The 72,089-nt window shown below is 39.9% G+C and overlaps 1 protein-coding gene across 5 annotated transcripts; it reads right to left on the reverse strand.

The window, feature by feature from the left end:
* Window positions 1–18,291: 18,291 nt before the first annotated feature.
* LOC149284587 (E3 ubiquitin-protein ligase HACE1) lies at window positions 18,292–52,372 on the reverse strand. Of its 5 annotated transcripts, none has more exons than XM_089496428.1 (24): window positions 52,297–52,372; window positions 50,350–50,404; window positions 47,660–47,749; window positions 45,447–45,551; window positions 43,928–44,003; window positions 43,202–43,333; window positions 41,957–42,039; window positions 41,014–41,110; window positions 40,192–40,293; window positions 37,717–37,823; window positions 36,813–36,963; window positions 34,653–34,996; window positions 34,135–34,203; window positions 33,818–33,905; window positions 33,389–33,500; window positions 33,213–33,310; window positions 30,935–31,022; window positions 30,597–30,746; window positions 29,009–29,205; window positions 24,424–24,555; window positions 22,981–23,079; window positions 21,523–21,593; window positions 19,228–19,341; window positions 18,292–18,394 (listed from the first exon to the last, which is right to left on the reverse strand). In XM_089496428.1, exons 1-24 carry the CDS (start codon window positions 52,370–52,372, stop codon window positions 18,292–18,294), a joined length of 2,739 nt encoding a protein of 912 aa, XP_089352554.1. The 5 variants fall into 5 exon arrangements, with proteins under 5 accessions (XP_089352554.1, XP_089352553.1, XP_089352555.1 ...); XM_089496427.1 differs by having other exon boundaries at window positions 36,717–36,963; XM_089496429.1 differs by lacking the exon at window positions 43,202–43,333.
* Window positions 52,373–72,089: the final 19,717 nt, after the last annotated feature.

A 72,089-nucleotide genomic window follows, 5' to 3' on the forward strand; every position in this document is an offset into this window, starting at 1 on the left:
TATGGCCACTAGCCAAGAGAATATTTCTAACTTTAAAAAAATGTATAAGAATATTTATACTATAGAGAGGCGAGTCTTACCCTCGATCCAAGATGGCCGTATTTTGATCGCACTCCGTCACCAAGACCCACAATCAAGTAAGATCCTGGTACTGCATTATACGTACTTTTTCCAGAGAAACATTGGCTGGTGAAAATGAGTGTCAGTAAATCAGTAAAAAGCAAAGTGAAAACAGCTATCCCACACGGGTGCTCAAGCAGGAAGGAGCATCCGCTCCAACACTGATATCAAAAAAGAAATGAACAAACAAAAAAGAGGAAAAGGAATATAGCCATGTTAATCAAACACTGAAAATAAGTGAGAACCACCTGATAATGATATAACAAGAATACGTCTAATAAAAAAAGGGACACAAGGAAACCAAAATAATGCATGTCACCCAATAATATAAAATATACAATTAAAAAAAACATAATATACCGAAATAAATCTCATATAAAAATAGTTGTAAAAGCAAACAATACCTTAATCAAAAAAACAAGACACGTCATATTGAATCTGCTGAGAATTTGTTTCCAATTGATAATAGTAACGGTGAGGTTATTAGTCCTTCACCTAATTTATTGGTTAAATCTACCTCTATCGTGCAATCTAACAGCTTTCATGAATGTGTTGATTTTCAGTTTCATGATAATTGTATAGTTTCTGTTTTAGAGGATTGGCAAGGGGAAACACTTGGTTCTGGTCATGTTATACACATTAACACCGTTTTAAAACCTAGATCCACCTTTTATCCTGTAAACAGTAGAGGCCCTTTAATGGATGTGTTCCTAGATAAGGTAGAGAATGAGCTCATTAAACTCTCAGAGAGTCTTGATAAATATGTTTATGGCAATCTTACATCATTACAGAAAATAGCTTTGAAAGAGCTCTCTTCTAACAAAGATATTAAGAATGCAGATAAGGGTTGTGCAGTGGTAATTATGTATAAAACATATTATATTAAGGAAGCTAACAGACAGCTATGTGATTCCAATGTTTACCAACAACTTTCTTGTGATCCCACATTTAAATTTTGTAATGATTTATCCCACGTATTGGATTTGGGCATTACCAATGGTATCCTTTGTATTGATCAGGTGCAATATATTTATAGAATCAAACCGTCTGTGCCTTTATTCCATTTTTACCTAACGTACATAAAACTTTGGTGGACCCACCCGGTAGACCTATTGTCTATGGTATTGGAGGCTTGGGGGAGGGCCTTTCAGAGTAAGTTGATTATTATCTACAACCAATAGTCATTAAACAAAAAAGTTACCTTTGTGACACTAAGCAGGTTCTTCAATATATGAATATGTTTAAATGGCAACCAGATTATTCCTGGCTTTGTCTTGATATCTCTGCCATACCACATATGCAGGGTCTGAGAGCCATTAGGTGGTGCCTGCAGAGATACAATGAATATGTCCCTGAAACCATAGATTTTTTTATTACAGTATTTTATTTTTACTTATACACAATTTTTTTAGCTTTGACAAGGGACTGCAATGGGTGCACGTTTGGCACCTTCATACGTTAATCTCTACATTAAGTTTTGGGAGGAGCAATTTTTGTTTCGTTCTGCGAATCTATTTTCAGGTAACATAAAATATTTTGATTTGTTATTTATTTGGCAAGGTGACCTTAATTCTATACATTTATTTGTACATTATGTTAATTCCAATTATTTAAATCTTGTTTTTACATTTGTTACACATCTAGACACTATTTCTTTTTTAGATTTGGAACTTACTGCAGTTGGTACATTAGGTACTACTAAGACACATCGCAAGAAAGTTGCTGGTAACACTAAGACACTGTCATTCACACAATACTATAAGTGGTACAGGGGCGTAACTAGACGCCTCAGGGCCCGGGTGCGAGAATCTGTTAAGGGCCCCCCACCCCCTCACCCCCCCCAAAAAAACATGATTTTTACCCAACAATTTTTTTTCAACTAATTCAACAAATTCAATTTACATATTGAATCATAATCAAAGAAAAAGGGGCGCATGTACAAAGGGCATAATCCAGGGGTGTCCAAGTTTTTTCTGCAGTGGGCCACTTCATCAGAATTGTATACGTGCGCGGGCCGCACTCATTTTTCACTGTGACAAAAAATATGGCCTTTAATAAAATATGCAGATTAAAATAAAGTAAAATGACACAAAACCTTTACTCTTCCTCTCACTGATTTCTGGGCCTTGAAAGTTTTGCGACTACAAATTCAGGATTCCCTAGATTTATTCTAGGGATGAACTAAAATGAAAATTCTGGACCAAAACATTCAGGGTTCACTTAGCCAAAACCGAAAATGACCCCCACCTTTAAAAATAATAATAAAAACTCACATGTTTAATAAAAGTAGGTAACACACAATTGGACAAAATTAGCAATATGACTTGGCATGATAGGAGTGTGATTGCTGTTAGCCTAGGCAACCAGTAAATGCTGGTACCTAGGCATGATGGGACTGTGCTCGCTGTGATTGCTGTTAGCAATCACACTCCTATCATGCCAAGTCAGCCAGTACATGCTGGTACAGGGTGGCTGTAAGTGATGTGCAGACCCCATACTGCTGGCAGCATCACTACACAAGGGGGGCAAGCTAGCTAGGTTTCAGCATGTACTGGCTGACTTGGCATGATAGGAGTGTGATTGCTAACAGTAGTCACAGTCCCATCATGCCTAGGTTCCAGCACTTACACATCCATCCAGTAAATGCTGGAACCTAGGCATGATGGGACTCTGATTGCTGTTAGCAATCACACTCCTATCATGCCAAGTCAGCCAATACACGCTGGTACAGGATGGCTGTAAGTGATGTGCAGACCCCATACTGCTGGCAGCATCAATACACAAGGGGGGCAGCTAGCCAGGTTTCAGCATGTACTGGCTGACTTGGCATGATAGGAGTGTGATTGCTAACAGCAATCACAGTCCCATCATGCCTAGGTTCCAGCACTTACACATCCATCCAGTAAATGCTGGAACCTAGGCATTATGGGACTGTGATTGCTGTTAGCAATCACACTCCTATCATGCCAAGTCAGCCAGTACATGCTGGTACAGGGTGGCTGTAAGTGCAGACCCCATACTGCTGGCATTATCACTACACAAGGGGGGCAGCTGGCCAGGTTTCAGCATGTACTGGCTGACTTGGCATGATAGGAGTGTGATTGCTAACAGCAATCACAGTCCCATCATGCCTAGGTTCCAGCACTTACACATCCATGCTATCACACACACACACACACACACACACACACACTCATTTATTCATATAATCATTAATTCACAGATTCATTCCCTCAATCACACACACTCATTCAAACACCCTCCCCACCCCCCTACCTGTACTGCAGCTCCCTCGATGCCGCTCACAGACTTCAGCAGGGGGCGCGGCCTCCCTCTGCCTTCTCTGCTAAAGCACAGAGGAAGTAGGAAGTCACGTGAACTCCGCTTCCTCCGTGCTGTCCAGAAGACCCTCCCACAAGTAAGTAGCAGGGCTTGAGGTGCGGCTCGTGTAAGATCGGTTGCCCTGGCTGCCGATCTTACGCGGGCCGCACCTCGAGGTCTCGCGGGCCGCATTTGGCCCGCGGGCCGCATGTTGGATGCCCCTGCCTTATTTAAAAAAAAAAAAAAAAAACGTAAAAAAAAAAAGATTTCGGGCGGCCCCTTGGCTTGGGCCCCCCTGCCGCCGGGGCCCGGTCGCAGTCGCGACCCCTGCGACCCCGGTAGATCCGCCACTGAAGTGGTATTCAAACATGACAGTTTATTTGACTTTAAAGAAATTGCAGTGAATTGCCCGTTTCTGAACAACAAGCAACTGATTTAATTCAAAGATTAACCCCTTAACGTCCATTGACGGGCCAGGCACGTCACGCAAAAACAGTCAGGTAACGACCAATGACGTGCCTGGCACGTCATTTCATTAAACAAGCTTAGAAAGTGATTCTTCGCTCTAAACGGTGTTGCTGTAATACCTTGAAGTCTGTGGGGACTTGCATAGAGATCACAATGTGATTGGTGATGGGGGATCGCAGGGAGGAGTGTGAGAAACAATTTTCTCACTCTTCTTCCATGCTGAAAAACAAAACAAAGAAAAAAATCATTGTTAGTGATTTTAAAAAAAAAATCACTAAAATAATACAATAAATAATAAAAAAAATAAAAATAAAGTGAGCTAAGTGATGTCATTGTGACATCACTGGCATTAATAACATGTTCAAGAGGTCCTTAAGAGGACGTCTAACCATACTGCACTGAAAAAAATATATATATATATAAATAAAAAGATAATAATAAAAAAGAAAAAAAACCTTACAGCCCATTGCTCTAACACAACACGTAAAAAGTATAACCCTCCTGCCCCTGTTCACAATCCCCAAACCCGTTAAGCCATAAGCATAAAAATTCTATGAATAATGTACACCTTATAGTATGTTCCCTATAAGTGCTGGGAAAGTATGGAAAATCTATATAAATGAGGTGTTTCTGAAAGCAGGACACCTGAATTGATAAATTTGGAGGGGATTTTCCATCACTTAACCTCATTTTGTGAGGATTCAGAGGGAAAATATAAAAAAAATGTGGGTTTTTTTCTAATTTTTGCTAGTTTTTACTAAATTTCTTATCCTAAATTTTCAGCTAATCATCTAACTATGGTATCAAAAGAAAGCCCTCTCTCTCCTTGAAAGAAACAATATATAGTTTACATGGGTACACTATTCGCAGGAAAGGAGAATAATCGCTGAACCGACATACCGCAAAAATGGCAAAAAAAACCTGGGACTAAAGGGGTTAAGGGGTTAAAGTCTAGGGACTATAAACACAATAACATTATGAATGTGTATGATAAGGTCTCTAAAAATCACGTATGGAGCTATTAACTGATCATACTGCATCACCTAGTACAACCAGACAATCCAGCTCTATGGTTTTTTCCACTTCATTTAGTAATCAGTATAAAAAGATTAGGTCTATAATACAAAAGCATTTGGGCATACTTAAGTTAGATGCCATCTATGATAAAATTCTGTGTACGGGGTTAAATATGTGCCCAAAAAACTCAAATACTAGTTAATATTCTATCTCCAATCATGTGTAAAAAATGTGGTTTTCAAAATGTTGGACGTATCATATATAGGGATCATATTTTAAGTGTTGAGTCAGGTGTTTCTTCTTCACCCATTGGCAATCATTTCAGTTTGTGTAGTAATTGTAACCTACAAGATTTCGCCTTTATGAGGATTGAGAGGCTCATTTCTCCCCTAGAGGTGTTGATGTTATTACCCTTCTTAACCAACGAGAGGTATACTGGATTTTCAATCTGGCCACTAGAAAGCCTATGGGGTTAAATTCCCGTTACGACATATCTTGTTTTTTTGATTAAGGTATTGTTTGCTTTTTCAACTATTTTTATATGCGAGTTATTTCGGTATATTATGTTTTTTGAATTGTTCATTTTATTTTATTGGTTGTGCATTTTTTTGGTTTCCTTGTGCCCCCCTTTTTTTATTAGACCTATTCTTGTTATCATTATCAGGTGGTTCTCACTTATTTTCACTAAGAGTTTGATTAACATGGCTATATTAGGGTTGGTTTTTTTTCTTGTGGGATTAGCTTTTGATAAAGCACTTGAGGTGCGAAACGCGTTAAGCGGTCTCTCTTTTTCTGCGGCTGGTATGATATTTATTGTAGTCTTTTTTGTTTGTTAATTTCTTTTTTTGTATAACTTTGGATATATATTTTTCTACATCATATTTATATATATATATATATATATATATATATATGGGATCAAGCAACAAAATAAAACATATTTTTAAATTATACGTTTATTTGATTACTTCTGTCTTCATGGAGTGCCGGTGTTCCTTTTTCTGATTGGTGAGAATGAGTGAAATTAAAAAATCCTGAAAATCACATCCTGAAGTGGCCTCAACCTCCTAGGGACAGGTGAATGCCTCGATAGTTCCCGCCATCTCCACACATCGTTCTCAGATAACAGCCATGCAAGCACACCTAGCAACCCCATTAGGGAGATGAAAGCTATAGTTTGAAACTTGAGATACACACCCTCGGATCCCGTACTGGAATTCTAGAGGACAAATCTGCTTAGCTTATAGGTGCTCTAAACTATACCTCCATTATGAGTGAGGAAATGCAGGCTAACAACAACACACTTAAATATGTGACTGAGGATTTGAGTAATCACATGAAGAGAAATAACATTTACATACGCTGTCTGACCGATAACCTTGGAGAGGAATCTCTGGAGAGGGTCCTGCTTGGAATATTCCACAGTATGTTACATGTGCCCATGAAATTGGGTTTTCTTTTAGTAATTGGGGTCTAGAAACCCCTTGGACAGATGGTTCCATATATTCTCCACATAGTATACCTATGGGATTGTGATCATCTTGTCAGCAGTGATTTCATATTGTTTGCATTATTCTGGTCTGGTGTAGTACTTCCGCAGCGGAGCAGAGCCTCTCTCTCATTCCCCCAATTGGTGGAGAGGGTATGTGCTGAGGGTCAGTCTGGAAGTATGCAGGTGGATTCGTGGAGAGAGTGACATGTACAAACTGGCCTGGTGTAGTACGTCAGCAATTGGAACTACCACTATACCAGGTCAGGGTAGCTCTGTGGAGAGCCAAGACAAGGAAACCGCAAAGACTGAAAAAAGAAGAAACAAAGAACAAGAAGCTAAGTTAAGGAAAAGCAGAGACATTGAAAAGCAGTGGCGACTCTAGGAACAATATATAGGGGGGGGGCACATAACATATCACAGTCAAAACTGGGGGGGCACAAAAATCATGCCAATGAAAAACAAGATATAATATCATGCCAAAATACCAGTGTAATGCGTTATGCAATGATACTTTAGCAATGATACATTAGTAATTCAAACTGCACTGCTAATTAAATGTCCTTGCATAGAGTAAGTCAACATATTCTACTTTCATCACTATAACTGCCATCGCTATATACTAAGGCAGCCATTGACGGTTGTGCAATATAACTCCTCATTATATACTGAGCCAGACATTGACGGTGGTGCAGCATAACTGCTATCATTTTCTGCTGCGTCAGACATTGACGGCGGTGCAGCATAACGGTCATCATTAAATACTGAGCCAGACATTGACGGTGGTGCAGCATAACTGTTATCACTTTCTACTATGTCAGACATTGACGGTAGTACAACATAACTGCCATTACTAAATACTGAGCCAGAAATTGACAGTGGTACAGCATAACTGTCATCACTATATACTGTGCCAAACATTAACAGTGGTACAGCATAACTATTTACTGAGCCAGACACTGATGGTACACAGAGTTATTGTGTACCACCATCAGAGGGCCAATACACACATGCTTCATGCTTTCTAAGACTCTTACAATGTTTCCTTACCTTTCCTGGGTCTCTGTCTTCTCTCCTCCAGCTCACCTTTCTCTTCATCCACCTTGGATGGGCAGACTGGATGGGCCTAATGGTTCTTATCTGCTGTCACTTTCTATGTTTTCTTCTTCTGTCTTAGTCTGTTTTGCCTCCTCTTCTTTTTTCTTACTTTTCTATCTTCTTTAAGAAACGGCCTTCTGGTCTGGCAGTGCTCGTACGCAAACATTTACACATCCATCCTTCCATGCAAACACTTACACATCCATGCTCACAAACACATCTCTCCTTCTCCACAAATCTATTGGGAAAGACTGCCTTGGGATGCAACTTGCCTTCCATGTCAAAGTGCCCCCCATGGGTCCCATGTACCCAGTGGGACCCATGTTAGGGTTGTCCCTGGTCAGTTTGCCTCCGGTTCCAAATTTGGTGGGTGATTCAAAAAATTTGCAAAAGTGGGGGGGCAAGGAATAACCCCACTGTAGCAATGCCTATGTGGAGTAGGTAGGGAGACATTGACAGTGAGCATGAGAGAGCACTTGAGAGCGCTTGAATGAGAGTGAGTGAGAGTGAAAAATACTCAACAAAAAACGAAGTTTCAGAGATATCTGCTTCATTTTCAATGGAGTCCCTCCTAGATTTCAGACAATCGTATGAATTGAAGGATTTAACAAAATTTACATTTTTATGAATCTGAATACACACATTTACAAGCTTATTATTTATTAAGCAGCTGTCCACTCTCAATACTTGAAATGTACACTTACACTTCCTGTACATACATGTATGGCTCTATAAAAAACTAAATTTAACATTCCAAATAGTGGTTTTAAGTTGTTTCCCCGTTTATATGCAAATAAATTAAAGGTTAAATAAAAATAGATGGAATAATTTTAAACAACTGATAAATAATGTGTTACAACATTTTTTTCAAGTTTTACTTTAGATGGTCCTATGAAAAAACAATGGTATTACGCAAGCATTGTGAAGAAACATTCAATTGAATGTAGGGCTGCAACAACTAATCGATAAAATCGATAATAATCGATAATGAAAATCGTTGCCAACGAATTTCATTATCGATTAGTTGAATCGATTTTTATCGATTATAAAATGAGGGTTTTTTCAGAGCAAACGCTCTGAAAAATACCCCTCATTATATAAACCGTTTCAGTGACTCACAGCAGCAGCTCCTACTTACCAGTCCCTCCCTGTAATCACTGTGACAACTGGCCCCGCCCCCATCCTTCTCCCAGAAGGCCAGAACCACATGGCTGTGACACTCATCTAACTGTAAGTATAAAATTAATATTTGGGCTGCTGAAAGTTAGGGGAGGTGGGGGTTAATTTAGGGGCAGTTATGGTTAATGGGGTGTTTAGGGTTAATTTAGGGGAAGTTATGGTTAATGGGGTGTTTAGGGACAGCTATGGTTAATGGGGTGTTTAGGGGCAGCTATGGTTAATGGGGTGTTTGGGGTTAATTTAGGGGCAGTTATGGTTAATGGGGTGTTTGGGGTTAAGTTGAGGCAGTTGTGGTTAATGGGGTGTTTAGGGTTAATTTAGGGGCTGTTGTGGTTGATGGGGGTCTTTAGGGTTAATTTAGGGGATGCTGTGGTTAATGGGGTGTTTAGGGTTAATTTAGGGTAGTTGTGTTTGATGGGGTATTTAGAGTTAATTTAGGGGTAGTTATGGTTAATGGGGTGTTTAGTGTTAATTTAATGATGAGGACTGAGGGTTAATTTAATAAAGTTAACTTAAGGCGCAGTTAGAGGTAAAGGGGGGCAGACTAAGGGGAATCTAAATCCTGGGGCAGGGAAGATTAACCCAGTACTTATTTATAAAAGTATGGTGTCAGTGTGATGCGAACAGGTCTGTGACTCTCAGGGGACTATGAGATATCTGGGGGTATACGGCATATCTGGGGAGGATGGAGAGACATATCTGGGGGTATAAGGCATATACGGTATATAAGGCATATGTGGGGAGGGCAGCATGGCATGTCTGGGAGGCAGTGTGGCATGTCTGGGGAGGATGGAGTGGTGTATCAGGGGGTATAAGGCGTATCAGGCACAGTGGCATATGTGGGGGTAGAGTGGAGTGGAATATGTGGGAGGCAGCGTGGCACATGTGGGAGGCAGTGTGGAGTGGCACATGTGGGAGGCAGCGTGGAGTGGTATATGTGGGAGGCAGCGTGGAGTGGTATATGTGGGAGGCAGCGTGGCATATGTGGGAGGCAGCGTGGCATGTCTGGGAGGCAGCGTGGCAAGCCTGGGCTCAAATGTGCATGTGGGAGGCAGCGTGGAGTGGAATATGTGGGAGTCAGCGTGGAGTGGTATATGTGGGAGGCAGCGTGGAGTGGTATATGTGGGAGGCAGCATGGAGTGGCATATGTGGGAGGCAGCGTGGAGTGGTATATGTGGGAGGCAGCGTGGAGTGGCATGTCTGGGAGGCAGCGTGGCATGTCTGGGAGGCAGCGTGGCATGTCTGGGAGGCAGCGTGGCAAGCCTGTGCTCAAATGTGCATAAATTGGGGGGGGCTGGTTGGGAAATAAAGACAAGAAATGCATTTTATCAGTTTGTTTTTTTTATTCTGCGTTTGTATTTAACATCATTTGTTTATTAAATTATTTTAAATAAATGAAAAATGTACATTCATTTTTTATCCGATTAATCGATTAATCGAAAAAATAATCGGCCAACTAATCGATTATGAAAATAATCGTTAGTTGCAGCCCTAATTGAATGCTATCATGTTATGGTGTTATGGTGTTCTGCAACCAAACTTTGTACCAGAATCATTTTGTAATAAATAGGGATAAGAGGACTTTTCTGATGAAAAACAAAAATGACAAATTATACGTTATAATTCTGTTATATAGAACTAGAGCTTCTTCAGATAAGCTTTGAAAACAGAAAATAATTATCAGTGATATCTGCAGGGCCTTGCAGATTCTTAACACATTTATTGCAGTAAAGTATCTTTGTTATCTTTATGTCCTTTAGAGTCCTAAATGTATTAAGACAGCTATTAAAAAAGATGAAAAATGCTTCAGCGTGTGAAATGAAATCTGTAGTCTCAAAAAGGTGTGTGTGGGAGGGTTGGGATAAATATTTTCCCTGCAGGAACATATCCTACTGCATGGAATTGGAATAAAAATAATTAAGACTAAACAAGCCAATGCACAAGCTGTTATATTTCCTTTTAAGTGTTCCATTCATCTGCCACATATATAAGAAAATGCTTATTAGAACCATTTTCTCAAAATCTATTATTTATCTTAATTAGCTTTCCTACAGTGTCTAGCAAATTCTTGAAAATCATATACTGGTTTGTATGATTTAACTTCAGTATTTATTTTAATTAAGTGCCCTAAAATATGTTGTTTTTTTCTAAAATGAATCACCCTGTAGCTCAAATTATATACAAGCAAAAATAAACTTTTATACTTTAAATTGCAAGCAAACCAAGAGAAAATCAACTGTGGACATAATTTTCATCATACTATGCATTCAGTCATTATTGAATTAAAATGTTGCAAGCAAGTTGTGATTAACAAAAATAAAGAAGAAAAAAAATGTTGGCCTTGTGGCACCCTCCTGATGAGTGGCACCTAGGGCAGACTGCACCAGACACCCCCCCCCAGCACACGACTTATACTGTAACTTTAAAAATGGAATAACAGAAAACCCCATGCAAATTTAGATTGCTATAGTTCTAATGGTACATACAATTGACTTGTTCACGGAGGACATTTCTCTACGGCCAATGCAAATAGGGTAGTTTGTGGATCACAATTTCTTTTTAGCTAAGATGATGCTAATCTGCTCAATACATTTTAAAGGAGGCCATAATGTTACTCATTTAATAATTTTAGTCGTTCCTGAGTTTATTATATCATGTTAAAATAAAAAATTTTTTTTACATTTTACATTTTTCTGGCACAATGTTTTGTATTTAATATTGCTGTATGTTGTCAGTCTTAGCATTTATCCCAATGGCCCTGTTCATGTTAGGATATCTTGAAGAAGTCAGGTTTGGATGCCCCAAAATCATCCATGATAGTGAAGCTAATGTTTCTGGAAATCTGTAGACCATACTAGTCTGTAAAAATACAGCTAATGAAAGAATGCCACTTAATAAGAACATTTGATTTGCTGGCAGAGATCCAGTTCACAAGAATGTCTATTTTGTCTTACCAACCCATATTCTAATGTTGCTGAATGTATTGCTCAAATACTTTGTGCACTCAGCCCTTTATTTTTTCAACTTGTCGCCATCGTTTAGTTAATATGCATTAAATTTAACCATAAATATTAAAGCACCAGATTTCCGGGTAAATGTGTGCTATCTTTTTATGGCACATTATGCAAAAAACCAGAATGTTGCAGAATCTTGTAATACCTTTTTTATTGGACTAACAGTATTTAAAACAATAGACGAGCTTTCGGGAGTCCTCCCTTTATCAAGTCAAAAGCATTTCTGACCAAGCAAGTGAAAAACAGTTTAAAACTGACCAGTACATGTTCTGATACAGGGTTAAAACAGGAAACACAACTTCACAAACCCTACAAATATTATCGCTACATTGATGATATTTTCATTGTCTGGACGGACGGAAAAGAAAACCTCAGAGAGTTCCATAACGCATTTAATAGATTTCACCCATCTATCAAACTCAAAATGGACTTCTCCACAGAAAGTGTAAACTTCTTGGATACAACTGTCACAATAAACAAGGACACACTACATACATCCCTATACAGAAAACCCACAGACCGATCCAACTACCTGCACAAATCCAGCTTCCATCCATCCCACACAAAGCAAGGCATCATCCATAGCCAAGCCACCAGGTACCACCGCATCTGCTCCAACACTGATGACAGAGACATGCATCTAAAAACACTGTCTGAGACACTCAAACAAAAGGGATACAAACCTAGGATCATCAATAAGAAAATTAACTCTGCTCTACAAACACCACGTGAACACCTGTTGCAATACACAGACAAACAAACATCCTCACGCATACCTCTAGTAGCCACATACAATCCTGCCCTAGAAGAAATCCGAAAAATCATCAAGGATCTGCAGCCAATGCTAGCGGAGGATGTGGTGTTAAAAGAAATTTTCCCTGAACCCCCCATCTTGGCCTTCAGACAACCAGCTAATCTCAAACAAAAGCTGGTGAGTAGCAAACTACATACTGAAACTACACACACAGATAATGGAAGCAAACCATGCAACAAAGCCAGATGCAAACTTTGCCAACACATCTGTACCAGCAACACAGCCACCCACAACAACAAGACATACAAGATTACAGGATCATACTCATGCACTTCACAAAATGTTGTATACATGATTCAATGCACCAAATGTACTATAGGGTGTTACATCGGTGAAACCTGCCAGCAACTCAATAAAAGGATGAATCTGCACAGATACTCCATCAATCATCATGATGAAGAAAACCTTTGCACTCCAGTTGGGCACCACTTCACCCAAACCGGTCACTCCATACATGACCTTAAAATCAAAACACTGAGAGGTCATTTCAAAAACACCCAAGAAAGAAAGACATTTGAAGCCAAAATGATACATTTTTATGATTGTAAAAACAGAGGACTTAATGTGGATTTGAGCTTCTTAGCACACTATCAAAACTTCCTATAACCTGTGCTTTTTTTTTTTTTCTCTCTTCTTCTCTCTCTCATACATGCTCACCCCTGCTCCCCCTCTAGCCTTATCTGTGCAGTATATGCCACTATTTACTATTTACGACCCTCTTAGTTTTTTGTCTGCAAATTCTCTACCATGTTGTTTTAACCCCTGTTTTAACCCTGTATCAGAACATGTACTGGTCAGTTTTAAACTGTTTTTCACTTGCTTGGTCAGAAATGCTTTTGACTTGATAAAGGGAGGACTCCCGAAAGTTCGTCTATTATTTTAAATACTGTTAGTCCAATAAAAAAGGTATTACAAGATTCTGCAACATTCTGGTTTTTTGCATTCTTATACACTGGACTAATACGGCTACCCCAAACTACAGTATGGCACATTATATATCACATTAAAGCACCTACAACAACATATCTCCTACAGTATCAAATTAGACATTATTGTCCTGTATCTTATTTTAACTTGCCAACATAAACAATCAAACAAAAATGGGGGATTCTCTTTACTGTCTGTACTTCTTCTAGCTCTACATATATTCCCCTCCAGGTTTTTTTTTTAGAGAATGAAATGACTTCATTGAACAACCAATCGCATAATGCTACTATAGTGTTGAGTCAAATCATGCAGATTGTGTAAAGATTCCTGTTCTCTGAAGATTTTACAACTTTAGATGCACAACATATTTCCTTCCATTGAAAACAATGGTTTATAGTGTTGCATTTTATATATCATAATAAAAGTTAATGAGTACTCATGATCGATGGGCTGACAACACATCTGTTATTTTTCTAAGACAGAATAGCCTCCAAAATTTGTTGTGCCACTAAAGGAGGACTAAAATTGCAACCCAATTAATCACACTAAATTATAAACTATATAAAGTTATTGTTTCTCGACAGGCTGGTAGTGTCTGAAAGTTAATAAGCTGCAGGTGATCTACAAAATAATAAGAGACACATTAATTAATTCAGTGTTGGTGTTGCAGGACTCCTTAGGAATCCGGCTATTAAAATTAACACAAGCATACAAATTCCATTTTGGAAGGCAATATAGATTATCTCATTATTATTCTAACTTTAATAACAGACAAATGTGCTCTAAACCAAGTTATAAATTAGGTTTAGGGGAGAAAATTTAATATCACCAGCATTTAACTTTCACATTGCCACTGAGAATAGCCGTGTATTATCTTAGTAAATGGTATTTGGACTAACATATTTTTACACAGGAAGTTTGCTTTTGACTTGATAAATGGGGGTAAGTCATACTGCACCACTTCAGGTGAACTAATTTTCTCAGGGATCAGCAAACAATTTATTACTGTATAGCTCCTTCATAATGTTAGGAACTTTCAATATATTTGCCATTGTGTAAATTCTTACCTGGGAATTTACTTTTCTACAAAAGATAAACAGAGTGGGAGCAAAAAAACAAAGTAATCAACAGAGATTACAGACCCAAAAAATCCAAAGTACCAGACATATGGAAGGTATGTAAGCTAACCCACACAACTGCCTTACAAAAGTGTGCTGGTGGTACATTAGCCAATTCTGAACAGGATGCAGCCATAGAATGGAATAAGCCTTTTAAACAAATGGGGGCTCTGTCCCAGAAGCAACATGCGCTTTTTTGAATAGCTTATACAATCCACTGAACTTCTAACATGTTTCGGTCCTTTCTAGAGCCTGAAAATGAAAAATATAACCAGAAAATGAAAATCCTGAAAAGCAGTATTCCTGCCAAATATACTAAGCCACATTCTCTTAACATTTATGCAAAATGCAGACTAACTTTGTAGTGATTCTTCAGGGTAGGACATTTGAGAATGCTGGTAAAGCAATATCCAAAGTCGAGTTGAGTATCAAGTCGAGGAATAATGAGGGTAATGTATCAGCAGTTGCAGAAGACATTTTACTTATATATCTCAAATCCACAGAGCTCTTGGCAGACGGCTTTGACCTTCTTTGAAAAATTATGTCTAGTAATTGGCTTTATTAATAGTTCCAAAACATAACCCTTAAATATGGGTAATACCTTGGGATGGAGTGGGAGCTTCAGGGGCCTACTTACCTAGGAATCAGACAACCTAAACATCTAGATCTTCTGAGCTCTTAATATTTATCCGGTGTTACAAAAGATCAAATCTGAACTTGGCAGCAGGGAGCATCTTCATTTAACCTTTTCGGGTAGAGTGGCTTTGACTAGATCTCTCTTTTGCAAAATTTATACGGAAATTAGTATATCTCTTCTACAATGGTCCAAATTTATGATGGTTCACAATCTCCTAAATCCTAAAGACTACAACGTGGCTGTTCTTATTCGCTACACTTCAGACTGGATTACATTGGCGAGAAGATTTGCCACCTGTACTGGTTATTCGCTCATACACCTTTTACATGCACCTGTTCTACATATACCAGAGAAGATCTTGGCCAACCAATTGATTTTTGCCACTATCAAGGCATGGAGAATCCTTTGACTGCGCCTTGGTGTACATTCCCATTTATGCCTTCGCTGCAAAATCCTTCCAGCAAATAAATTCCCAGGAATCCTATTAACTATATTCACTTAGTTACCGACCACTAGCAACATGAATTCTTTATTACGACAATACATCCTTCATTTGATAAGTTAACTTCAAATTACTCAAGAGTGCCTTCACCTCTCTTATCGTTTGCTACATATTAACCTAATATTTACCCATTTTGAAAGCGGTGGGGGGCATAGAATTGGATATCACACTGGCCATCCCCAAGCAGAACTACTATTCTACTGCTTTTGCATTGCCCAGAAATCTTAGGTTTTCAAAATTCTTTACTGTAATTTTTTAAATTGTTAGGAATATCACTACAATCATTCATCCCTGAAATAGCAATTTGAGACAGTGAGACATGTAGAGGAAAACATCTGGGGCAACAAAACTAATTTTGCAGCTAGGAAAACCATTTTATATCAATGGGTTCATGGCTCAACCTCACACTATTGGATTTCTAAAAACAAAAGTATTAGACTTGATGGAGATGGATTGGTTATAGGCTAGTCTGGACAAAGAGCTAAGAACTAAGATTCTTTATTTCAAATGTGGCCTGGTTTAATAGAATTATTAGAGGATCCCACCATGGTACTGTTGTCAGTGTATTAGTAATGAATAACTAATCACATGACTGAATTGACATCCTTCTCCATTCTAAACCTATACTTTTTCTAATACTCAAAGTGATTTGGCACCTAAGAGGTTGGTAGATCTGGAAATGTACCCCCTTTTAGGATCTACTGACAAAGAGACAGAGATGGTTCATTAGGTTGTTTATTTATAGTTTATGGTTTGTTGAAAAGAAAACTTTGAAAAACTGTTTAAGTGGATTCCTTTTCAGATGGTTTCCTCTTGTCTAGTAATACGATAAAAACCTACAATATTCTTTCACTATTAGAGTTCTGATTTCTGCTTCCAAAGTTGTTCAGATTCTCTACATTTTTCTCAAGCTTTGCCGTCGTCTGGAGATTTTCTTCTCTTGTTAGCGTGATGTGGATACAATATAAAGTGGAAGATAAAAAACAAACTTGTGTACCATTTAAAGACTTCTTTTAGCGAGTTGTATCTAATTGCATTCTTTATGATACCACTTATTTGTAATCTTATCCTTTAATAAAAAAAAAAAAGTTTATAAAAAATATTGGAAAAAGATAGCCCTAGTAAATACAAAATGAAGTTTTTTTAAAATGGGGGATTTCATTTATAGAACAAAAAAAACAATCCAACCATACCTGGCCATAGGTGAAAAAATAATTATCCCCTCAGTTGCTATATCAACCAATTAATCAAATGAAATTGCTAAAAGGTCTCAAAAGGCAGCACATCTGTTCCCTATGTCCCTCATTTTAATATTTTATGCATGAAAAATATTTCTAATAGGTTTTTAATTTAAAAAATGTTTATTTCAGTTTGCTGAATAGGTTTTTTATATTTAATAGTAGCTATAAACTGGCACCAAATCTAAAACATGAGCCTCCTGAAACAGAAAGTACGTGTTTTAAACAAATGTAAAAGTTTTAGGATTGTGAAAATGCAGGTGTAGACAAGCATTAAAGTTTTTTGCCACAAAATATAAACTTGCTTTATGGATGACCTTAAAATGTTTTAAATGGAGGAAAAAAAGGATTATGTGGTGTCTTTTCCTGGTTATTCATCAGAAAGACCATAAAAAGACTACTCTAAATAAATGTGTTCACACCAAATATCCTCTCAATTAAATCAGACTTAAGCTTTGTGCTTGCTGCTCTTATCTTTTCAATTAGAAAACTTTCATGACTGCAGGCTAAGGCAGTTTGGTTTGATTTGTGTTCTTTCCCCTTACTGCAGATCATTAACGATGTATTAAGGATACACAGCAAAATAATTTACTACCGTGCTTTAAAGACCATTTATAAAATATTTTATATTTCACCAAAATCATTTTTACAAAATTACACTTTGAATACTTTGCACTAGAAATGAAAACAACGAAAGGGCTAAAATTGGAATGACCAAAAAACACACATTACGGCAATAAAATTTTGAACAACATTTTTCCTCCTTTTTTCCCCCATTGACTGATGTTATGATGTCCAAAAAACAGTCCATTAGAAAAAAAAAAAATATCTGTATATTTGTAAACAGAAACACATACGATAAAAATGTCAACAGGAGGATGGTGTGATGACAAAAAAAATATTTTTTACATATTGGTAAACACCATTTAAAAAAGTAAAAGCTATGTATACAAAAAATCCATTATATCCTCAACTTTTTCAATGATCTTTTTCTAAACTCACACTATTACGCAACAACACTTGTTCCTTAAAAAAAGTAAAATCAAGTCAAGACAAAGCACACAAAAGAAATAATGAAAATAGGTCAGTTATACATTAATCATGTACCTAAATGTTAAAACTATCTGTAACAGGAAAATCAGGATACCACAGAGTGTTTTTTTTGGTTTCTGAAGTCTCTTAACCTCATAAATACATATTCTAAGAAAATAGGTACTTTACAAATCTTTGAAAGTCAGCTCAGCCTGTGGGCAATATCTAGTCATTTTCATCCTTGACAGATTTCTAAATTGGCTCTGCCGTTCTAAATTGAGCATTACTAGTCAGATGATCTTTTTCCTCTTTCTTTATTATGCCATTGTGTAACCGTAGCTGCCACAGTGCAATGCCACAAGAAGTCTGTCCTTCAGGATTTCTTTACTGGGATATTCAGGTAACTTCAGCATATTGATACTGGAAGACAAAAAAAACAGTCCCAGTGATTATATAGATTAACTCGTGCTTAATAAATTAAGTAACAGGTAACGGAAACAAATGTAATATTAAGTAAAATGTTAGTAAAAAAATACTAGATAAAGTTTCAGTTAAGGGGAATGTAGAACCATCAAACTCAAGCACTATGACATGTAAATTCATACAATTCACCAGTTTGCTCAGTTTTGTAAGTACTAACTGAAAGCTAAAACAGGATAGCCGATCTCAAAGCAAAGAGCTGCTTTAAAAAATACTTAAGGGAATAATATCAAATGCCACATAGGTGAGGAATACATTTGATGCATAGACCTTATAAATCTGCAGAAATTATTTATTTAAGCATTCATGTCAGGCTTATGGTTTAGAAGCTTTGTTCTAATTCCAGATCCCTGCATGTAAGGGCTAATTTTAACAAGTAACTATCATACATATATGAATTACAACAAAATAAGGGCAAGGACTGAAGTAATCATAAATGCCAATGGTACTCCATACATATACCATAAAGTGCGGCTAAACCATAGTTATTTTTACAAAACGGTTTTGAATTTTGAGAAGGGAACTTTTACTTTGGAAGTTTACAAGATTGGTTTTCTAAAGATGTATAAAATATACATTTCTGTTGGATTTCTGTTTTGTATTTGGTCACACCAAATATTGATATATGTTTTCTTTTCACTCACTTCGCATTTTGTTTGATTTGTGAATGCATTCTTACTTTACAATATTTTCACACCTGCCTTGTATATACTTCATGGAAACAAGTATTTAGAGGGCCGTTTTGTCACACTGCATCCATAATTGCATCTTACCATGTGCTTGATGTTGGCAGTAGATTTGGTGTATATGCCACAGCTGCTATGGTGAAATTCTGCAGACCACTTCCACCCATGATATATGCAAATCCACCATGAGGTACCCTGGAACTGCAATGAAAATGTCATATAACATCACACTTGACAAGAAATACAATTGAATATTTAATTACAATAACCAGGGCACATGCAGGGATGGCATAAACTATATTTCATGTTCAACGTTGAAATAATAAATTATGGAACTGTATCAAGAAAGAGGAAAAAAAAAACTGCATATCAATCAACTACGAAGAAAGAACTGACAAAAATCAACATAATTCCCTTGACAGGTTAACTCTCCTAATAGGAAATTAATGTCACCAAGCAGCACACCTGCTCTCCCAGTGTATATAAGATCTTGAAAAGAAATTGCTATATCGTGAAATGAAACCAATTTGTTCTAATATTCGTAGGAATATAAAAATCAAGAAGATTCTTCTTATATTTAGTGAAATGTATGGTAGCAATAAGTACTGCAGTAGAAGAATGCTTATATGAGGACTATATTTCACTGGGGATCCCTTTTGCATTGGTATATTTATAATAAATGTGTTTTCATCACAACAGTTAAATCAGTTTTTTGTTTACTTTCCAGCCTTCAGAGAAAATTTTTTAATGAAGATTTAAGTCACAGAGAGACTTGATAAAATGGCAAAAGGATGTAGGTGCCAAATGTGGCTTCCACAGGAGCTAAATAAATACTATCTCAATATAAGAGTTTATTGTTGCTTCACACCGTAAACCAGATTCTAAGAATAAATATGTTTATAAGTGAAAACTAAAATGTTATAATAAATGAACAAAGCCACCAAGTCCCATGGATATTTTTCTGGTGCTGTATACAGTAATGTAGGTTAGAATTGACAAATATGTAATTAAGCTAATTTCGTTCAAATAAACATCCTTTATCTGCGATTGTGATTCCTTACGGCAATGCTAATGAAGTCAGTTCCTCCATAGGCTTTTATTATTCAGAATGTTTGGCTGGATGTTTCATTCTGTTGTTTACCACATACAGTTTCATAAGGAGTCAGGGTGTTTAATAGATTGGACTAAGATAAAACAGCTAGACCAGCTACCACACATTGCTCAAACAGGCACAAAAACATGAATTCCTTAAACCAATCACTGTATCAAATGGAGTCTTGTGGCTTCTACTAATATTTGATTTCAGCTTTGTAATATATTATCAAGATCACATCAACAATAACGTTAAGGAATCAACAGGAGAAAGGTGCTCTCTCTGATGTCACGTTAAAACACATACTTAAGTGTATTAGCCCAAAATAGGTTTTGCCGTGCCTCCATCTACCTACCAAGTGGACAGATATAAGGTCTGCATTTATGGCACAGATGTAAGAAAACATTAAAAATCAATTGTTTTATTAAAAGAAAGCTCCCCTCTTTAACAAAGAATAAAGACATTAGCCGGTCTGCAAGTCTGTGGAGTATCTACTCTTGGCAAGCAAACAGGAAGAAATATGTAATGTAGCTAGTGTGACTGATGCCTCCACGATTCCAGCAGTTTTTCGTGTCTTTATATGCGCAACACTATATTGTTTCATAAACAATATAACCATCAAAATCCAGGTCATTATTACGCTGCAGCAAATGTACAGCGGGAGACAAAGACATCTAAAGTTATGCTTAAAGACATTCAGAAAATCATAAAAGCCACAATCACAAATGTATTTGTTTTACCAGATCCATTGAATTAATTTTATGGCCAGCATCCAGGGGAAAGAATGTTTGATTTTTTCACTGAAGTGGTACTAAAGGTATACTCAGACGGTGATGAGATTGTAATGAATAAACTGGGAAAGCAGAGACAGACTACAAGTCAGGGAAAGGAGGCATATTTACTTGGGGAAAAAAAACAAGCATCTAATGATCAGGGAGCTGGAACTGTGTTTTCATTTTACTCAAGAGTTTGATCTACAATGATTGGAAGAAATGTTTTCTATTTATTTTCAACAAGCACAGACCTATTCATTCTCCGAACGCAAGTAATAAATAAAAGCTTTAAACTGCTTTCTTGCAGTGTTAGGTTAGGAGAAAGGCTCTTAAATCCTTCTGTAGAACCAATTCCTGAAATGACAGAGTAGATCACGGCACATACCTGGTAGCGATTGAAAGAGAGCATGAAAAAGTGTTGTCTCCCGCTATTGCAGTTGTGTAATGCCACTGTAATCTGTTAGTGTAAGCTGTACATGACACATAAGAAAATAATTCTCTGAATGTATTACTCACCTGCCTGTTACAAACTGCAAAAGCAGAACCCTCTCTTCCTGTGTTAATTCTTGTACCACCTCCCAAAACCACTAAAAAAAAAAAAAATAAGAAAAAAAAAAACAGATGTTATTTAATCATGCATGTTCTTGTACTTATATTTATAAACAATAGCAAGGATGGATGCATCCATGATGGTCAACCTTTCGCACAACATTGATCATGAAATTATGGAATCTCTACTATATTACCTCTTTCCAACGTATGTACCCTATGCAGTACCTGTTAGACAAGCAGCATCTTTTGCCAAAATTTTTCAGTTCTGTTAATTTGTGTGAATGTCGACAACAAGGAGGGACCCCCCAATGAGACAAATGAAAGCAAAGCAGAGAGCTCTGTGTATATGTTTGCATTCCTTTGTTTTTATTCAGTCTTATACTCTCTTACACACTCACTCTCCTATGTTGTGTGTGGAGGCTCTGCCCTTTTGCAGAAGCGCTCTGGGAGGCCTGGATAATGGGAGTTGATACTGGGGAGAAGCAGATGAAGAAAATAGGTAAAGAGCATGAAGAGGCAAGAGAAGAAGTAGAGTTGCAGGAAAGGAGACAGGAATGTAGAATTGGTTGGCGGTGAAGGTAGGGAGACATTGAGAGCGTGAAAGAGGGTGATTGACGATGAATTTCATCCGATCCAGAAGGGGAACAAACTAAATTTGTTATCTTAAAACAAATGGAACAAAAAAAAAATAAAAAAATATGTCCAAATAGGTTTTTTTTGGCCATTAGTAAAAGACTACTGGATAGTAGCACCACTGGAGTAGTGAAAAAACTGGCATCACTGCATGTTTCAAGGAAAAGTTTTCTGGCCCCCGCAGTCATACTAAAGAATGCATATTAAGCTAATTTAATTTGCATTTCTTAAAAACAGAACAAAAATTACTTACCCTAGGCAAAACCTGCAGCTCACTGCCTCTTCCGTATTCCAACAAAACTTGTTGGTACTTCCCATGACATTTGCCACTCTGGCAATAAGCATATCACATGCAAGGAAATGTGTTTGACCAAACACATCTCCTGCATGGAAAATAGATGGGGGAGGCAGAAGCATATGGGAGGCAATTTTCAGAATCCTTTCATGCATTTGTAAGGGAAACATCAAAGAAATTTAAAGGGACATCTCAGCTATCATAAGCATTAAAGTGAATATGTTGGCTGGAGTGTCCCTTTAAGTTTGCATCTATATTTATTTTACATCATAGGCATCATAGGCTTTTCCTCTGTTATACAATGGAAACCTCTGCCTTACATGTCTCAATTCTATTCAAGTGAGGGTTAGGTATAAATAGTCATTCTGGTGTAAAGTAGTCTTATCGCCATAATAACCAATGGAATAGTTGCATAATATCCATACAAGTGGCATACAAATACAGATGCTATCAACACAGCAAAACATTTTTTTGAGCTCTAAAGTGAGATTTACCTGAATCACTTGATCATCTCTTTCATATCCACTTGTGTATTCTGTGTTTCTTATCCAATCATTCACATCAATTTCTGGCATGCCAGACAGAAGCAGCTCCTTAACAGGAGAACTAAACAATTAGTCAATTTGTTAACGAACTAAAAATGTAATTTAAAAAGATTTTCACTATGATATGTATTTCTTCTTCATTAGCAATGATTACAGTCTACTTAACCCATATACACAATATTGTATCCCAGTATTTACAAGCTTTGCAAATGACTTCAGAATCAGAATGCTCTTTTTATTCCAGCGCCACATAACAAATGTAAATTCTGCCTCGCATACTCTTAAAACTCATTTTTTTCTGATGGACGCCTTTGGTCTTTATGCTTAAGGGCACACGGCACTTCATATAAAACCAACCTTGTACGAAAAGCAAAACACTGCTTTAATCCCACAGTACACGTTAAAAAGCAAAATCATAAGCAAGCGATATAATGCAGATAATTAATGTAAACAATTAATACGTATCTTATTTGGTCCCACTAGTGAGTGCCATGATATGCTTCAGCATTGCATTAAGAAATTAAGAGGACTGACTGTGCATATTTATCTCGCCCTAGTTAATAATGTGTATCTATGCCATGTGCAATAATGTCTGCTTCCTATCTCACAATTACAGAACAGCTTATTTGCATTGGAGTCGTTCACAGCACATTGAATTTATTTACTCAGTAGATTACGTTTAGCAGACTATTAAAAAAAAAAAAAAAAAAAAAAAACACAAGAAAAGAGATAATTGCAGATAATATATTATTATTATGACTGTATACAGAAAGATGGTTAGCCAAGAAATAATGGAAAAAATAGCATTCACTGCTGTTCTCACAACCAAACGGCTATTGGAACAAGTAAGAAAACACTTACGCACCATAATCTGGCCATTGGGACAAGGAGATATTTTTTCTCCAAACGTTACATACACTATTACTTGGATTAATGCTGTGCAACACTGGTAAAGGTAGTTTATTGGAACAATACATATTAAAATCTACCTGGATGTCATCAAAGTAGGCCGTTACGTGCCAAAAAGTTTTGAACCAGGGAGGACTACTGTACTTTCGTTAACGGTACAAAAATGGTTCAACTGCTATGCTGGAAGCATTTATACATCATTTGTACACATGCCATTAGGGCATTAGGGTGTTTTAAAAGCACAAATAATGCGAGAAAATATTAATTCATGTATTTCAGTATTTAGCACCCCAAAACGGGTTGGTTTGAAATACTTGAAACAAAAAAAAGGTGCTATTTACAGACATGCCCAACAGATGTTACCAAAATTATATATTGTATTTCCCGAAATATGTTTTTTTTGCTTTACATTTAGACAAAGAAAAGATGATGTATCCTTTTCAAAAGTCAGTAAATGGAGTAAACACAAGGGATTCTGCTTACCAGCTCAAATTCATCAAAAAGCTGTATAAGAGAAGGAGGTATAAACATATGGAACCCTTGCAAAAACCAGTTGATCTGCGGCTGTATAGCCCTCGTCATTCGAAGTTCGGTGACAAGCTGAACATATTCTGCCTGCAATGAGAAAAAACAGCCATTAAGACTGCGCGATTCTACATTCAATGCAGTCAACTATGTCATGAAGTGTTTCTGTTCAACACATTGTCATACGTGTGCAAAAAAAAGACACTTACTAAGCAAGATACCAAGGTACAAAGATACAGAGCCTCAAATAGCTAATGGTTTTTTTTGTTTTGTTTTGTTTTCTATTCCTTAAGGTAGAAGAATCTCGATTCTGCTGCCCTTATTTCCCATGGCTACTTATTAAGTTTAAATAGTTGCTGCATTAATGCATGTTTTTATTTTTTTTGTTAAATCATTTTCTTTAAATTGTTGGATCTACACGTAAATGTTTCTCTCATAAAGAATAAAATAGGATTTGGGGGGGGGCACCCTAAAAGATCTGCAGATATTCACTGACATCTAGTGGTGTGTGAGGGGTACTGTAAGAGAGAAGAAGAAAAAAAAACAGCAAAAACAAGGGTGCAACAAACCAAACCAAACATATAATAATCATTAAATAGCAGAAAGCCAGCAGCAAATTAGAAGAGCATAACAAGTAACAACTAAGAGGACCAGGAGATATTTTAGAGCTGCAAGAAAGATGGAGGTGACTTTTATGGGCCTGACTATTTTATTTTTAACCTATCCTGTAATCTTACATTAATAACCATGAACATACACTCTTGAACGACAAAGCAATGGCACGTATTTTACTTTATCTTTGATGCAAGAAAAACATGAAAAACAGAGGGCCTTACAGTCATGCGCTACAGAACCTATCATTATGCTCTTACATACTTTTCATTCCCCAACAAAAAGATAAAAGCATTAAAAGTAAAAGGTGATGAAGGTGAAAATTATATGGGTCATATACATGATGTGGACTTACATATCCAAGCTGAAAAGTCAGCAAACCAAGAAGCTACTACGTTTCAAGTCTCATAAGAAATTCTTTTCTTTTTTATAATTTCATTTTATTATGGGTATAATATACCCATCCGGATCAGGAGAATGCAAATTCTTTAATATTCTTTAAAATATTAAAAAATACAATTATTGAGAAGCTCCAGAGCAGCCAATCAGTGACTGGAAGGCAGTCTCGTTGAAATTAATGGTAGTGCTTTCTGAACATGCGCAAAGGGGATCTCATTAGACACCCCCCCTCAAACACTTGCTGAGCTAGCACTGGTACTGACCGGCTGTAAGTATAGCATTTGTCAAAAGATTTGTTTCTTGCACAACAAATAGATGGAGGAGGCAGGTAAAGCGACAAGTGCAGGGGGGGGGGTCTGTAGAATCCCACCATACATTTGCAAAAGGAATCACTTGTAGGGACCACTCAACTATCATACGTATTAAAAGTATATATGATGGATATATTAAAGTGCCGCTTTAATCACGAATCATAACAATTAAAAACGCGCTGAGTGAAGCTGCTCTTTCTACTTTTTAAGCAACAGGGATATACAGGCTTAAAGATGTAAAATATATATTGATGTCCATTCTGAAAGTTTAAAAGCATTTTATAATCGCAAATTTAATGTATGTAATATCTAGTCATTGTAATTAAGTTTTAAGGTCTTACTTTCCTTCTCCCTTTCAAAAAAAAAAAAGAGGGGCGAGCAAGGACAATGTTTTAATTAAATCTTCCAAATGTTTAAAGCGATCCCCCTAGGTTTTATTTAAAAAACAAAAAACAAAAACAGAAACTAAAATACAATGGAATCCACATTTTTACTCCAAACCAAAACCTCCCTAAAATAAAATTGTTTTAACCCTAACCATTGCCGCATTGTCACTGGCTATATAGAGGCTAAAATGCTGCTTGTAAGAACTTGCTGACCAAATATGTAATGTCACACGTTTGTTTTGGGGTTTTTTTGTTGTTTGTGTATTCAATGCATAGCATAATGAAAGGAGAGATTCCATTTCCAGGCGATTCATTCCATTGTTTAGTTATGTAGCTGTAGGAATATATGGGCAGATTAGATTAGAATTAGAATCCATTAATCAGATTAGATTAATTGAATCGTTATCTGCCGTCAATTATTATATGACGCGTTACAGCATATTTTTAACGAAGAACAAGAAAATAAAAACATAAATCTTGCTGAGAAATCTTACTGAACATGGACAAAAACATGATTTGTAGGCATAATGCACTGTTCTGGATTTTGTGCCCTGTGAAAGCCCCCTTTTTGGAGACGTTCTATAGATACCGCAGGTTGAGCTTGCATGAATTTCAAATCCCTGCAGCAAATCGTTAAGGGTTCAGAACAAAACCACGAAGCCAAGGATTTCTCTTTTAAAAAAATAAATAAATAAATTCAGCCGGTATACTACATTTTTTTTGGTAACCGATTTAAACAAGGTTTCTTTCTTTTATTTTTTTAATTAATTGATTTTATTAGATATGTGATTAACGTAAAGTAGTGAATCATAGGATGCAAAGTGCTTTTCCGCATCCACAGTTAATTGAACGGCTGTCTTAACTAGAATCAGCATAGCAATTAAAGCTGAAGTCTCATCTCAAAATGATATCCTTGGAATGAAGCATGTACTTATGTGTCTTGTCTAATTTACTTTGCAGTGTGTTTTAATTTTAACCCCTTCGGTAACTCATAAAACAGTCTGATAAAACCTCCTATGGCTAGGGCTGAGAAGGAAATAATTGTTGTTATAATTATATATATATATATATATATATATATATATATATATATATATATATACATACACACACATATATGTACACACACACACATATACACATACGTACACACACATATACAGTGTATATACACACACACACACTCTATTATATATATACATATATATACACACGCACAAGATATTTCTTTCTAGGTTTAATCTCTAGGTTTATGATTTGCATGATACCTATTTATTCAGGGCACATTCATTAACCAAAAGCCAAGAGCACCATGCTTTTAAAGAGGGAAATAAGGGATAAGCAGGAGAAAGAGCATAACAGCCTTGCATAGATTTACTAAGAGCAGAAAAGCTGGAGAATGAAAGCTATTCCATGAGCCTATTCATTAGCCTGTTAACGATAGCCGGCAGAAAAAAACATTACAGCTTTCACGTGCCAGTATTTCAGCATTAATCTAAATGCACTACCTCTAGGCTTGATATTGGGCAGGATTCTTTCACCAAAACCCCTATTAACCGTCAACAATGTCATGATAGTTTAAGCATGAGGAAATATTCGTGTAGAAGGTCTAGCTGTGATTGTGGTTCAGGAAAACAAAGAAGCACATGGAGGGTTAGGAATTACAAACCAGGGGTCCGGAAACACCTGTAACCATGAGGGACAGGTAAAGCACAGACAATACTTAATGTCAGGACGAGTACCCCCAAAAAAGTACATCCCAAGAATGACTGCTTTAGCATGTTAGATACATTAGAAACTGCCAGCAAAATAAAAAATGGAATTGCATTTTAAAATACTTGGGAGGCCAGCGATGTGACATGTAAATTACACAATCACTTTAATCAGCGTCTGTGTGCAATTATTGCATAATCGTGATGGAAATACTCTGGAATTTTTTATGATTATTATTCAAGAACATAAGGAATGTTTTACAGATCTCACATAATTTATGGCAGAAAATTTCTCGGCATCTGCACAAACGAAAGAAAAATAGCATTCAAGCCGCAACCCAATCTGTGGTGTTAAATCATCCAACACTTCAATCATGTGTCATTATTATATTGTTCAGACAAAACGTGGAGACATTTACTGAAACATAAGGCAGATTTCCTACTGTTGCAACATCTATGTATTTGTCATAGCAAAATGGATGTTCATAATTAAAACGGTGTCAGAGACCAGAAACTAAACATTTTTCAGAAGTGACACTTAATGACAAACGATGGATAAGAACGAGTCATGCTACAAGGATATGACATTACAAGGATTATTTGTTACAATCAGTCAATACTGTGTCTTTTTTCCATAACAATGGGCAAGGGTGTTCCATATGAAGGGTAAAATGGACACATCAATAATAAAACAAAATGTTTTATATAGTATAACATCAATGGCAAATGATAGAGAAGACTTTACCTAAAGAAGTTCTGCTAAATGCCCAGATCTCACTAAAAAGGGGGTTTCTGGGGGGAAAAAAAATTGAAAAGTGTACTTGTGATATTATTGTAATTTTTGAAGACATTACAACCCTACATGGGATTTCAAGCCAGAAACCCATATGACCCAACCTACTTGGTGAATGAGGAGTGTGAATGAAAGCAGTTCGGGATGGTTAATATGATGGATTACTAATGTCACAGGCTAATCGCAGAACAGAGATTCCTCAAGATATGTTGTGTTTCCAAAACAGATACTCTAAGCCCTGTGGAGCGAGATGCAGCAGTACCCTAGTGTGAATTGGATGTTTCCAGTGACAGCTTACAAGTACGTCTTGACACCAGTCTCATCACTCACCTTGTTCTCTTGTGTAACAAGAATGCTCGCTCCTCCAGGTTTTAAGGGCACTTCCTCCATAGCTCCAAAGACATCTGTCTCTACGGAGAAGGTAAGTTCCAGACCCAGGTCACTAATGTCATTATCTAAAATCCACTGCAAGTTCTTTGCGTATTCTGGGTCGATAGAGGCCACGTCTTGGTAATTTACAGGGATACCTGCAGTATTAAGAACATGCAGACTTTATTTTTTTTTTGTTAAGGAAAATATTTCAGTTGTTACACTTGTGTGCATATTTCTTGTACAAGACTGCCCTCTTCAGCCCCCTGCCAATAACGCAATGCAGCAACTTTAAGGTTACATTTGTTTTTTTCACTTATATTAAAAGTCTACTAAAAGAAATGCAATGTTAGTAAGTATGGAAATTACACTGCCTCACCTCTCAACTTCACCTATGCAAATGTATATACGGTGAACAAAATAGAAGTACTAGTTAGCACAATCAGCTGGTCATTCCCAGGAGTATGCTGACCTCTTTGATTTATGTGCTGGCGTTGGCTGCCTTAACTGATTTTAAAAACTGTCTTAACATCCAATGCTGTAAAAGATGCTTTATCAGAGATTAATGAGCTTTGTAGCTACTGTTAGGTTTGTTTACTGATTAAATAAGGATTGGCAAGAGTTGACATAAACCAGGCTCACACGGCCACAAGGTGGAAAGGCAGGTGCAATACTATTTAAAGTCATCATCTTAACCAATTCAGAATGCCTTTCACAACCTCTTAAGTGTTTCAGAAGCAGAAAACGTGTGCTGGGTTTCACACCGAGGATGAAAAAAGGCACTATGCATTCTAGCCTTGAGCTTGAAATCATTCACACCTTATTAATATTTCTAACAGCGAACCTTTGGTTATTATCTGATGTAATTTTAAAGGAATTTTATATCAACATAGTCCGAGTGACATTTTTCTTCCACTGATAAATGCAATGCTTAAACAATTGAGCCGGGATTTTGCCTTATTTTTTTCACCTGTCCGTCTGACATTATTTTATGACATTTATTTACTGGACAAAAGCATAGCGATTCCTACAACCAATACAGCATGGGAGGGTGGGAGAAATGCTATTTATTTCAGAGAAAAAAAATCTAAACTATTCCTATGAGTAATATTTCTTTAAACACCAGCAAAAAAATTCATAGTTCTCAGGGGGGAAATGAAAAGCTTTTAAGAGAAAAATCACGACATCTGTTCATAGCACATTCACATAAATCTTTTGAAAGTGGGAAAAAATTGTGTTATTTTCGATAGCAATTCATCAAGATAGCTAATCCATTCCACTCACTGATGAACGGGCCAGATATCAAAACTAATCACTTGCCCCCTTTTCAGGAACAGATTTTACGTAATGCAGACTAAACTACTGGTAATTCCCCACATCACAAAGAAAATCTATGTTTTTTGGTTATTATTTTAATGGAACCAGAAAAGCCTACATTTTTTTTATTAGCTGATTTATCCATACAACACCCATTTGGTCTTTCCTCTTTAAGGGTCCAAAGCAAAAAAGGGGGCTTCTACTTTTTAGGGGACATTTTTTGTAATCATACCAAGAATATGCTTGTAAAAAGATCTGGTGAAATAAATGTTGACCAGTTGTCTGTGGTAGAGCGCTAAACCCAGGATCTCGCCTGCAAATCTGAAGTAGTTGAGATGATCCGGATTTACAGAGGAGTTGCTATTTGGCTGGAAAGTTGTTCCTTTAGAGAGAGATTAAAACAGAAATTAAAATATTATAGAAAACTACAGGCATTCTACACAAGTTCTCCTATGTGCAAGAATGAGATCGGTGGCTCAGAATACAAAACTTACTCCTTAGTGGTCAGTAAAATACTTGTCTCACCAAACTCTCTATTATTATTATTAACAAAATTGGTTTATCACTTACCATCTGCTGATTGTGTAAACAATGCATAGTCAGGATTGATCATTTCAGAAGATAATATATCAAACCACTCCCGTACCACACCTTGGCCCTGCAACAAGCAAAACAGAATTTGTGAGTGTTAGTGACCGACAGGCCCTATATGCCTAAGAAAGCACGCGCTTGTGTACACTGCTTCAACATTGGGAATGGAACATTCAAGTAAAGATTTTATACTGGGGTTCTAGTAAGTATCCTATATACAGTACACTAACAAGAAATATCAAGGGATACAAGTAATTAAGCAACAAAATGGTCCAGACTTGATTGACAGGTACTACAATACAGACTGAGTGGATTGCGTGTAAGAGCTTTGGGTAGCCAACCTTTCTAAGCAGAGAAAACCAACCTCAACCAAAGTAAGTTATGCAATGTATAGTATTGTGAATAAGTATTTGCACCTTCCTGATCTCTTCTACGTTTGCTTATTTGTCACATTTAATCTGGTTCAGATCATCCAACTAATATAAGACAAAGACAATATGAGTAAATACAAAATGCAGCTTTTAAATGATCATTTCATTTATTGATGGTAAAGAGTTAATCAAAACCTATATCACCCACATGGAAAAGTAATTGCACCCCTAAACCTAATAACTGGTTGTGTCACCTTTGGTGGCAACAATTGCAAGAGTTTGCCATAACTTGAAATTAGTCTTTTACATTGTTCATCGTTGTGAAGGAATTTTGACCCACTCTTCTAGGCCACATCGGAGGGCTTTCGAGCATGAACTGTCTGTCTAAGGTCATGTACTGGCTGACTTGGCATGATAGGAGTGTGATTGCCAACAGCAATCACAGTCCCATCATGCCTAGGTTCCAGCACTTACACATCCAACCAGTAAATGCTGGAACCTAGGCATGATGGGACTGTGATTTCTGTTAGCAATCACACTCCTATCATGCCAAGTCAGCCAGTACATGCTGGTACAGGGTGGCTGTAAGTGATGTGCAGGCCCCATTCTGCAGGCAGCATCAATAGACAAGGGGGGCAGCTAGCTAGGTTTCAGCATGTACTGGCTGACTTGGCATGATAGGAGTGTGGTTGCTAACAGCAATAACAGTCCCATCATGCCTAGATTCCAGCACTTACACATCCATGCTATCACACACACACTCATTCATTCATATACTCATTCATTCACAGATTCATTCCCTCAATCACGCATACTGATTCAAACACCCTCCCCACCCCCTTACCTGCACTGCAGCTCCTCGATGCCGCTCACAGACTTCAGAAGGCGTGGCCTCCCTCTTCGTTCTCTGGTACTGCACAGAGGAAGCAGGATGTGATGTGATGTCACTCCGCTGGGTTCCGCTTCCTCTGTGCAGCATAGAAGACCCTCCCACAGGTAAGTAGCAGGGCTCGAGGTGCGGACCGCGTAAGATCGGTTGCCCTGGCTGCCAATTTGGGGGGTTCCTACGGCCCTGGGGGGGATTTCTTCATTATCGGTCCCCCCGCATGAGTTACTGGGGGGGGATCTGTCCCCCCCGGTTCCTACGCCCATATGTGCTGCTTTTTGAGACCTTTTAGCCTACTTCGCTTTGCAAGACAGGTTCTAGTTAATTGATGTTTAGATTCAACAGGACTGGCAGTAATCATGCCTGGTTGTGTCTAGTGAAACTGAAGCCAATTATCAATTAAATTTGGTTAACTGATTGATTTATTAACTAAGGGGGGGGGGGTTACCTTTTCACATAGGGCCAGGTAGGGTTTGATAGGAATTTTACTCCTTATGTGAAATCATCATTTACAAACTGCATTTTGTGTTTATTTGGGTAATCTTTGTCTAATTTGAAAATTAGTTTGATGGTCTGAAACACTTAAGTGTGACAAATATGCAAAAATCGGGGTCATAAAAAGGGTCAATTCCTTTTTCACAGCACTGGATGAAGGTAATTCTAGCACTTGTAGAACAAGAATTGCAAGCTCACCTAAGCAAACAGTTATCCACAGGACTTTTTAAGGCAAAAGTAGTTTTCAATCAAATATCAAAGTTTGTCCAGAAAGAGTACTTTTACAGACTCTGGGTCTCTTTATATTTGAATATGTTTCAATGCAAATCATTTTGACAATTAACACTGTACTAAACAACAAATGTGGTTTGGCATTTAGGCTATTTTACACACTACAGAACAAATTAAGTAAAGGACCCTTTTCTGTTAATAAAAGTGATTATCGCTCATTGTACAGTGCTTATACAGCATTATTACCCATCCCAACCCTGATAACTTAACATACCATGCCTTCTTCTCCATGGAAACGCACAGCAATACCTTGCTTAAGTTTTTCACAATTTGATTTAAACACCACTTCACAGCTACTCCTGAAAATAGAATCTAAATATGTAACAATAATTAATTGCACTCTCTTAAAGACAAGAATAGCATGTTTGTCGGTTATTTTGTTTAACATACCTCTGTGAACCAGTAGTATGTCGTTCTCGTTCACCGGTCTATGCACCATATCTGAATCAGGTTGTCCAGTGTGCAAGTGTTCATAGAACCATTCACAGCGCTCCTTAAAAGACTGTAATATAAGACAATATAATACAATACTGTAATATAAGACAATTCAAACAAATCCACCTAAATACACAGCCAAATGCCAAAGAATGCCAGATTCTTACAGGATGTTTTTTTAAAGCTGAAATTAGTTATCACAAAAATTACTGAAGTTACAAAATAAAACAGGATCATATATAGAATAGATTTGAAATTAACAAGTAAAAATTCTACTTATAAAACAAACCACAACAAACATTTTAAACTAATCTGGAAATGCATAAGGGCATATATGTATTTTTAAAACTTGGTTGCTTTAATTAATCCACTGTACAGACATACCTGTGCTTTTATGATGTGCATGAAACGTGCCATCAGTTCTGGACACTCCAGCAGAAAATGAAAATGATCGAAAATAATTTTGGGGTTCCTAAAAAAAAATAAAATAATAAAAAAAAAGGATATATATATATACACACACACACACACACATATATACATACACACACAAACACACACACACACATCTGGTTCCCTTTTAAATTTTAGATAAGAGATCATTGCAACTGTTAAATATCTCGACAGGCCATTCTTTCATATAGTATGCAGATATGTGTAAAAAATGAAATTAGAATATACACTTAGATCCTAAAACCCACCTGTTAACAAAACATTTAAGAACTTCATCGTGTTTGCAGACAAACTCTATGAACCGTGGCGAGGTCATTCTGTACAATAAAAAATATATATTTCTGTAAGGTTGTACAACAAATCTTTAGACAGAGAAAACGGCCTTGGGGCAAAAACTGCACAAATATACTACATTTCTGCTTTTTCAGAGAGTTGAAGAAGTAAAATGTTGAATGTTTTTATGAAATCAATTTTTATTATGTCCCTTTATGAAGAATGGAAGAACATGGACAAGTCTATATTAATATCCAGCTAGCATGTTTGTCAATGGATACACATTTCTATTTTTATACACAACTTCTATGTACACAAAACAAGCCCTTTCTCCCTGAAACATAAATATTAGACATAAAAAAGCTATAAAAGGTCCCTAAATATACTTAAAAACTGATTCAATGAAAACAAATTTTAGCATCCTTTTTTGGAAGTAGGCCTTGCATTTTTATTTGAAAGAATGACCTTTATGCTACAAAATAAAAACGCTTACCCTTGAGGCATTTGGCAAGAGCAGCACATGTAGAATGCTTGAATGACAGCACTCAGTCGATTTGCTGTCATTGAGATAACATCCTGACCATCTGCAACGGCTTCCTGCTTCCCAGCAGCATCTGAGCTCTCAAAGTCCCCTTTGCCTGATGATACTAATAGATGTTCTTGGCTTCCACTCCTTCCAATGGCTGATTGATGAGCGAGAGAAATATCTTGTTGATCCAGTGCATTTTGCTTCAGTAAAATGCAAGCGATGTTGGAAGAGTCTTTCTTGTCTTTAGTGAGTTCAGTGGCTATAAGCACTAACCATTCGTCTAAAGAATGCCAAAGTAATTCTAAGGGCTGAAATGAATAAGACAGAGCTTAAAGCTATACTTTCCAGGTTCAATGACCAAAGGTGGATCGCAAATGTCAAAATTCAAATCAGCAGAAGTGTGCATTCAGAAAGTTGTAGTACAGTGAGATTAGAGAAGGTGATTTCTTTCATAGGAAGGCATGCAAAAGAAAAAAAAATACCTTTTTTTATAATAACATGGAAATAAAATTATACAAAGCATATTACAAAAGGAACAACCTGCCCTGAAACTTCCCAGGTTCGAGCAGGTCATTATTTATAATTCATAGGGTGAGAGGAAACTCCACAGCTCATCCAACAGCTGGTGGTAAACTGGCCCTGTCAATAACGGCAGGAATAAGTCTAAGTCTGCAAGATCGCTGTTTATTTTTCACAAGTAAGAAAATCTTAACATCTCAAGTGGTGGGTTTTTTTTTCAGATCCACTCATGTCAGTATAATCTCAGAATAAAAAAGATCCTATTATAATCATTAAAAGGACAAACCAAACAGAATATCTTCTCTTCATCATCAAAAGGCAGTCAAAGCTGATCATAAATGAGATATGAATAAAGTATGCCTATGTTTAAGATGGTAAGAGTATTTGCTCTGTATGTGGGGAAAGAAAAGGAGAAACAAGGAACTGTGAAATGGAAGGAAACAGCACAAGAAGGAACCCAGGAGAGATGAATAAGGAAAGGTAAAAAACCCAAAACACTAGGGCTAGCACAGGAACAACAAGTGAATACAAGGGCCAGAGAACTGGGGGCAGCCATAGGGCAAAAGGACAGGGCAAATGCATTTTGGGGAATATGTAAAGGAACAGAAACTGTGTATGAACATCTTCCATATTACCCAAAATATTTTAATGATTGTAAATCAGGTTACTTGTTATATGAAATACTGCTATCAGGGGGCTATTTTGTTAACAAACAAATGAGCTGCAGTTAGATGAAAAAAACTGTCATCAAACAACAAATGAAATAATTGAATAAGATGAAAATAAATGTATAAAGATGAGAGCAGTTAACGATGGAAAATCAACACAAAAGCACAAACCCATTTGGCACCATATGTGAGGAGAACCAAATAATTAAAAGCCTTCATCTACCGTAAGATTGTAATTTACATCTAAATATGTCACAGTTCCAGCTGTCAAATTTGAACTTCAAAAGGGAATTTTATAACTACCAAGACCTTTTAGAGGATAGATTCATAGGCGAACAATAACCACTGTTATTGTACGTCAATCATAACTCTGTCCCTTTTATGCTAAAGCTATATTTTTTCAATCAGCAAAGCCAAGTGAAAAGACTCGACATTGTTGTCGAGAACTGCAAGTGTTCTGAAAACCAACCGTAAACTCCTAATTTAGTAAATTAATCCGATAGATTGGACTGAAAAGACGGCCTTGCCTCATAAAAATTGTCAGGACTAGACAACACAGGTAAAAACATGTTAGTGAACTATGAGACTCTTGATGCCTTAATTCCATTCTATTTTCCTAATTATGTAAATTCATGAACTTTGGAAAAAATATGGATTCTGCCAAGTGAGTTGTCCTTTAAAATCAAGAAGGATTGGAGGAAGGTGATATTGTTGTAGGGATGAAATATAGTTTATAAAAGGAAAGGTAAATAAAATGGCATTATGATTAAATCATAGATTAAAAAGGTAAGGAAATGTAATGAACTTAATATGGAGAGTACATGATATCAACAAAACTTACGTCCTGCTCAGGAAGGGTCTGATAAATGAGAGCATGCTTTGTCAAATTCATCTCTTTAACGTCTATCTTCCTAAACACGTCATATACTTTTCTGACCTTGAACACTTGGCTTCTTGGAGTTTTGTTTCCGTTGTAACCCATGTCATTTCCGTTACTGGGAGAAGAAGGCCCAATGCAAAAAACGTGGCAAAATATCCTCACGATTCGGAGTAAACTCTTCATTTGAGCTTCATAGCTACTAGAGATACTGTGATGGAAAACCTCAGGTTTTTATTTTATTCCTAAGTTTTGAGTCCAACAGAAATAAAGTCTATTTTTTTACAAAAAGGTACCAAACAAAATATACAAAGCAAATACAAAATTCAAACTAACATTTGCGAAAAGTGATGTCACAATACACTAAACGTTAAACCTATATAAAATTGTATAAACACAATTAAATATATATTTTTACACTTTTTAGTGGTCGATCTCTCTTATTTTTGAAGAAGCTTGTGAGGATCTGCCTTATGAAGAAAATCTTTGTTGAATCTCCCATATCTTGTGTTTGTGAGTGCAATAGTTGTATAATCATAATCATGTATATTTTTAAACGCAGCATATTTTTAAACACAACTATGATACTATGACTTTTTTAAGAAATGTGTGAGAAATTGTAATAAGACTTTCACCTACAAATTACCAGGTTATCTGATTTTAACTTGCACTTAAAGAACCGAGCGCAATTTAACATTTTGATTGTATTTCTATTTCACGTGTCAGTTTCTGCTGGACATTTGGTGCTGGATTTCACAACATTCTTATTGGTAAGTATTAACAGACATAGTTTACACCTCAGCTCTATTTTACCAATTACCAATGTAGTCTGTATCATATTTATATTTCAGAGAGTGTTGTTCACAAACCAAGTTCTAATTTGTCACAGCTCAAAATTTCAGAGCAGTGCTCACTGAAACTACTAAAAAAAATCATTGGTGGAGCTTCACTGAACCAAACGTACCTTAGGAGTTTGTGGCCATTTGTTGTAGCTACTTCAGCAAGGCTTGTAAGGATCTTGAGATACTGACTTTCGTTTTGCTGAGACAAATGTTCAAGGACCTGGCGCAGCTAAAAGAGAAGTAAAAAATATGTTGAGATGTCATTACTTCACTAGATGCAATGCAAAACTGAATTATAACTGTTCTCTTGTTTTAACATGCATCCCATTATCTCTCTTATATTACTACAGTGATGTGCAATGTCTGTATTAGGAAAATACTGCCATGTCTAGTGCTATGAAATTCGAAAATTTTAAAGACTACACCTAAGTTGGACATCATCACATTACATCAATAATATTGTCCAAGAACATGAAAATAGCTGTGTGAAGACTTCCCCAAATAGCTGTCTTGCAGGCAGTTCAGATGGCCAAAGTGATCCATCTACCAACAGTACATTTAGAAACACTTAGACCTTTGTTGACTCCAGAGGAGGCCACAAACAGATACGATTTTCTCATTTGTCCTCTCTAAATAGATAGTAAGGCATCTCTTCAAACCCAAGGTATGTAAAAGTTATTCTTTCACACACTTGGGTGAAGGAAAAAAAAAGGTGGGTAGAACAATATCCTGTTCTTTGTGAAAGGCAGGTTGAACTTTAGCAGCAAATTCTGGAGGAAGTGAAATAATCACTTTATTAAAAATAAGTAGAAAGTAGATCTGCAAGCGTAGGAAAAGTAAGCCGCTGAAGAAGTAAATTAAGATCCGTAGGGACCATCTTGATCATGAGGGGGCAAGAGCTTTAGAAAGAGTCTAAACATTTGCCTGAAGAAAATCCAGAATTAAACGGTAAGGACAAGAAGATGCATTACAGCCGTCTCCAGATCTTCAAATATCGAAGGGATGTAACTTTCTTTCGAGTGAAAAGAAGAGTCTAAGTTACTGCAAGTGAAAATCCATTTTTCCCCTCAACAGCTGTCGTTCAATCTTCAAGCCATCAGATGAAACATTCCTGGATTGGGGTGGAGATCTTGGCATACTCTCCATGGCCAGTCAGAAGCTACTAGGTTCAGTGACACTTGTTCCCTTCTGATTTTCTGTCTCACACTGGAGATGAGAGTTAATGGAGGAAAAATATGTGCAAGATTGAAATTCCAATTTTGCCCAACGGTTTGGATTCCACTGATGTTAACAGCTGACAGAGAAATATAATGTGCTTCTGCCCACAGACATATCTTCAATAGAATACGGAGAAGAAGAATTCTCCATCTACAGCCAATGATGGAGCGCTTTCTCCACACCCAACATTTTCAGTTAATTGGAGGAAACTGCCCTTCACTTGTTCTGGCAGTGCCAGTTTGCACCGGCATTATTCAGAGCCCTGGATTTGGAACTCAAGGACTCTATCAGGAGAAAGTACCCGTCCTACCACTCTTTACGTTACAGAATTTTTCCAGAAACACACACTGAGGGCGCCATTGACTATGCTCCAGCGTCGCAGTACTGCTTATCATTTTTCTGATTTTAAAAATGTTTGCATTGATATGATGTTGAAAATAATAAATATTCAATAAAAAAAAGTGTCACCAGGGATTGCAGCGGAAAAAAACTACTAAATAAGACTATTTCATGTATCAGCTAATGCAATTTTCTCAAGCAATATGGGGAAAACCTTAGAAGAAAACATAAGATGTTCTCTAACTTTCTGGTCCAGAGTTTCACCGCATATACTTCTTTGGGGCAATCCATGGATATTTGTTCAGGTGTCTCGTAACAGTCTTAAGTTTTGGTTTTGCACAACAATAGTTTGTTAATGAGGTACATAGACTGTGTTCAGCCCTTTGTTTTTTTCACCAGCAGAACAGGTGAAGCATATTTAAAGCATTCTTTTATTATGAGCACATACTTTAATTTTACATTCAGATATACCGGTATTACTGCTGTAATTACTTTCCATCTTTTTAGCCATTCTCAGCCTGTTTATTATAGTTTAGCGACTCTTCTTACCCTACATTTGTGTACGATAGACTATTGGAAATCAGGAATACAATTATCACTAAGGATCGTGACCTAGTTATTTCATTAACTGCAAAGCAGTCTAAGGCAAAGTTAAAAAACTTCATACCTTTTCAAATTCAACTATTGCTCTAGTATCACATAGAGGAAAAAATCTCAACTGACACAATGTAAATATTGATAAATGCAGGTAAGCTACTGGAAGTCATTATTGACATGTCTGATCTGACAACTTTAACACTACTTGTAAGGTGCTTGTGCTAAATACACATCGCATTTATCAGCATATCCCTGGCAGGGCTATATCTTATTTGAACACTGATAAAGCTCAACTGCTTGTTTGAGCTCCATTTTTGCCTACAGAAAAGTTGCTTCAATCAGTATAAATGATGCACTCTTGCAATGATTATTCTTGTAACTGAACATGGTAGTCATAGAGGACTGTTGAAGGAATCAAACAAAAACATACAAAATCAACTTACCATATTTTCTTTAAGATCTTCATTCTGAGTCATTTGAATCAATGTCTGAAAAAGTCTTGGATGGTGCTGTATGAGTATATCGCAGGTTTCCCCATAACCACCCTACAAGTATACAAGTGAGGTTTAAAAATGTAGTTAAAGTCATCCTACTAAAGCAGTGATACAATATAGAGGAGTACTATACATTAGTGCCTGCTTGGGGTTTATGTAATTTCATACTGCTTTAAACATCTCCTTAACAAGAGCATAAATTACAGACCTTCACAATTTAATAAGAACAACTCCATTTTCTTCAGCAACTACAACCAACTCGTGGCAAGAACAGTCCAACCACAGAGGATCAATGGAAGGTTCTGTGTCAGGTATGTGCTTTAGTAATTTGCCTGCATTTTGCATCACGTTTGGTTGTCTGGGTTAGAGAGCTCACTGGCAGGAAAGCACTCTCATTGAAATTAATGGGAAAGCTTTCTGTGCATGTCTTGCCTGACCTGAATCAAGGTTTTCTGTGCATTACTGAAAAGGACATGCATTTGATGGAATGCATCCCCTGCAAGACAAACACCTGGTGTACGGGAAAGGAGAGCAAATGCACAGACAGGATTCTAATGAATCTCTTTATGTATTTGCATGGGGGGAAACTTTCAAAAATCATACTCATCTATCATATGCATTAAGTTGCAAATGATGGCTAGACTATGGCTTTGAGATAAGCAGTCTGTTTAGAATTCCCTAAAGTCTATGGCATATACCATAAACACGTAACCCCAAAGTAGTATACATATAGTTATGCGGTTGTATTTGACCTTAACTGGAAGAACCTACTTGTACACAGAGGTCCAGTGGTGTGATTCCATTCTTATCAGGAAGGTACTTTGCTCCTCGAAGTAGCAGAATTTGTGCTGTATCCCTCTGGCCATGACTATGTAGAACAAGAAAATCGTTTGTGCATTGCAATAGGCACGCATCTCAGTGTTTCCATTCACATTCCAATTACTCCCTAGTATAGAAATCTGTTTTTCTTTCAAAATTGCTTTTTTTGTCTGGCCACACACAATTGCTTTAGGAGAAATTAATTTCAAGTTATCTTATCTTGTACCAAAAATGTTTACAGCAATTTCCTTTCTTTCCACAGCAGCCCAAACTCAATCAATGTATTACAATCAAGAGGAACAGAGGACATATTAATCAGATCAAAACTTTACCACAAAAAAACACAGAAAAATAAGAAAAATCGGTGCCGTGTTTTTGCTTACAAATACACCTATTAATGTGTGCCTATAAAAAATATATACACACACATGAATAGTTGTATAAGCAAGGGAAATTGGTTTCTACTGCTGTCAATCAGTGGCAGGAAAGTGATCGCATTGAAATCAATGGGAAGACTATACAAATGCACACTGGGGTCTTTACAGACCCCCTCCACACTGGCTGGCCGTGATTACATCATGTGCATGGAGTTGCATTGCCTGCGGGGCATTTAGCTGAGGGGTGGGGAAAGGAGACAGTTTGCAAAAAAGATCAATTGAAATGTAAAGAGACCACACCGCTATCATATCCATTAAAGTGAACATGATGGCTGAAGTGTCCCTTTAAAAAAAAGTTGTTTGTTTGTTTGTTTGTTTTTTCCTGGAAAGGGATAATTTTGTGGATTGGCTAGGAAAAAGGGAAACTTCTTATATGTGCATTTGCAAAGAGTAGTTTGAAAAACAATCACAGTTTATATGTTAAAATGCTTAATGCAGAATTCTGAATAAAATCCTACCTGCAGGCAAAATACAGGGGAGTCGCTCCAGATACATTAGGTCTATTTATGTCTGCTCCACTGTCCAACAGGCACAACACTGTCTAGTTAGAAGAATGAAAAATGAAGTTTGGTTCAATTATGGACCAAGACACTACACGAGAAGTCCACATGGTGGCAGCATGTAAGAAACAGTCATTTCTAATCAGACATTATAACCATTTGCCATTTAAAAAGATAAAGCATATATTCTTATTTATTAAAGATACACTGCACAGATTTAGGAGTTGGAAAATGATTGTAATCATTTTCTTCTGTGTTTTTCGTTAATACTATTCAGCACATATTATCAGATACAAAAATAAAAAAGCCAAATTTTCAGAGGAAAAAGGCTGGAGCCTTCTTTTCTCAGGTAACATTACCCAAGTTAACAGGCGCCTAAGCAATATCATTAATTTCCAGGTTTACGCCAGAAAAATAATAACGCAGTCAGTATACACTTAACATACAGAAAATAGCAATGGCTGGAGATTTACAGAGATGAGCCTTTCAAGTTCATTAAAATCTCTGGGATTCCGAGGAACCGAAAAACTTCCTGCTTTGCATAGAATTATTTAATTGTTAATATATCTGTAATCAAAGTAATATTTATTGTATAATATGTACAGTAGTATTCATGTGAGCGACAATTGTATATTGACATGTAGGAATATATATGTACAGAGGAAATAACTGCACAAAGAAACAGGAAAGAATACAACACATTTTAAATCTACACTATAATAATAAACTTGTAACATTTATATTGATAAAAATTACAGAAGTTACAAGAAAAAAAGATGTATTTGTTAAAGGTATGCTATACCACCAATATGACTTGAGTGTTCCCTTCTTAGAGTTTTATGGTTATTATTACATATTTATCCAAATACAGAGAGGAATTCATCAGAATCCCCTCTACACATTTTCATTGGCTGCCCCACCACACACACAGCCATCTTGAGGAGACCCTCCTGCATAGATGCGCCTATGGTGCTCCTGTTGACTTCAATGAGAGTGCTTTCCTGACAGTTATAGGCTGCTTCATGCATCATAGGGAGCAGTGGGGACATTAGCCTGCATATAAAAGCACTTACTAAGTACTTTAATGTGCATGTTGATGCTCTTTGGGGCAGTAGGCTGTTCCTTAAACATAAGACAACAAAACATAAATGAATAAGCAAAATAAAGTGAAACAAAAGTACTATAAGGTGTGAGTAGTCATACTGTTTTGTGCCCATTTTGGCAAGCAACATGCAGTGCAGTCTGCCCCATTGCATCCTCTACATCAACATTCGTGACATGTTGAACAAGGTCATGAAGAAGTTCAGTTCGGCCATTGACAGCAAGCCAGTGAATCTAAACAGGAAAAAGAAAACATTTGTATTCTGGCATGGGATAATACAAAATAACCATCAATTAAAAGTATTATTCAAAGTAAGCTAAGCTACATGTACAAATTTAAAACTTCATAAAATGGCAATAATAATGCAGTCCGTTGCGGAATAGAATGTCATTAGTTCAGCTAAGCACAGACAGTACAATAAGAAGTTGAGGTGTTTGGTTAGTAGATTGGACTAACATAACAAAGCTAGAACACATAATGACTAAAATGCAGTCATGGAAAAAAAACATACAAAAACTAGAACTACATATTTCTGAATTTTTGTTTAATTAGTAATAAAAAAAAGTTAATTGTTAAATAGTGTGAAACTAAGCCTGCTTTTCGGTCACAGTAGGCTCCTGGATTGTCAGAGACCCAGGGCTGGCGCCACCTATAGGCAAAGTAGGCGCCCGCGGTCACTTGATGGGAGGCAGGCAGCCACACAGGATGTGGGAAAGGGGGAGCGGCTTGTGGGGGTGGAGCCAGGGGCGGCAAAATTATGTTTTGCCTACTAACAAGTCAAATACCAAAGAATAATAATAATAATATTTAACCAAGAAATCACTTACAGCAGTTAGGCCCTCATTGTTGCAAATGTTGACATCAGCGTTGAACTCTAGTAATTTACTCATACATTTCTTCTGTCTGTAAAACAAGTACGCTTCCTAGTAACTGGTACTTCACATACCAAATTGCTCTAATTTACTTTCATATTGCTATAAAAGTAGAGGAAGTCATACTCTACAGAATTATTATTGCATTACTTGGCTTATTACAGGGTGTGTGACATATAATATAAAGAAGCCCTGCTCCAAGGAAAAGAGTAGCTTAATGCACGCACACTAGAGTAAAACACAAAAACAGCAATTTTATTTAATGTAAAAATAAATAATAAACCCAATCTTATTATTAAAAAAATAATAATAATAATAATAATACATTTCAAAAATCTGTTCACAGCATAGTATCATGTAATCCTGGGAAAGGTGACATATTACAGATGTATGTTTACAGTATATTTTGGATACTGGCAACAGTTTATTTAATAAACTAAGCCTAATTTATTCTGAAGATACCTACCTTAAAGTTTAGGGGCTATCTTTTTTGAAGCCAAGGCTTATGGTAAAGGATGACAAAGCTAGCACAACAGTTTCCTGTGCTTAAGTCATCTCTCCAATTTGCACCAAAATGGGAGGAATAATAGTAACTTTTTTAATGAGAAAGAATAGTTATGCAGATAATATGAACCTGGATGGGAGACCACTGCTGCCCCGGCATGAAGGGAATCAAACAGGTTAGTTTCTAATACATATTTTCTTTCAAGCACACTGAACCATTTAAGGCAGGATTTAGAAAACTGACAAACCCCCATGAAGTCTACAGATTTCCTCAGGTCAAGAAATCATCTATGGGTTCAGATGGAGGTCTAGAACAGAAGCATTTTAGACAAACTTTTAAATGAGGAGATAATAAAAGCCCGTCTTAAATAATATCACCACCTCTACTCACTAGGCAGCTAAAATGAAAGAGGCACAAACAAGTTAGACTACATATGCTAACCTCATATTATATATCACACCTATGTTATGTAAAACTGGTCATGCCATTATTGAAGCTATTTTATGCTGCTGAAAATGTGGGTGTATGTTAGCATAATCTATGCACTAAAGTGACCTAGGATGGGGTACACCCTTTGGCAACATCTTTGAAACAGAAGTATGATACAACCAAGGTTGCTTCAAAATGCATTTTAACAATTTCACAAATGACTTTCATTGAGCAGTTAAATTTATGTGGGGTTAGGCGAATACATGAGTAAGCACCTTTGATTAGTGGTTTAAATAGCAAACCAATACTTTTGTTCTTTTTTAACAAAATGCATGTGAATATGTCACAAGCAGAAATACCCATACTCGTGCTTCCTGTGCACACAGTAAAGTGATTGCACCCTGTGTATAGGGCAACAGTATATTTGTACACCCTTCAAGTTACAAACTTAAGTTACTCCTGAATCTACTGGCTTTTTAACTTGTCATAACCATAAAATGCATTCTGTACGACGTTCATAAAAGCCACAAAATGTCTTACCCATTTCTGGCTGCCAAGTGTAGAGGTGTACATCCTGAAATATCTTGATAATTTGGATTGGCTCCTCTTTTTAAAAGTAAAACCAGGCATTCAACAGATCCACAGCTAAAAACAGACATCAGAACACAATAAAACACTGGGTTAAGAAGAAAAACAAACAATATGAACTTGAGACAACAGGAAGTCCGTTATCGATTAAGATTTGTTGCAGAACTATTTCACATTCACTTTTTTAGTGTAGACATCGTTTCTGTTGTAAATAACTATTGTTGCAGATTTTTTCGGAATATCTGCATAGGCATAAAGAGGCCCTATATCAACAACCATCACTTCTGTGTTCCAACAGCACATTGCGTTAGCTAATCCAAATCTAAGTTTGAAAGACTAATTGATAATTAGAAAACCATTTTTCTGCAATTATGTTAGCACAGCTAGAAATTTCCTTTTTCCCCAACCCATGAAAACAGAGAAGTGACCCCGAACTTTTGAACAGTAGTGCATATAACTACAATATACAATCGATCAGCCATTAGGTTATGACCATCTGCCTAATATTGTATAGGTCCCCCTTTTGCTGCCAAAACAGGCCGGACCCGTCGAGGCTTGGACTCCAGTAGACCTTTGAAGGTGTGCTGTGGTTTCTGGCACCAAGGCATTAGCAGCAGGTTATTTAAGTCCTGTAAGTTGTGAGGTAGCTCATCTGTTGGATTTGACCACAAAGGCCAGCCTTCCCCTCCCATGTGCATCAACGAGTCTTGGCTGCCCATGACCATGTTGCCATTTCTTCTTTTTACCCTCCTGGGACCACTTTTTATAGCTACTGACCACTGCAGAGCGGGAACACCTCACAAGCTGCAGTTTTGAAGACGCTTTGACGCCATCTAGTCATTTGTCCTTTTTCCAAAGTCACTCGGATCCTTACAGTTTCCCAAATTCCCACTCACTTAAAAACGCCATGATAACAAGCTTATCAGTGTTATTCACTTCACCTGTTAGCGGTCACAATGTTATGGCTGGTCTGTGTATATATACATACATTACCATTACATAAGTTATGGTGGGTAAAAGGTGATGGAAACCCTTCCACCCATGAAGGACGAAACAGCTGTCCATGAGTGGTGATCTGGCTATTGTACCTCTTCCCGAGTTTTGTCTAAAGGCTGTCTTGTACAGCGGGCAATTACTTTCAAGGGATCCATGTATAAAGTGGATATAGAAGCAAAGGTGATAATTGTTAACCTTATTTGCATGCGCCTACCCAGAATCCCTTGTGGTTGTTAAAGCATCATGAGATTTCTGAGGGAAAAACAAGCCTTCTGGTGTCTGTAGATGAGTGTTTAATAATACTTCTACTACATACATTACATAATGCATCTGGACATGAAACTAATAACAGGAAATAACAGGGGGGGGGAATTAAGATAATATATTATACTTGTCTAGATTGTTTATCTGGCCATTGTGCTTCAAAGCAGGACAACCATTGCATAACTAAAACATATAGGCTTTAACTGTATCCATAAAATTGTACTATATCCTGTCAAACTAGTTCAACAAGAAATGCTAGACTTTTGTGTTCACAGATAAAAAAGGTCAACAGAAACTCTATATCCACTGAGAATGTTAGCAACGGAGAATGAGAATTTACTCTTTGATGCCCCAAATAATATGCTCATTCTGCTAACATTTATATAGGACTTCATGTCGACTGTGTACACTTTACTTTCTAAGTTTGATATTATTATCCAATTACACGAACAGCTAAATGTAAATTTAGCATTAGAAGCATCATTCATTATAGTGACTAATGCACAAATAATTTCAAGAAATATTTTAATGTTGTAAAACTTTGCATATTTGTCGTTTAAGGAGTGCTAACTGCCATGTGTCACAGAAGCAGGCACTGCTACAATACAAACAGAAAAAAAGTTTTTCATGTTGGTTTTATGTGATTGAACCTTTAGAGGAAAGAATAAAATTGTAAATCCACTAAGGTTTACTTGTTAGGAAGCACAATTAAAAACTCACTGGAAATTTCTGTTTAAACATACAAATGTTAGCTTCCTGATAACATTGCTTTACCATTACTGAATAGCGTATTGACATTTCTTTCGTTTTTGATTGGCATTGGTGATATTGCCTAAATAATGTAACCAAACTGCAAAATAATGTTAGAATAATTCAATAAACATCTGATGACAAATAAACCTTACTTGGCAGCAATGTGAAGTAAACTTCTTTTCACTCTCCCAAAGGCATAGTTGACATCAAACTTGGAATTTGAGAGTAACTCCGATACAGACCTTAGAAGTAAAATTAATTAATGATACAGATATGTTTGTTTGTTATCATTAACCTCCATCAGTAGATCCAACAATCCCAGACATTATGATTCAGCCTCTCCAATGCCTTGTCAGTAAAGAGTAGTTGGTAACCCTCTAAGCGCTCCATATAAAAAGTACTATATAGGTAATACCCAAAGTTTCTAGTTGTGACAGGATATTCTAATCATTCAATATCACTTATAAATATCTTTGGATTGAATAGAGCCGAATATATGAAGTGCCTACATACACATATCAATACAAGTTAAACATTATATCATTTCATATGCCTCATCACAACACAAATATATTTAATATTTAGTTGACATCCAGTGAAGGAAAAAAATATTTGACCACCTGCTGATTTTGTACATTTGCACACTGACCAGGACATTATCAGTCTACAATTTTAACGGTAGGTTTTTTTGAACAGTGAGAGACAGAATGACAAAAAAATCCAGAATTACGCAATTGAAGTAAGTTATAAATTGATTTGGGTTTTACTCAGTGAACTTAGTATTTGACCCATTTGCAAAACATGACTTAGTACTTGGCGGCAAAACCCTTGTTGGCAATCACAGAGATCAGACATTTCTTGTAGTTGGCCACCAAGTTTGCACACACATCTTAGGAGGAATTTTGGCAATCATTAAGGTTTCGAGGCTGACGTTTGGCAACTCGAACCTTCAGCTTCCTCCAAAGATTTTTTTATGGGATTAAGGTCTGGAGACTGGCTAGGCCACTCCAGGATCTTAATGTGCTTCTTCAGCCACTCCTTTGTTGCCTTGGCCCTGTGTTTTGGGTGATTGTCATGATGGAATACCCATCCACGACCCAATTTCAATGCCCTGGCTGAGGGAAGGAGGTTCTCATCCAAGATTTGACATGGCCCCATCCTTCGTCCCTTTGATGCGGTGAAGTTGTCCTGGCCCACTTAGATAAAAAAATGGTGTTCTTGGGGTCATAGGCAGCATTCCCCCTCCTCCAAACACGGCGAGTTGAGTTGATGCCAAATAGCTTGATTTTGGTCTCATCTGACCAGAACACTTTCACCCAGTTCTCCTCTGAATCATTCAGATATTCATTGGCAAACTCCAGACAGGCCTGTATATGTGCTTTCTTGAGCAGGGGGACCTTGCAGGTACTGCAGGATTTCAGTCCTTCACCGTAGAGGACTGCATTGGGAGGCGGTCTTGCTGGGGCTGCGGGCGGTCAGGCACCGTACCTGCGGGTCCCGGTAATCTCGCGCAGTCCCTCAAGGCTGCCTTCTTGCTGCTCCCTTACAGTGTTTCCTCTCTTGCTCCGCCCAGGAACAAAACAGAGTCACGTGATGTGATGTCACTTCCCATGACTCCGCCTTGTTCCTGGGCGGAGCAAGAGAAGAGACGCTGTGAGGGAGCAGCGAGGAGGCAGCCTTGCGGGACTGTGCGGGAACTTTGCAGTTCAGGTAAGGAGGTGGGCGTGATTGGCCAAAAATGTGGCGGGATTAAAAAAGCCGTCCCGCGCAGGGCTCTACTTCACGGCATAGTGTGTTAACAATTGTTTTCTTGGTGACTATGGTCCCAGCTGCCTTGACAAGATCCTCCCGTGTATTTCTGTTGTCACCTTCTCACCAAGCTGCTTGGCCATTCCAGCCTTGGGTAGGTCTACAATTTTGTCCCTGAGAGCCTTGGACAGCTCTTTGGTCTTGGCCATGGTGGAGAGTTTGGAATCTGATTAATTGCTTCTGCGGGCAGGTGTTTTTTATACAGGTAACAAACTGGGATTAGGAGCACTCTCTTTAAGAGAGTACTCCTAATCTCAGTTTGTTACCTGTATAAAAGGCATCTGGGAGCCAGACATCTTGCTGATTTATAGGGGCTCAGATACTTTTTTCACTGAGTAAAATGCAAATCAATTTATAATTTATTTGAAATGCGATATTCTGGATTTTTTTGGTTATTCTGTCTCTCACTGTTCAAATAAACCTACCATTAAAATTATAGACTGATCACGTCTTTGTCAGTGGGCAAACGTACAAAATCAGCAGGGGATCAAATATTTTTTTCCTTCACTGTACAACTAATTTGTGAAACATCTTCCAAGAGATTAATCTATTTGAAGCATTTTCTGATTACAAAGACTATTACACAGTGATTCCACACATTGACCTTGGTGATGATTTTGTTTCTCCAAAGGGAAAGGAATGGTGTGATGTTTTATTTCACATGAGACAAGTGCACAGCAAACGCAGGATTAGGTTCAATAAGGCCAGTACAGACTGGAAAGGTAAAATGAGCCATGGTACTTAACTGGTGTATGGCCACACACTGTACTTTTAGAACGTGTGGTTGCATGTCAAAGGGGGCTGCTGGCCATTTATCCAGTGTGGCTGCCAAGAATGAAATTGGCTAGTAGTTGATAAAAAAATAAATTCAGATTGAGTATTGCATCTGTGCTAAATCAACATGAATACGTAGGAACATTTGTACATGTATGCGGTAAATGTAACCAAACCAAAAAAAAAGTGTTTGTGATCAGAGATTTATATCTAGACTGTTTAATAAGTGCAAATGAGCTTTAAGAAAATAATAACCTACCGGTGTTGATCAGCCATAACCATGGGCATTAAAGTATAAACTGCAGTTTCATTATCTAGAAAAAAGTAATAACAACAGGTTAACAATGAACAGACAAACTACAGTACAATTTACATTGAAGGAATGAAAAGTTCATGTATACAGCAATATGCAGTTACTAAGATCTTATACCTAGGTCATTGAAACTTTTAATGATATAGGTACCACCAGACTAAGATATTGTCATACTTAGTTCATTTAAACATTCATGAAAGTTATGATCATAACGTGATTCTGGGGCAAAATATGAAAAGTGATCTTGTCACCGCAGCAACCATATTCCTGCTAATGGACCATACCACTAGTTACTATGGTGATAACATCACTTTGAACTTTAATAGCGTATGCAATTTCCTTTAAACGTTTAGGTAACTTAAAAGAGTAAACTGTAAGTAGATAAACAACATAGATAGAAAGGAATATCTCCTTTAGTCAACAGGCTATGTTGAAAAGAAAAAGTGTTTGCATTACAGTATGGTCATAGGTATTGTGTCGCACTGCCACTTCATAAATTATTAGCCAACTTGAGTTATCACTCTGAAGCCATAAATGTCAGGCATTTCAGAGATACGGAAATAATGATGTACGGCCCTTTCTGGAAACGTAAAAGAAGTGTAAATTCCACAAGTATATACTAAGGACGGATTACAAGAACTGTGAGCAAACATAAGTACTTTTCCAGTCTAGTGAAACCTTGCTTACTGTCGGGAAGCCACTTCCTCAATCAGCTATATTGAAAACCTTATAAAACTTAAATCAACCTTGTCCTAAAGGAAAAGGACTCTGTATTACTGGGTTAAACTCGCCAATACGCACCAATAAATATATGACAGAGCAAAACAGCAGGATTCAGCAGAATAGTTACTTTCTTCCCTAGGGATTGGTTTCAATTTTCAAATGTTTCAGCGCTTTACCTAAACTCATATATATATATACATATATATATATACATATATATACATACATACACACAGTTCTTTTTTGTCTACCAGTTTCGCCCAATTAAAAAGGCATTTAATATTCCATGGGAAAGCTACCTTTCATAGCATGTAGCAGTTGGATCGGTGCATTCCCACCACCAACAGACAACGATGAGAGCAGTAAATAGTTTGTTTTTTTACTTTATAAAATGTATATAAAAGTATGTATATATACATACACAAATACACACACCCATACAAGATTATCCGTTCATTGTTACTATGTCTCCGAGTAAATACAAAATGTTTCCATTCTACATTTAAGATACGTAATCAGATCGTTTAATACCTTAAATCAAACTATTTGAGTGATTCTTAGTGAACCGTAAATGAAACCGGTATGTAATAATTTCAAGTGATCTCTAAAAGGTCCAGAACTTAGAAATGTTAATTTCACAGATATCATGGTACCGTTTGCTACTCTTTTCTCACATTATCGATGTATTACTGTTAAATTGTTTTTCCAGCTAATGGAGAAACTGACAAAAAGTTTTACAATAGCTGCCACTGATACCATCTTTTAGACTCCTAAGCGTAGAGCATTAAAAGAGCCTCACAGCTCCATCACTGAACACAACGCTAGACTCCTTCCCTGAGCATCACAATATAGCAAACAGAGTTATAGGTAAATCCTTATTATTATTTATTGTTTTCTATAGCGCCACCAAATTCCGTAGCGCTGTACAATGGGTCTTCCCGCATCAGACTATTTGCCAGGTACCGTAAAGTTTTCCTTAATACGTACTACTTATTATCACATCACCGTAAAGCCCCCTGCACTGAGCCCAATGACTGCGATCCCTGCGCACTTATACTCTGATGAAAGACACTCATCTTGCCCTACATATGCAGGTACATAGCAGTAACGCCCGTCACTGTACATCCCGGCGCTGCAGTGATTGCCCTGCACGACATCCCCTGCTGTCACCTTCAGGGAGCTCCACGGTCCGGGCTCGACGCAGCGATCGGGTCAGGCGGTTCAGTTGCTCCATGGCTCTCTCCATTCTAGGGGAGCTAAGCCCCCAAACAAGCCAAACCTAGCGATCCTGACCAGAAGGAGATCTAAGAAAGGGCTACGGGAACGGGTGTACGATGGCGAAGGAAGTGCTGGGGCTGGTCGCTTCGTGGGTCACACCCGGCCCATCGCTGTCCTGGGGCAGAATGACCAGCAGGAGGCGTTAGGTCGCCCTTCCCCGGGCCGGGTCCTCTTGCACGTCATTCTCTGCACTTGAGCCTCATCCAGCTTGAAAGGGCAACAACCATCATGGTCGGGCACTAAGGGAGTTGGACTCTTGGTTTGCCCAAGCGTTGATGCCTCAGGAAAAGAGCTGAACCTCGGGGCCTTCGACCTGCGCCGTTAAGCAGTGTGTATTCCAGTCCTCAAAGGGTACTGGGTAATGTAGTCCATAACGTGAAAGGATTCCCCTTCAAGCACTGGGAATACAGGAGACAAATGACTGCATTACCCAGAAACTACTGCTGGAGGGGTGTGGTCAGGGTCGTGCAATGACGAGCTCAACACGGTTTGCGAAATAGTTTAACAATTTATAAGAACGTAGTCTTTTTGTGGTTGTGGGCTGTGAGGAACGCATAGCGAATCCAAGTAATGAGGCTGTCTGCACGTCCAGCGTCTAAGGGGTTACACTAAATGGGAAAGGTCACAAAATAAACTGCTTGGATATTCCTAGTCACTAATGCTGTGTCGATACATTGTGGAATTTACTGTCAAGTATGGTAAGATATTGACCAGGATTACGGATCCTGACAGGTTGGGTTGTGCATATGGGTTCTACGAGGGGTCTGTGGAAGTGACCTATAAAATATTTTGGTGCAGAGTTTGAAAAGTCTTTAAGTTGTAGCAACCAATGTTGCAGATGATTGGACAGCTCCTTTGGTTGCTATGGTGATAAAGCCACTTTCTCAACTGTGCACCAGAATCACATTTTACAAAGAATCCCTACTAGATTAAAAACAACCAGGTCGTTAAATTGGGCTCTCACTCCGCAGCACCAGAATAAAGGAGGTAACAGTGCTCACAGAAAGACTGAGTGGCCTTTACATTTTACACTAGACAGTGGAGAAAATCTCCTAAATTAGACCAAACCAAAGATCAAGTACCACCTTGCCTGTCTTCCATTGGGACTTCACCAGGGTCTCCAGTTAACTCATCAGCTTCCATTGAGTCGTCTGTCTTGACGAGGAGGGGGCTTCAACCCTCAAGTGAAATAAAAAATACTTGTAAAATATATATATATATGCCAGAATATAGGCCGCACTTTTCCCCTCCACTTTAAGTCTTTAAAGTGGGGGTGCGGCCTATATTCGGGGTTTAGTGCACGAATGCAGAATTCGTATCACCTGACGCCCAGGACATGTGGTTCCTGGCACCGGGCGAGTGTTTTCTTTTTCGTTTAGCCTTGCTGCGGGCAAACAGCAGGGTGAGGATACAGATTCCCTGCAGCGCTGCAGGGGACCTAGATCCTTCTCTCCGGCAGCTGTAGACGTCTGCACGATGCGCGTAGACAACCTCCGCTGCTGGCACTTCCTCCGGGGTTTCTATGATGGAGCACCGGTGTGACATAACCTTCCGGTGCTCCACCATATAAGCCCCGGCGGAAGGGGGCACACTGCGCGACACCAGGGAGTCTGGGGGTGCATTGGTAAGTCGGGGGGTGGTGGAATATCTAGGGAGCAGAGTGGCATATCAGGGGAGCATCTATAAGTAAGGTGCATTATGACTTAAGGGGGACCTTAAAATGGCTATTGTTTTGCAAATTTCTGCATAATAGATACCAGAAATGTTAAACTACATGTATTACTGTTCATTAGGTAAAATACTGTTTTACCATTCCACTGTATTTTTTCCTTAAAAAAATATTTTGGGGTGCGGCCTATATTGGAGCCAATACGATATATAGATATACCTTATGACCGTGTATATCTCACACAAGTCTATTTTTGTGTAAACGTATTTTATATTGCTGTATAAGAAGGGCTTTTGTCATTTTTGACCCTACGTAAGCACACCAAATTGTCGGCTAGATGCTGTTCAACATTTACTTTTATGAGCTAGAGCTACTCCTGTCATGCATTGAAGAAATATAAAATACCGAAATAGTCTGTGGGTGGAAAGAATGAATTGCAGTCATGTACAGGGACACTTCCAAGGGCGGCAAAGGAGTGCCCAACATACCAACTTTGCAAATAGCCTTAGAGCTAGTGCTTAGATTACAAGTGGGTTTGCAGAAACACAATTTCACACTAGAGGAACCCGAAATAGGACAAGAGGGGCAGCTCCATCCCTTACAACCGAAATACTTCTGTTGTTACCTGGATGTTATAAAGTTTCTGAGAAAACACCAGCTGGAGGGAGTGAAACCATAATTGTTCATCAGAACACCTCTTCCTGATGCCATAACTGAGATAGTTTGGACACGGCATCATCAGGCCGACCAGTAGACACAATGACATGGCATGTATGGGCTGTGGGGTTACAGATACTTTCCATAGTGCATTGCAGTGGAGGATAATCCTTTGTTGACAGTTTTAAGGAGGAGGAAGATGAATCACCAGTCCTCAGTCTGCTCAGCCCTTGGACATTGTCATATCCCTTTTCACTCAACCCACACACATCCATAGTTTCTATTCCAGTCGTAGTGTCGCTATTTTGCACTATTGAAACGCATATAATATTTATACTCTATGTCATTACTGCTGCTTCTTTGTGTTTTGCATGATTGATTGTTTCAAGTGCGTTGTTTCTGTTGTAGACCATCCATAAATCTTATCCATGTATATACTTGGTTAAGCTGCTGACGATTGTGGTCTGCAATGTGTCACAGTTTGCCCTGTGTGAAATAAACTCAATCATGATGGTTGCACATAAGCATCTATATATACTCTGGTGTACTAGCAGCCCTCGGTGTTTGAAGCAGCATTGCACCCACCATTTGTTTGAACGGGCCCCGTTGAAGTCTATGGAAAATACCATGACGCTTAGAAACATGGGAGCCACTGGAGGCACATGAGTTATTAGTTGTATAGTTCTCTACGGATTTCAAGGGGTTCATAGAATAGATGTGATCAATAGGTTGAACACGCCCTTATGGGCTTGTCATCTGAAAACTGGTATGTATGGTCATCTGACTTGTGCCCTGTTGAATCAAAAATGCATTATTATTATAAATTGTTAGATTTTGTTTTCGTAGCACCAGCAATTTATGCAGCACTTCTTGAAATACATACATTCAAATAGTATGAAAAAAACTATCATTGACAGACCAAGACAAAGTGATACATGAGGTAAAGGAGACACTGCTTGCAAGCTTACAGTATAGTTATTGTTGTAAACCGTAACAAACCTGTAAAGGAGGTTGTATGAAGACTTTGCTCCCAGTAATTGAAAGCCACAAGGAGCAATAAACATGGAATATTTTAAACGTGAATCTAACAATGACAGTACAATCTGGTATTTCAGTAGTTTACCATGACTGCCAGAATTTCTCATTCATGCTGTCTGATTACCCATTTTCACCACTAGGTGCCTCTACTAATGTGATTATTTCTACTGATTTGTGCAGAAGCATTTTTTGTTTTGTTGTTTGATTTTCAGCTTCCTACCAGATCATATAATTTTCTATAAATGGTCACAACATGTCAATTCATTCTAGTCTGAATTTTGATATTGTTTTATTTATTTAAGATGTTGTGGATTTTGTACAGTGGGTTAATAAGATCATGAATGTGCTTTTAACTTTCCTAATTTGTCAATATGTAATAGTGCATAATGTACAGACTGCTCTGTGGCATGTAGAAGCGAGCGATGCCCATTTCACTATGTCCCTTTTGGTACCATATATACAAAATTCGTTTTATATTGGTGTTTATGTTAAGGTACCTTGTTTTGTGGGGAAAGTAGGTTTATGTTACTTGAAGCACAAGAGCAGGGGAACGTACAAGTTTTACATGGTTGTCCTGTTTTGCCAGTGTTATTTACCTGAAGTAAAGCCTGTGTTACCTACATGTGAGTGTCGCCTTTCCAAGCCAGAGGTAATATTAGTCTGAGATGATATCAGATGCACCGTACACAAAGCCAGAGTATTATCAAAAATAAAGATGCATTTGGCTGTTTCTGTGACAATGCTTTCCTCGAGCACATTTGAGGCCATTTGTGTCCCTAATATTTATGACATTACTTGGCACACTGCGTCATTTGTGAAGCAATCAGTGCCATATTCTGATCTGCAAGAGGCTTCTAAATCATGAGAACTAGCTTCCCAAAAAGCAGAGCACCATGGGTAGCTGAGTACTCCTGTGAAACATAAAATTAGAAATAAATTATGCTATTAATGAGACTTTTGGCATGTGGCCCTTATTTGCCACTGTAATCATTGCAATTGGTAGATGCATGGGCATACATGAGGGCAAATATTATGCTGCTGTAACACAGTCCAGCTGCTCTTGCTGGCAGCCATCACTGCTGACTCAGGTATAAAAGGAAAACCCCAGCAACTATAAATCTCCCATTTATTCCCTTCCCCCTATGTGTTTTCATGACCTATGAGGAAGGGAGCATATAGTCTTCCCCCATTTTTTTTCTTTTCTAGTCTTCCAGTGGATGAAGGGAGAGGAGGCCCCTGTTTGTTGTATCCCACCTCTGGGCTGGCAGCTGCAGGATGGCGACCATAGCACCTCTCCCTTCTTAGTGCCCTGGTGTGTCTGACATCATGAGCATCGCCCCTATACGTCCAGCTGACACGACAACAGGGGACACGTACGTTTGATTTTTCACCAAATCTACATCTATGACACTAGAAAGGCTTCCAGCAGCGTTTCGTTACTGTCCTTGAGGCTGGTGACGCACTTTGGCTGCTTTCTGGAATCTGAGCAAACGTTGTTTGCCTTTTTTGTAAGTTAAATGTTATTGTTCTATGGGGGTAATGTTACAGAAGGTTCTGCTTAACCTCTGTAAGTCTGTGAAGTCAATTTTCTTGCCCATGTATTCGTTTACTTAAGGCTGTTTGAAGTTGCAGATGAGAAACAAATTAATGGACTGAATGAGGTCTGAGATGCAGGCTGTTTTTTTCTGCTTAGAAGCCTTCCCAAATCTTTAGCCCCCAGTTTTGAGGTGGGGCTTCCATCCTCTTACCAGGAATCTATGCAGGGAACCATCAACTTCTGAACACAAGTTATTGTCCTATAAAGGACCTTTCTTCTGAGGATGAAGGAGGAATTGTCAAACAAGATGAGAGGTGAGCAAGCTGGCCTCTGCAGTCCACGCAGCCTTGAAATTATCAGGGCCATGCCGGAAGCAAAGTGTGAGGATTCTTTTCAGGGTTATTCTAGAAAGTAAAGGTCCTTTCTAGTGCATGAGACCCAGGCAAACAATATCAAGGAAGAGTGGAAACATCCAGAAAGGAAATCAATACCCAAGAGCGCGAGAAAGCTCTCTTGATGAGGAAGATACTGCCTTGTGGGTTCTTCTGAAAGTTGACTCAACTGTGGCTAAGGCTACTTAAAGAACTGTCCTTCCATTGGAGAACGCAGCCCATTTTACCGACACTAAGAACAGAAAAACAGAAGGCGCTGTCCACCTCTGAGTATTGTATTGCCTCAGTAGAAATGGGCAGTTAAGTCTTGGATGCAGCTAGAAATGTGTCCAGACCTGAAATTTTTGCTGGAACATACAAAAGGCAATAAATTATAGGTGATTCAGAAAAGGAATCTCTTGAAGGAAAATATCTCCATTCCTGGCTTCAAGTCAAGAAGATCTGTGTGGCTCAAAGACAGAGGTGGTGACAAAATTCTGATGCCAGGTACATTACAGTTGGGGCCACCTCAGTTTCTTCCAGGACATCTGGAAGAGGATTACTTCGGAAACTTGGGTTTCACAGATTAAAATGAAGTCTATTCTGCTAATGTTGTTCTCCAGGGCTTACATACTCTAGAACTCTTGGATGCTTACCTCCATATTCTGATCTATCTGGTTTCCTCATGGTGGCTATACCTGGACCCCGGGGGTTGAGACATTTTCAATTCAGGGCCCTTGGTCTAGCCTCGGCTTCTCATGGATTCACCAACGTACTCGTAGTAGTATTTGCCTACTAGAGACAGCTAGGCATTACAGTGGTGCTGTATCTAGACAAGTGGTTTCTGGTGGTGTCAAGGAGGAATAAAGAAGATTTTACAAAATGGCAATACCTTTGGTGTACCTTGGTTTTTGGGGGGTGGAAAATGCATATTCTTCTATAGTAGGGGGGGGGGGTCAGGGATATTAGACTGTCCCTATAATCTCACCAGAACAATTACTTATCATCCTTCTTACTTAGCCACCTATACTTGCAATAATTTGCACCGGCAACCACCTACCATTGTGACCCTCTAAAAAAGCTCACCGATAGCAGCTACAAATCACTTTGTATACAGAAAAGATAAGAGTGACCTAAATAGCTAGATATCTTGTTCAAACTTAAGATTCTTTTTTCTCACCTACCCTGCCCTTTACAGGTAAAATTTATATTTGTTCACGGATTCTATTGCATATTTATTTCTTCATCAGTATATACTAAACTTTACCCCTGCAGCCAATCATCAGCAGTTTGTTAACCTACACCAATTCAACTGTCCTCCAACACTCTCTAGATCCCTTCACTGACTCCCAGTAGCCCTCAAATTGAAATTTAATTTATTTAACAATGATGTCCCTTTGCATGTCTCATGTCTATCTCCGAATGTATCTTAATAAATTATCTATTTCAAGTATCTGTATTTTACACTAGTCTTTAACATTATTTTATAATCTATTCTCTTTTTCACATCCAAATACTTTTCTCAACTGCACCCAGACTCCCTCCATCTGTCACTTCCGCCGCAGGCTTCAAACCTTAAATTCACCCTTTTTTAAGTGCAATTAGCCTTAGGACATTATGATGCACATGCAACTTATTTCCATTTAGATTGTAAGCTCTGATCAGCAGATTTTTTATTTTTGAATTAATGTAATATTACATTGCTTGTTACCAGTAAACCGTGCTATAGCAAATGCTGTCCATTTAAGAGCTAGTGGTAATGCAATTCCAATAAATAAAAATAAATAGAATTCACTAATAATAAAATGTCCCAAAAATACAAATAACGATTCCTTTATGGTTACAAATACAAAGCAACTGGGATGTAAGGATGTTAGGCATGTCATTCACATGATGGGTAGAAAACAAGTGACACAACACGATACAATACTTCTGGTGGCTTTGGTGGGAAAGTAAAAATTACATTTTCAGATACATACATACATACATACATACATACATACATACATACCCAAAGACGCATGTTCGCACACTTACATGTCCACACGCTCATTAAAATACACCCAATAACAGACAGACACACATGCCCACTCAGACACACTAACAAACCAAGAAACACACTCAAGCAGCTTACACACCTCACTCATCGCGGTACCTCAGAAGGCGCTAACTGCAGTTCCCTTGGGGTCACGCAATGACGCTGCGTGACCCCGCCTCCTCCAAAAAATTAGAGGTAAATCTGGAAAGGTCTTTGTGCCACTGACTTTGGGGCGGAATAATTCCGTCTGGGTCCCGCCTGTTAGAGGGAGATCAATGATTTCCCCAACCGGCTCTTCTCCTCCAGCAGTGGGCGGGCTAGTCTGCCGCAGAGGAGGCGCCCCCAGAGTACGCTCTAGGCCGGCGCCTACTTTGCCTGTATGCAGCGCCGGCCCTGTATGCAACTGTTTTTAAGGTATGCTATTCACCCCAACCGCCATAAAGTCATCGCGAATAATTATGGAAGGAATAAGCATGTTTTGAATTGTGTGTGAATTTGTGGCGATTTTTATATTCCGATGACCTGATATGTTATAAATGTTGCCACCCAATTATGTAACAATATACTATTGTACTTTATTTGACCTATAAATGGCATTTAATAATTTTCCATTAGCTCCAGCTCATTGAATGAGAAACATGATATTGAAGCTTTCTGGGGAGCTGATGCGTAATGGGATGGTTATGATGAGTTCTCTGAACGTCCATTTACAATATGGAGAACACAACATCCACATACTTATATGCACTCCTATTATGGGCCAAATAAACAATTTTGCTCATTATATGAGCGAGTGATATGTTAACACATTGTATGTATCGGATCCCTCTGTATCACGGGGTGGAGGGTCCTCAATTTCTCCTTTGCACCTCAATGCAACCATACCGAACGAACCATTGTAGACAAGGCCACGCATCCTATAAAAATAAACATGATGATGAATTGGCCAATGCTTTATTCAAACTACTTTTCATCTCTGCATCAACCAAGCAGTACAACTGAACAAATTGTCAGCCATCAGGAAAATCCTATAGATATATGTTTCAAGTCTTGATTTTCTGAAGTCTTGCACTCTCTGATAAAGTGCATGGACTCCCCATCTACTCAGATTATGCAAGCAGAATCTCTAACACTGTCAGTAAATTATCGCTGTCCAGAATAGACAGAATTTAGTTTGATTCAAATAACCATTATCCATCATTTTCAGATGGTGAGAACAGTGAATGATGTCACGGACACTGGTGATGACAGTGTGATGCAACAATACTTGCATTCTGAAAATCTTCCCTGTGCACTCATCTCCCTAAGATGCGCGTGGATGGAGATATAGATGCTGCTAGCTACCTGGCCGTTTATCAGGGTTCCAGTTGGTATATGCACAGGTCATATAAGGTGATGAATTGGCGGTCTCAAACAAATACAGGGCTGGCATTTCATTTTCTTCATGGGAACTTTGTGTTTTAAAGGGATAACAGCAATGGAGACTGTCAACCACGCAGGTGCCAGCTCAAGTTGGACTCCCTGTGTAGGAGCAGGATCGGGTTTAGCACTTTGGCCTGAGGCAGACAGGTTTTGCTCTGTTGTGGCCTAATCTGATTAGGAGATGGGGGTGTCTCTGCAAAGATACTTCTTCAATTTAAGTAAAAAATATGATAATCATTCATACCAGAAAATATTTTAGCATTTAATGTTTCTAGATATGGCTGTTAGTGCAAGATACTTATTGCTAGACCTGCTTTCTGAAGCCAAAATGATTATATCAAAATTATTGCAGACTGTCTTAATGGGCTGTCAGTGGGGGATGCTCTGCCTTCACATTTAATTTTTATTTTAGTAAAACTAACAGGGAAAGTGGTACACATTTTAGTAGGTTACCTTTGTTGAAAAAGTTAACCATTGCCAACAGTTTTGTTTGTCAGCGCTTTTAACAGAATACAAGTTGAACGTCAATGTGTTTTAAGATGTACCCATATCCAGCTGTAGTTAATGTTTCTGAACATTACTTGTGTATCTTTAATGTTTGTTAGACAGCATTAGCAGGGACCAAAGCTCATGAGAAGCACTAGCGCTGTTCATACTGTTTGTTACTCTTACGTCATGCCAATAGACATGAGCAATGCACTATAAGCAGTGTAGTAGCAAATAGTTAATGGTTATCGTTTCTTGAGGTCATTGTAAGAAACTAAGAAGAAGTGGCCTGTTTGCGTGTAACTGAGACTTACATATGGCGAAGGTGGCGTCTGTTGGCGCAACAGGCTTGAATGGAACGTGGTTTGGGTGTATGTGAGACTTCTCGAAGGACACGATGGTGTCTGTTGGCGCAACCGACATAAGGCAACTGTGTTGTGAGGGTATGTGAGAAACTGGTGTCTGTTGGCAAAACTTGCCTGAGGCAAAATTGGTTTGGGTGAATGTGAAATTGGCTGAAGGCGACGGTGGTGTCTTTTGACACAACCGGCCTGAATCGAACGTGATTTGGGTGAATGTGAGACTTGCCTAAGACGACGGTGGTGTGTATTTGCTGCCTCCTCCCCCCTCCCATTCACCACTCTGCCTCCTCCCCCCGCCCATTCACCACTCTGCCCCCTCTCCCATACACCACTCTGCCTCCTCTCCCCTCCCATACACCACACTGCCTCTCTCCCCCATCCCATACACCACACTGCCTCTCCCCCCTCCCATACACCACTCTGCCTCTCTCCCCCCTCCCATACATCACTCTGCCTCCTCCCCCCTCCCATACACCACTCATCATGTGATGCTGGCGCTGCATCGTTGGAGCTCCAGCGGAAGTGGAGGGGAGAGGCGGAAGTTGTCTGTGCGCATCGCACGGACACCCACCGGCTGACAGTGAGGGGAATCCAGGTCCCCTGCAGCATTGCGGGGAATCTGGATTCTAGTGTTATAATCCGATCTCTGTTTGAGGTCGGATTATATAAAGAGAGGAGTTTTTCAGAGCATTTGCTCCATCGTTGGTGTCTTTTGGCACAACCGGCCTGAATCGAACATGGTTTGGGTTTAAGTCAACAGTCATATGGGGTATATGAGACTTCCTGAAGGAGACGATGGTGTCTCTTGGCACAACCAGCTTGAACTGAATGTGGTTTAGGTGTATGAGACTTGCCGAAGGCGACGATGGTGTCTTTTGGCGCAACTGGCCTGAACTGAACAGGGTTTGGTTGTATGTGCAACATTGCCGGAGTTGACGGTGGTGTCTGTTGGCACATCGGCCTAAGGTAACCCTGATATGAATGTATGTGAGAGTGGTCGAATGCGACGGTGGTGTCTGTTGACACAACTAGCCTGAGGCAAACTTGGTTTGGGTGTATATGACACTTGCCGATGGCACTTATGGTCTCTGAACCGAACGTGGTTTGGATGTATGTGAGGCTTCTCGAAGGAGAAGGTGGTGTCTGTTGGCGCAACCGACAAAAGGGAACTGTGATGTGAGTGTATATGAGACTGGTCGAAGGAGACGGTGGTGTCTGTTGGCAAAACATGCCTGAATGGAACGTGGTTTGGGTGTATGTGAGACTTGACTAAGACGACGGTAGCGTGTATTTGCGCAACCGTGGGTGTACGTGAGATTGGCCGAAGGCGATGGTGGTGTCTGTTGGCACAACCGGCCTCAACCAAACGTGGTTTGTTTGTATGTAAGACTTGCCGAAGGCAACGGTGGTGTCTGTTGGCACAACGTGCCTGAGGCAAAAATGACTGTATGTGAGACTGGCAGAAGACGACGGTGGTGTCTTTTGACACAACCCGACCTGAAGGCAACGTGGTTTGGGTGTATGCGAGACTCGCCGAAGGCGACGTTGGTGTCTGTTGGCACAACTTGCCTGAGGCAAAATTGGTTTAGGTGAATGTGAGATTGGCTGAAGGAGACGGTAGTGTCTTTTGGCACAACTGGTCAGAATCTAACGTGATTTGGGTGTATGTGGGACTTCCCGAAGGCGACAGTGGTGTCTGCGGGCACAGCCTGCTAAGGCGACCGTTATATGGGTGAATGAGAGATTGCCTGAAGGCGACGGTGGTGTCTTTTGGGATTTGGGTGTATGTGAGATTTGCCTAAGGCGACGGTGGTGTGTATTTGCTCAACCGTCCTGAACTGAAGATGGTTTGGGTGTATGTGAGACTTGCCTAAGACGACGGTGGCGTCTGTTGGCGCAACCTACATAGGCGACTGATGTGAGTGTATGCCAGACAGGTCAAAGGAGGCACTGGTGTCTGTTGACACAACTTGCCTAAGGCAAAATTGGTTTTGGTAAATGTGAGATTGGCTGATAACGACGGTGGTGTCTTTTGGTACAACTGGCCTTAACCGAACATGGTTTGGGTGTATGTGAGACTTCCCGAAGGCGACGGTGGTGTCTGCGGGCACATCCGGCCCAAGGGGACAGTGATATGATTGTATATGAGACTGGCTGAAGGCAACGGTGGTGTCTGTTGGCCCAACCAGCCGGAACCGAATGTGGTGTGGTTGTATGTGAGACTGGTCGAACGCAACGGTGGTGTCTGTTGGCACATCCGGCTTAAAGCAACTGTGAGATGGGTGTATGTGAGACTTCTCGACAGTGGTATCTGTTGGCGCAACTGGCCTGAACCGAACATGGTTTCTGTGTATGTGAGACTGGCAGAAGACAACGGTGGTGTCTGGTGGCACAAACCGGCCTGAACAGAACGTTGTTTGGGTGAATGTGAGATTGGCTGAAGGAGACGGTAGTGTCTTTTGGCACAACCGGTCTGAATCGAACGTGATTTGGGTGTATGTAGGACTTCCCGAAGGCGACAGTGGTGTCTGCGGACACAGCCTGCCTAAGGCGACCGTGATATGAGTGAATGAGAGATTGCCTGAAGGCGACGGTGGTGTCTGCGGGCACATCCGGCCCAAGGGGACAGTGATATGATTGTATATGAGACTGGCTGAAGGCAATGGTGGTGTCTGTTGGCCAAACCAGGTGGAACCGAATGTGGTGTGGTTGTATGTGAGACTGGTCGAAGGCAACAGTGGTGTCTGTTGGCACATCCGGCCTAAAGCAACTGTGATATGGGTGTATGTGACTTCTCAACAGTGGTGTCTGTTGACACAACCCGGCCTGAACGGAACGTGGTTTGGGTGTATGTGGGACTTCCCGAAGGCGACAGTGGTGTCTGCGGGCACAGCCTGCCTAAAGCGACCGTGATATGGGTGAATGAGAGATTGCCTGAAGGCGACAGTGGTGTCTGCGGGCGCAACTGGCCTGAACCAAACATGGTTTGGGTGTATGTGAAACTGGCAGAAGACGACGGTGGTGGCTTTTGACACAACCCGGCCTGAACGGAACGTGGTTTGGGTGTATGTGAGACTTGCCGAAGGCGACAGTGGTATCTGTTGGCAGAATTTACCTGAGGCAAAATTGGTTTGGATGAAAGTGAGATTGGCTGTAGGAGATGGTAGTGTCTTTTGGCACAACCGGTCTGAATCGAACGTGATTTGGGTGTATGTGAGACTTGCCTAAGACGACGGTAGTGTGTATTTGCACAACCTGTCTGAAGTGAACGTGGTTTGGGTGGACGTGAGATTGGCCGAAGGCGATGGTGGTGTCTGTTGGCACAACCGGCCTCAACCGTACGTGGTTTGTATGTGAGACTTGCCGAAGGCGACGGTGGTGTCTGTTGGCACAACTTGCCTAAGGCGACCATGATATGGGTGAATGAGAGATTGCTTGAAGGCGACGGTAGTGTCTTTTGGCACAACCAGCCTTAACTGAACGTGGTTTGGGTGTATGTGAGACTTCCGAAAAGCGACGTGGTGTCTGCAGGCACATCCAGCCCAAAGGGACAGTGATATGATTGTATGTGAGACTGGCTGAAGGCACCGGTGGTGTCTGTTGGCCCAGTCAGCCGGAACCAAATGTGGTGTGGTTGTGGTGGGTGATGTGGCAACGGTGGTGTCTGTTGGCACATCCGGCCTAAGGCAACTGTGATATGGGTGTATGTGAAACTTCTCGACAGTGGTGTCTGTTGGCGCAACTTGCCTGAACCGAACATGGTTTGGGTGTATGTGAAACTGGCAGAAGACAACGGTGGTATCTTTTGACACAACCCGGCCTGAACGGAACATGGTTTGGGTGTATGTGAGGTTGGCTGAAGGAGACGGTAGTGTCTTTTGGCACAACCGGTCTGAATCGAACGTGATTTGGGTGTATGTGGGACTTCCCGAAGGCAACGGTGGTGTCTGTTAGCACAACTTTCCTAAGGCAACCGTGATATGGGTGAATGAGAGATTGCCTGAAGGCGACGGTGGTGTCTTTTGGCACTACCGGCCTTAACCGAACGTGGTTTGGGTGTATGTGAGACTTCCCGAAGACAACAGTGGTGTTTGAGGACACATCCAACCTACGGCGACAGTGATATGATTGTATGTGAGACTGGCTAATGGCAATGGTGGTGTCTGTTGGCCCAACCAGCTTGAACCGAATGTGGTGTGGTTATATGTAAGACCGGTCGAAGGCAACGGTGGTGTCTGTTGGCGCTTCCGGCCTAAGGCAACTGTGATATGGGTGTTGTGACTTCTCGACACAACCCGGCCTGAACGGAAGGTGGTTTGGATGTGTGTGAGACTTGCCGAAGGCGACGGTGGTGTCTGTTGGCACAACTGCCTGAGGCAAAATTGGTTTGGGTGAATGTGAGATTGGCTGTAGGAGACGGTAGTGTCTTTTGGCACAACCGGTCTGAATCGAACGTGATTTGGGTGTATATGAGACTTACCTAAATCGACGGTAGTGTGTATTTGCACAACCTGCCTGAAGTGAACAAGGTTTGGGTGTACGTGAGATTGGCCGAAGGCGATGGTGGTGTCTGTTGGCACAACCGGCCTCAACCGAAAGTGGTTTGGGTGTATGTGAGACTTGCCGAAGGCGACGGTGGTGTCTTTTGGCGCAACCGGCCTTAACCGAACGTGGTTTGGGTGTATGTGAGACTTCCCGAAGGCGACGGTGGTGTCTGAGGGCACATCCAGCCTACGGCAACAGTGATGTGATTGTATGTGAGACTGGCTGAAGGCAATGGTGGTGTCTGTTGGCCCAACCAACTGGAACCGAATGTGGTGTGGTTGTATGTGAGACTGGTCGAGGGCAACGGTGGTCTCTGTTGGCACATCCGGCCTAAGGCAACTGTGATATGGGTGTATGTGACTTCTCGACAGTGGTGTCTGTTGGCACAACTGGCCTGAACCGAACATGGTTTGGGTGTATGTGAGACTGGCAGAAGACGACGGTGGTGTCTTTTGACACATCCCGGCCTGAAGGGAACCTGGTTTGGGTGTATGTGAGACTTGCCAAAGGCGACGGTGGTGTCTGTTGGCACAACTTGCCTGAGGCAAAATTGGTTTGGGTGAATGTGAGATTGGCTGTAGGAGACGGTAGTGTCTTTTGGCACAACCGGTCTGAATCGAACGTGATTTGGGTGTATGTGAGACTTGCCTGAGACGACGGTAGTGTGTATTTGCACAACCTGCCTGAAGAGAACGTAGTTTGGGCGTACATGAGATTGGCCGAAGGCGATGGTGGTGTCTGTTGGCACAACCGGCCTCAACCGAACTTGGTTTGTTTGTATGTGAGACTTGCCGAAGGCCACGGTGGTGTCTGTTGGCACAACTTGCCTAAGGCAACCATGATATGGGTGAATGAGAGCTTGCCTGAAGGCAAAGGTGGTGTCTTTTGGCACAACCGGCCTTAACCGAACGTGGTTTGGGAGTCTGCAGGCAGATCCGGCCCAATATGATTGTATGTGAGACTGGCTGAAGGCAATGGTGGTGTCTGTTGGCCCAACCAGCTAGAATCGAATGTGGTGTGGTTATATGTAAGACTGGTCGAAGGCAATGGTGGTGTCTGTTGGCACATCCGGCCTAGAGCAACTGTGATATGGGTGTTGTGACTTCTCGACACAACCCGGCCTGAACGTAACGTGGTTCGGGTGTATGTGAGACTTGCCGAAGGCGACGGTGGTGTCTGTTGGCACAACTTGCCTGAGGCAAAATTGGTTTGGGTTAATGTGAGATTGGCTGTAGGAGACGGTCTGAATCGAACGTGATTTGGGTGTATGTGAGACTTGCCTAAGACGAAGGTAGTGAATATTTGCACAACCTGCCTGAAGTGAACGTGGTTTGGGTGTACGTGAGATTGGCTGAAGACGATGGTGGTGTCTGTTGGCACAACTTGCCTATGGCGACCATGATATGGGTGAATGAGAGATTGCCTGAAGGCGACGGTGGTGTCTTTTGGCACAACCGGCCTTAACCGAACGTGCTTTGGGTGTATGTGAGACTTCCCAAAGGCGACGGTGGTGTCTGCGGACACATCCAGCCCAAGGGGACAGTGATATGATTCTATGTGAGACTGGCTGAAGGCAACGGTGGTGTCTGTTGGCCCAGCCAGCCGGAACCAAATGTGGTATGGTTGTGGTGTGTGATGTGGCAATGGTGGTGTCTGTTGGCACATCCGGCCTAAGGCAACTGTGATATGGGTGTATGTGAGACTTCTCGACACTGGTGTCTGTTGGCGCAACTGGCCTGAACCGAACATGATTTGGGTGTATGTGAGACTTGCCGAATGCGACGGTGGTGTCTGTTGGCGCAACTGGCCTGAACCGAACATGGTTTGGGAGTATGTGAGACTGGCACAAGACGACGGTGGTGTCTTTTGACACAACCTGACCTGCACGGAACGTGGTTTGGGTGAATGTGAGATTGGCTGAAGGAGACAGTAGTGTCTTTTGGCACAACCGGTCTGAATCGAACGTGATTTGGGTGTATGTGCGACTTCCCGAAGGTGACGGTGGTGTCTGAGGGCACATCCAGCCTACAGCGACAGTGATATGATTGTATGCGAGACTGGCTGAAGGGAATGGTGGTGTCTGTTGGCCCAACCAGCTAGAACCGAATGTGGGTGTTGTGACTTCTCGACACAACCCGGCCGGAACGGAACATGGTTTGGGTGTATGTGAGACTTGCCGAAGGCGATGGTGGTGTCTGTTGGCACAACCGGCCTCAACCGAATGTGGTTTGTGTGTGAGACTTGCCGAAGGCGACGGTGGTGTCTGTTGGCACAACTTGCCTAAGGCGACCATGATGTGGGTGTATGTGAGACTTCTCGACAGTGGTGTCTGTTGGCGCAACTGGCCTGAACGGAACGTGGTTTGGGTGAATGTGAGATTGGCTGAAGGAGACGGTAGTGTCTTTTGGCACAACCGGTCTGAATCGAACGTCATTTGGGTGTATCTGGAACTTCCTGAAGGCGACAGTGGTGTCTGCGGGCACAGCCTGCCGAAAGCGACCCTGATATGAGTGAATGAGAGATTGCCTGAAGGCGACGGTGGTGTCTTTTGGCACAGCTGGACTTAACCGAACGTAGTTTGGGTGTATGCGAGACTTCCCGAAGGCGACAGTGGTGTTTGAGGGCACATCCAGCCTACGGCGACAGTGATATGATTGTATGTTAGACTGGCTGAAGGCAATGGTGGTGTCTGTTGGCCCAACCAGCTGGAACCGAATGTGGTGTGGTTGTATGTGAGACTGGTCGAAGGCAAGGGTGGTGTCTGTTGGCACATCCAGCCTAAGGCAACTGTGATATGGGTGTATGTGATTTTTCGACACTGGTGTCTGTTGGCGCAACTGGCCTGAACCGAACATGATTTGGGTGTATGTGAGACTTGCCGAATGCGACGGTGGTGTCTGTTGGCACAACTTGCCTGAGGCAAAATTGGATTGGGTGAATGTCAGATTGGCTGAAGGATACTGTAGTGTCTTTTGTTACAACTGGACTGAATCGAACGTGATTTGGGTGTATGTGAGACTTCCCGAAGCCGATAGTGGTGTCTGCGGGCGCAACTGGCCTGAACAGAACATGTGAGACTGGCAGAAGATGACGGTGGTGTCTTTTGACACAACCCAGCTTGAACGGAACATGGTTTGGGTGTATGTGAGACTTGCCGAAGGCGACAGTGGTATCTGTTGGGACAACTTGCCTGAGGCAAAATTGGTTTGGGTGAATGTGAGATTGGCTGTAGGAGACGGTAGTGTCTTTTGGCACAACCGGTCTGAATCGAACGTGATTTGGGTGTATGTGAGACTTGCCTAAGACAAGGTTATTGTGTACTTGCACAACCTGCCTGAAGTAAACGTGGTTTGGGTGTACGTGAGATTGGCCGAAGGCGATGGTGGTGCCTGTTGGCACAGCCGGCCTCAACGAAACGTGGTTTGTATGTGAGACTTGCCGAAGGCGACGGTGGTGTCTGTTGGCCCAACCAGCTAGAACCGAATGTGGTGTGGTTATATGTAAGACTGGTCGAAGGCATCGGTGGTGTCTGTTGGCACATCCGGCCTAAGGCAACTGTGATATGGGTGTTGTGACTTCTCGACAGTGGTGTCTGTTGGCGCAACTGGCCTGAATGGATCATGGTTTGGGTGTATGTGAGACTTGCCGAATGCGACGGTGGTGTCTGTTGGCACAATTTGCCTGAGGCAAAATTGGTTTGGGTGAATGTGAGATTGGCTGAAGGAGACGGTAGTGTCTTATGGTACAACCGGTCTGAATCGAATGTGATTTGGGTGTATGTGAGACTTCCCGAAGGCGACAGTGGTGTCTGTTAGCTCAACTGGCCTTAATGGAACATGGTTTGGGTGTATGTGAAACTGGCAGAAGACGACGGTGGTGTCTTTTGACACAACCCGGCATGAACGGAACGTGGTTTGGGTGTATGTGAGACTTGCCGAAGGCGACAGTGGTATCTGTTGGCACAACTTGCCTGAGGCAGAATTGGTTTGGGTGAATGTGAGATTGGCTGTAGGAGACGGTAGTGTCTTTTGGCACAACCGGTCTGAATCGAACGTGATTTGGGTGTATGTGAGACTTGCCTAAGACGACGGTAATGTGTATTTGCACAACCTGCCTGAAGTGAACGTGGTTTGGGTGTACGTGAGATTGGCTGAAGGCAATGGTGGTGTCTGTTGGCACAACTGGCCTCAACCGAACGTGGTTTGTATGTGAGACTTGCCGAAGGCGACGGTGGTGTCTGTTGGCACAACTTGCCTAAGGCGACCGTGATATGCGTGAATGAGAGATTGCCTGAAGGCGACAGTGGTGTCTTTTGGCACAACCAGCCTTAACCAAATGTGGTTTGGGTGTATGTGAGACTTCCCGAAGGCGACGGTGGTGTCTGTGGGCACATCTGGCCTAAGGCAACTTTGATATGGGTGTATGTGAGACTGGCTGAAGGCAATGGTGGTGTCTGTTGGCCCAACCAGCCGGAACCGAATGTGGTGTGGTTGTATGTGAGACTGGTCGAAGGCAACGGTGGTGTCTGTTGGCACATCCGGCCTAAGGCAACTGTGATATGGGTGTATGTGAGACTTCTCAACAGTGGTGTCTCTTGGCGCAACTGACCTTAACCGAACATGGTTTGGGTGTATGTGAGACTGGCAGAAGACAACGGTGGTGTCTGGTGGCACAACCCGGCCTGAATGCAACGTGGTTTGGGTTGAATGTGAGATTGGCTGAAGGCAGGGCTCGACAAATCCCAGGCGCCAGGTCGCCATGGCGACAGAGAATTTTGTCCTGGCGTCTAGGTTTTGTCAGCCTCTTACATCCAGAAAAAATTGTGGATGTAAGAGGCTGAGTCACCACACGGGGGCGCTGCTGCTGCTGTCTGCCCAGGAGTCTGGGCAGACAGCACAGCCACTCAGAGCCCGCCCCCGAGACTGAGATCACTCCCACGGAGTGATTCTGTAGGCTGAAAACGCGGTTGCTGCAAAACCAGCAATCGTGTTTTTAGCTGCCACAGGCAGCTTCAGGGAAGGGAGTTGTGTGTTGATTGGGTCCTCACACAAGTGTGGGGACCTGACCCAACACCCCCCAGCTGCCTGATCGCTCCATGAGAGCGACAGTGCAGCGTTAACCCCTTCAATGCCGCGATTGCGGCATTTAGGGGTTAATTCCCGTTTTGTACGGGGCTCTGCTGCTGGTGATCTGCCTGGAAGCCCAGGCAAGCCAGCAACAGCTAAAACGAGCCCCCACAAGCCCTGTGATGATTCCTGTAGGCATGGAAGCCTACAGCAGTCATCAGAGACTCCCCCCTGCAATGGCTGGTCTATAGACCAGTAATTGTGTCCCAGCTGCCAGAGGCAGCTTCAGGGACAGGGGAGAGGGTTCTTTGGTCTCCACATGAGTGTGGAGAGCAGCCCCAACCCTCCCCTGCTGCCTGATCGCTCCCTGAGAGCGACAGTGCAGCGTTAACCCCTTCAATGCCACAATTGTGTATGACACATTCGTGGCATTGCAGGGGTTAACATTTGTCCCCACAAGCTTGTGGGGACTAAATATCAGTCAATGCTGTGCT

Source organism: Sceloporus occidentalis, unplaced genomic scaffold (genome assembly GCF_023333645.1).
Source record: "Sceloporus occidentalis isolate IW3139 unplaced genomic scaffold, rSceOcc1.0.p SCAF_90, whole genome shotgun sequence".
NCBI lineage: Eukaryota > Metazoa > Chordata > Lepidosauria > Squamata > Phrynosomatidae > Sceloporus > Sceloporus occidentalis.

Excerpts from the sequence above, each read along its gene's own strand:
- LOC149284587 (XM_089496427.1), bottom strand. The coding sequence starts at position 52,372 with ATGGAGAGAGCCATGGAGCAACTGAACCGCCTGACCCGATCGCTGCGT. Across the intron at positions 34,997-36,716 it reads AGACCCTTCCTGAGCAGGAC|CCCTTAGAATTACTTTGGCA; the intron begins GTAAGTTTTGTT and ends TATTCATTTCAG. Across the intron at positions 18,395-19,227 it reads CTGCCAACATCAAGCACATG|TATCAATATGCTGAAGTTAC; the intron begins GTAAGATGCAAT and ends TTTGTCTTCCAG.